General features: G+C 37.7%; 1 protein-coding gene across 1 annotated transcript; it reads right to left on the bottom strand.

Moving 5' to 3' along the window:
- Window positions 1-29,361: 29,361 nt before the first annotated feature.
- Window positions 29,362-58,222, bottom strand: LOC143389768 (pseudouridylate synthase TRUB1). Its single transcript, XM_076842595.1, has 8 exons — window positions 57,920-58,222; window positions 54,279-54,377; window positions 51,833-51,888; window positions 44,266-44,347; window positions 34,787-34,859; window positions 33,026-33,165; window positions 30,763-30,819; window positions 29,362-30,018 (listed from the first exon to the last, which is right to left on the bottom strand). The coding sequence occupies exons 1-8, from the start codon at window positions 58,206-58,208 to the stop codon at window positions 29,759-29,761; spliced, it is 1,056 nt and encodes a 351-aa protein (XP_076698710.1). The 5' UTR covers window positions 58,209-58,222; the 3' UTR covers window positions 29,362-29,758.
- Between the last annotated feature and the right edge of the window lie 13,867 nt (window positions 58,223-72,089).

Genomic DNA, 72,089 nt, shown 5'->3' with positions numbered 1-72,089 from the left:
GGTGACAACAATTAGTCTAGTCATGGTTAAAAAGGTGGCTGGTCTTTAGTTAGCTTGCAGCATTTTAGGCTGGAAAGACATTAGTATCTGCTTGGAGAGGGCATTAAAGGTCAGTTCAAGGCTAAATAAGTAGTTTAGTAGTTTTCAAAACTTTTTTTTAGCTTTTTTTTAAAAAAATTACTTTTTTTACTTGAAAACAATACTTTTATTTTGCTTATTTATTTTTAAGTGGTGCTGAGGATCAAACCCAGGGCCTCACATGTGCTAGGCAAGTGCTCTATCACTAAGCCACAACCCCAGCCTTTCTTTCTTTTTTTTTTTTTTTTTTTTTGCTAAAGACACAGGGCCTTTCTGACGAAACACGATAGGAATAGGAAATTATTTCTTCTTGTCTCATTTACACCTATCTTTGGCACCTTTAAGGAACTATGCAGAACCCTAGGACTCTACAGAATGTATTTTTCAGTAGCTAAATGTTTCTAAGCACGGGGATGACAAAATTAGCATAGAATATTCAGGAGATACACCTGGCATCTCTGTTGAGTTAATTGGCAAGGGACAAATTAGAGACAGGAAAACAGAAATAAAAATGCACTGGCCAAATGTTTGGCTCTCAGTAAATACTTGCTGAGTGCACCATAATTCCAAGGAAGGAAATATATAGAGAGAGATTTTCAAAGAGTATTAGATTACTCTTGCTACTGATTAATCACGGGAGACAAGAGAGGGTTATGATGAAAAAACTTAAAATTTCAAGTCTGGGCTCCAGAGAGAAGAGTAGGAATAATAAAAGGAGTTAGAGAAGCTCAAGAGGAAGTGAGGGGCTGGGGACGATTATGTGTTGGACATTGAGCAAGGTCAATACCACGGAGGGATATCGAATTGTAAATGTCTAGGGACATTTGGCAATGGAAGACTGGAAGACTGGCCAAATGCCTCTTAAGAGAGAGACCAGAGTTACAGACATAGAGGTGATCATGTAATAAAGACACATGCATGGATAAGACAACATGGAGAAGTCAAAGGCAAGACAGACGCTGGACATTGAGAGAAAGGGAAGAGGAAAGGAAGCTAAAAAGACAGTGGAAAATAAGACCATGACTGTTCAATGTCATAAAAAACAAGTGAGAAGCCGGGCACGGTGGCTCACACCTGTAATCCCAGGGGCTCCAGAGGCTGAGGCAGGAGGATGGTGAGTTCAAAGCCAGCCTCAGCAAGGGCAAGGCCTTAAGCAACTCAAAGAGACCTTGTCTCTAATAAAATATAAAAATAGGGCTGGGGATGTGGTTCAGTGGCTGAGTGCCCCTGAGTTTAATCCCTAGTACTGGAAAAACAACAACAACAAAAAGGCCACTTTGAAGAAGGGGACAAACCACACTCGGCTCTTTTAAGGGCATAAGAAGAAAGAGAACCAAGAGAAGGTCATTATATGGCACATACCATCTACCTTCAAAAGGTCAGTTTCACATGTGAGGAAGGAGCTCTGCTTATACTTGATTATGGAGTAAAAGGACAGACCAAAAAAGGAAATAATGATCATGTACAAGTTAGGCTTTCCAGAATTGTAAGCAATGAGTGGCACAAGGAACTAGATGGTAGCTAGACTGCAAGAAACTTTTTCTTTCATTTTTGAAGCCCAGGAGAACCCTGAGCATGTTTATAGGCAGATAGGAAAAGAGAAAAGAGTCAATAGAAAGGAAACTGATGGGGGGGGGGGGCAGAAATTACAGTCAAGTAAAATTTTCAGTGATTAAAAGTCATATTTTTCAAAGTTGGAGACATAGTTAGTGAAAACAGAGTGAGCAGAATGTGAACATAATTCTTGTAATTGGACAATTATTGCATATAAGGCTGCAGCTTAAGAAATCCCATGAAATATGCTTTACCTGGAAAAATGCTCCTGCGTCCCCAATTAGTCATCTGGCGGGAGGCTAGGCAGCAGTTCCTCCAGCTGCACAGAAAACAGAGATGTTTATTGCCTTGAAACACGGCTATGAGCCATCAGAACATTAGGCTGTTTGGATAAGTGCTTGAAAATATTGAGCTGTAATTTCAAAGGAACTCTGCAGAAGTCCTCAGGCTCTGCAGAACAGAGATTAAAACAGCGCCAGCCACCAGGAGCCAGAGGAGACATGAAAAGTAGATGTAACATGGTGTCCTGGATGGGTTCCTGGAATAGAAAAATGACATTAGGTAAAAACTAAGGAAATCTATGCAAAGGATGGATATTGAAAATAACAATGTATCAATATTGACTCATTAATTGCCACTAATGTACCATAGTAATGCAAGATGTTAATAAGAGCAGAAATTTGGTGTGAGGTAAATAGAAACTCTGTAAATCTAAAAATGTTCTTAAAAGCAAAATCTATCAGAAAGCAAGAAATTAAAGAAGACCTTAGAAGATCTCCCTTGTTCTTGGATAGGCAGAATTAATATTGTCAAAAAGACCATACTGCCAAAAGAACTATACAGATTTAATGCAATCCCAATCAAAATCCCCATGACATTCCTCATAGAAATAGAAAAAGCAATCATGAAATTCACCCGGAAAAATAAAAGACCCAGAAGAGCCAAAGCAATCCTCAGCAAGGAGAGTGAAGCAAGTGGCATCACTATATCAGACCTTAAGCTATACTACAGAGCAATAGAAACAAAATCAGCATGGTATTGGCACCAAAACAGACTTGTAGACCAATGGTACAGAATAGAGGACACAGAGACTAACCCATATAAATACAGTTATCTCATACAAGACAAAGGCACCAAACACATACATTGGAGAAAAGACAGCCTCTTCAACAAATGGTGCTTGGAGAACTGGAAATCCATATGCAGCAAAATGAAATTAAGCCCCTGTCTCTCACCATGCACAAAACTCAACTCAAAGTGGATCAAGGACCTAGAAATTAAACCAGAAAACCTGCACCTAATAGAAGAAAAAGTAGGACCAAATCTCCATCATGTCAGATTAGGCCCTGACTTCCTTAGCAAGATTCCTATAGCTCAAGAAATAAAATCAAGAATCAATAAATGGGATGGATTCAAACTGAAAAACTTCTCAACAAAAAACCAAACCAAAACAAACAAACAAAAAACAACCAGTGAGGTGAAGAGAGAGCCTACAGAATGGGAGCACATTTTTACCACATGCACATCAGATAGAGCAAAAGTTCTAGGATATATAAAGAACTCAAAAAGCTAACACCAAAAAAAAAAAAAAAAAAAAAAACATTTAAATTGGTGCATGAAACCAATTTAATTAAGGTATTTCTCCTGGGGGTTGCTGCTTACAGCCTGAGCTTGGCTCCACCTATTCTTTCTAGCTTTCTGTTTGGAGAAGTGGTCTCTTCCCATTAGAGCTCCTGGCATTGTGACATCATTCCACCATGAGGTCCTCAGTAGAGCTGAGCCTAGGCCTTGCCTTTGAGCTTCCAGAACTACGAGTTAAATAAACCTCTTTACTTATAAAGTTAGCTTGCCTCAGGCATTTTGCTATAGTTATTTAAAAAAAAAAAAAACTCATCCAGGACCTCTGGAAACAAAATGAGATACACACTAGTAGGCTCTGTTTATCATGACATTGTCTTTCTCTGCCTGGGGATGTGCTGATTAAAGGGAGTTCTGATCAGTCCATTTTGTTTTCAGGTTTATGGCCCACTTCTGGCACCACTGATACGGCACATATTTACTTAGTGCAGCAGTTGGTTACATGGCCCTGGATCCAATGCTTGGATACAAATCCTGGCTCCACCACATACTAGCTATGAAATTGAGCCAGTTTCTCAGTCTTTCTGGGTTTGCTCTTTATCAGTAAAATAAAGATGAACATAGTGAGAAAACTTAGAATTTGACACAGTTATTCCACTCCTCGGTTTATACCTAAAGGAGTTAAAATCAGCATCTTATAGTGACACAGCCACATCAATGCTTATAGCAGCTCAATTCACAATAGCTAAGCTATGAATGGTTAAAGCAAATGTGGTATATATATACACAATGGAACATTACTCAGCCATAAAGAAGAATGGAATTATGGCATTTGCCTGTAAATGGATGGAATTGGAGAATATGCTAAGTGAAATAAGCCAGTCCCAAAAACCCAAAAGGTGGAATGTTCTCTCTGATATGCAGATGCTAACACACATTGAGGGGTGGAGAACAGAAATTCATTGAATTATACAAAGGGGAATTAAGGGAAGGGAGGGAGAATAGGAATAGAAAAGAGTAAAATGAATTGGACATAACTTTCCGATGTTCATATATGATACACAGCCAGTGTAGCTAGCTCCACATCATGCACAACCACAAGGATGGGAAGTTATACTCCATGTATGTCTAATATGTCAAAATACATTCTACTGTCTCATATATATATATATATATATATATATATATATATATATATATGGAACAAATTAAAAAGACATTAAAAAAAGATGAGCATAGTTCCTACCTCAGAGGCTTGCCATGAGGATTAAATAAATTGATACAATTGTCCCACACAGAGACTGGTTCCAGGACCCTCTGTGGATACCCCAAATCCACGGATGCTCAAGTTCCTTATAAAATGGCATTTGCATATAACCCATGTACTTGAAATCATGTCTAGATTATTTATAATACCTGGTAGGCTGCTATACTATGCTTTTTAGAAAATAGTGATAAGAAAAAAAGCCTGTACAAGTTCAGAACAGGTGCAATTTTCCCCAAGTATTTTCAATCCATGGTCGGTCAAATCCAGGGATGCAGAAGCCGTGGGTATGGCTGGGTGCGGGATGCACTTGCACAGGTGTGTGGTTGGAGCTTAGCCAGCCAGTGGTAGCTGTTTATTTGGGGCATCTTGGGTTTTGATCTTATTCCTTGCTTTATTCATTTCCCAGCCCTCATTCTGTCTGTGCTCCAATATCCTCATTTACTCTTTTTATCCCGTCTGTCCTTTTTGATATATTTTCTTTCTTTTTTTAAGTGGTTGCTGGGGATTGAACCCAGGGCCTTATGCATACAAGGAAAGCTCTCTACCAACTGAACTATATCCCCAGCCCCTCTTTTTGATATAGTTTGTTTAGCCATTTTGAGTCTTTAACCATATTAATCTTCTCTCAGGTAACAGTTGATGATGGAACTGCTGATACTTTTATCAGTAATTTATTTTTTCAGTACTGGGGATCAAACCCAGGCCTTGTGAAGGCCAACCAAGTGCTCTGCCGTTGAGTTGCATCCCCAGCCCTTGAGTAGTAGTTTTAAGAAACAAAAATATACATATCTTATGCATGGTTATGGTTAGGATGTGGTTCTGGACCCAAAGTTTAGGACTGATTTTTAATGTATTTTTAAAGTGTATTAGTTTATATTTTTAAAAATCAGTCTATTGAAAAAAAGAGTTAATATGAGCAAAGGGTATAATCTTGCTAGTCTAAGCCAGGATCATTTTGGCATGCTAAAAATCTCCAATATAGCTGGGTCATACCTAGTAGTCACAGCTGCTCAGAAGGCTGAGGCAGGAGGATTGCAAGTTCAAATCCAGGCTCAGCAAACTTACAAGGCCATAAGTAACTTGGCAAGACCTGTCTCAAAATAAAAAATTAACAACAACCAAAAAAAGGCTGGGGATGTGAATCAGTGGTTAAGCACCCCTAGGTTCAGTCCGTGGTAACAACAAACACAACAAAAGTTAATGATTCAATAAACTGGTGTAATAATATAAGTCTCTGTGCAGTATACTGGACTAATTTTTTTTGTAATGGATTTCAGAACTAGTTCTGCTTTAACTGTAATTCCCTATGCAAAAAGCTAATAGGGACCTGGTGTTTCAGCTGTAAGGTTTAGCTTTAAGAGGACCTAGAAGACCAGGTCACTCATTTTTTAAAATAAGACCTGAAGAGGTTAAGTTCATCATTTGATAAGTCATGTATTAATGCTCCTTCGTGGAGTCTTTTTATTAAAAGTAAAATTATTTTTTAGATAAAAATGCTTTAAAAAACTGGGTTCTGCTAATAGTTCTGCATCTTTTAAAAAATATTTATTTTTTAGTTTTAGGTGGACACAATAATCTTTATTTTTTATTTTTATGTGGTGCTGAGGATTGAACCCATTGCCTCATGCATGCTAGGTGAGTGCTCTACCACTGAGCCACAACCCCAGCCCCAGTTCTGCATCTTTATATGATTTGGGGCAGGGCCAGTCCAACACATAGTCTTAACATTTTAAAAATATATATTTAGTGCACAGAGAATTATTTCATCCATCTCTAATTTATTTAGCACAAGGAAGATGATAGGAAATAAGCTTATTTCTTCCCTAGCGACCAGCCAGTTACCTCAATAATTACCGCATGATCAATTTTCTCCCACTGTTCTCCATGCCATCTTTATTTTCCATTAAATTATTTTATGCATTTGCAAGTCCACATTCTAGCCTTGATGTTGGTCTCATTGATCTGCAGGTCCATCCCTAAACCAATTCTGATTTAATTACTTTAGCTTCGTAATACATTTTAATACTTTGCATTTCCCTCTACAGAAATTTGATTTAATATTTCCTGTGATTGGGATGCTCTTGCTGTACAACTATAGGAAAGATCTAGAATGGTGGACATAGGTCAGGAGTAGATCTTAAAGCTCTGAAAGTCCCCAAGCTTCTCTTTTCGCAGGGTAGCTCCCTTCGTTTCCATCTAAGATAGTTGAGATTTTGCAGAGTGACTAGTAAGAAAGCCAGAGTGTCCTGCCAGAGAGGACAGGACACCTTTTTTCTCAGGTCTTCTGTAATCTTGGCTATATTAAAACCGAGCCTTAAACATTCTGTAATTTGAAGGAGACAGTAACATGCAGGAGGCCCAGAACCTGCTATGGCTTTGCATTTTTTAAAACCTCCTTTTACTTGTACTCAGAGAGGAGCAGATCAAACCTCTCTACACATTTTATTCTATAGAAATATACATGATTATAAACAACATCTAGTTTCTCTGATGTTGGTTTTCTAACAAATAGGGCCATTTAGATCATTATTTCATTTTTCTCTTTTTTTCCTCCCTGTCACCTTTTTTTAAAAAACATTTATTTTTTAGAAGTAGTTAGACATACCCTTTATTTTATTTATTTGTTTTTATGAGGTGCTGAGGATCGAACCTAGGGCCTTGCATGTGCTAGACGAGTGCTCTACCGCTGAGCCACAATCCCAGCCCTCCTGTCAGCTTTTGATGAAGAGTAATCTATCTTTTCATTATTGCTTAATTTGTACTCATGTTTTTCCTTTTCATTTTTAGATCTTTAGCCAGTTTTCATTTGGTAAAAGGCTTCCATGATTTTCCATTTTCAACAGAGAGGAGGAAGAGGCAGACCGCATGCCCTAATCAGAAGAGGCTGTGAAGTCAGCGCCCTCAAGGCAGGAAGGCCGCATTTGGGCACTGCCTGTTGGAGTCCATTACCACTGGAGCAGGAGGATTTTCTTCCATCTGCTTCTCCCTTTCTGTTGGGAGAGGCCCTTGTGTCTCACTTTGCCAGAAGAGACCACCTTCCAGCAATTCTGTGTGCTCCCAACTCAGATTCTAAAAAGTGGGGGGAGAAAAGGAGACATCCTTGAGTCAGAAGTTCTCCTTGTGAAAGATGCCAGAATGGACTGAGTGGCTGTGGGTTCTTCCAGTGAGCCAGCCTCTGTAGTCGTAGTAGACACGGCAGCCCTTTCCTAGGGCCTGGCTCCATGTTGGCGTGACTGCTCTGCAGAAAAGAGGACCTGGCAGACTTTTAGGCCTCTCGGGGTGGTCAACTCCAAGGTCAGTGAGTGGATGTGGAATGAGCAGTTCTGGGGAGCCAGAAGAGTTGACCTGGTTTCCTCATCACCTGGCAACTCAGAGACTGATTCTCTAGGAAGCTCTCCCTGAGCCCTGGTATTTCAGGGTGGCTCTGAGTCCCCACAGTCCTGGACTCCTCTACCCTAGGATGGATCAAGTTTCATTAGGTATGACTGTTCCCACCTTCCTCTTGCTTCATGCATAGACTACATCCATTTGGAGTCCAAGTCCAGTGACCTATCACCCACCTGTAAGGTCCAGGGGGGGCCTCCTTTCTTCTCAAATTTGCTAGGCATTATGTCCATTAGAACATTGTCTCATTGCACTAACCTTGGTTATTCTTTTTATGAATAGAAATGAAATAGTGTTCTGTGAACTATTTTGAAGACTCAAAGAAGTTAATAGCAACTGGCATGCAGTCAAAAGATAAGACACACTGGAAACAGAATATGTTAGAAAATCTTTATTAGAATAGCCAAGCTGACCTACAAAATAATAAGAGCAGAAGTTCAACAACAAGAGGTGAAATACTAGTCAATAAAAATTAGGCATACATTTCAAATCCCACCTTAGAGGAAATATTTAATTTGAAAGAAACATATCAGCTACATTCAACGTGTTTTTGAAGAAAAAAGAAAGGAACCAGATGATTTTTCAAGGAGACTTGTTGAAAATCTTACTTAAATGTACTAGTTCCAAAATAAGTAATGAGATAGGAAGGAGGCTTGAGAAACAAAATCCAAGATCTGAGAAAACACAATACAAGACTTCTCCAAAGAATTCGAACACAACGTGAGGGCTCTTTTGTCACACACAGCTAAAAATTTCTTTATATATGGAAATTTGAAGCATTTTCATAGAGCATGATTCATTAGTTACTCCATGTAATGTTTAACATGTAACTGGTGTCAAAAAAGTTTCTTAAAAAGAGAGAGAGCAGATTTATTCTACCAGATTCATGTAGGAATAGAAACATAAAGTTCAGTCCTTTATGATGTTCATATTTGGCACAAAGAGTCTATTAACTTTCACAAATTTAAGGGCCTCAGACAGAGCTTCTAGCCTCTTGTAGAAAGCTTGGGTAGCAATACTCAGTCACACACCCAGCATCTATCTATCCTTCTCTACTCAACCCCCACCCCTCTCCTCAGAAAAGGAGGTAGCTGAGATCCTTGGCAATTCTCCTTTTATCCAATGGTGGGGCCATTGAAGATGTGGCTCTTGTTCTGAAGCTCAGGGCTCTGTAATTTTCTGTTGGTAGGATGTAGCTTGGGCTGTGGTTGATTACACAATTCAAGAGGCACTAAGGCCACCCTCACTTCCACAACATTATTCTCCCAAGAGAAGATGTGGATGCTCTGTGACTGTAGCTTCTTGGTTTGGTACTAGGTGATTCCATTTTCTGCTTGACCCAAGGGAACTGACAGCCAGTGGGAAGAAAGGCAGGTGGGCTGAAATCAATATTACCTAAAGACCAAGACAAGCAAAGAGGCAGAACCAGCTGCTAGCAGCAACACCTGAAGGTACTGAGTGAACACAAACCCTCCCTGGCTTTGGGCACACCACCATCTACCTTTATGGATCGCCTACTATAATTCTGACTTGTTTGACTTGATTTGGGGGTCACTGTCAAAATAACAGCACACTGCTCCTGGGTTATTGTGAAGATCAAATACAATAAGGCACCTACCACACTTTGGTACTGAACTTGGCAAATTGTGAGCACCTAAGAGTCATGGAGTGTTCCCTAGCAACTAGGATCAGAGACTAGCACACAGAGCAACAAGACTGAATCCTAAAAAGACCTACTGTGGTGAAGAAAGACAGACACATCACATAGCACCATTAGATTAATTTAGAAAAGACACAATCTATAGACACATACAAATAAATACATGCACATTAAATATGTTAGAACAATTGCCTCTGGGCTAGGGTTGGGGCATCTTCAGTGAGCAGGAATGTGGAATAAATACATGAAACAAGAGCAGGGGCTGGTTGAAATAACTACAAAAGTGTGCCACAAACTGAGGGATATAATTAACTCCCTGCAACTGAGGTTAAAAATAAAAAAGATAATAGTTATGATCACTCCCCGACTTCCACTGCTCTCAACTTTGGGATGCGGGAATATCCTTTAGAGGTCCCCTCCTTGCACCTGCTGGGGCTGGGGAGCTTTCTCCTCCAGCTTTCTAGGTGATTTAGCCCACCAGGGAGTAAGTATATAAAAAGGCATTGCGCTCCCCTGTGTAACCTTTCTTGGACTTCAGAGCTAAATTGCAAAGGCGGTTCTATGTATGCAATTTCATCTATGAAATTAGGGCAAGGTAGGAAACCGGCACAGAAAAAGAGTGAGATTAGGTTTTTATTCTATTGTTATTATCCCTTTTCAAGCAGACTGTCAGCTGCCTCTTTCTGTCCATGAGTTGAAGGCAAGATAAACAGGACGTGGCTGTTATCACATCTCTTCAAAAGCGCACTCCAGGCCCAGGGCTGGCAGAGCCCGGAGCATGCCCATTTGCATGTGCAGTGATAGGGTCACCAATTGTGGTGCCTGATGGTACAAACGCTCTCACTTAGCTCCATCCATGCTGGCACAGCAGAAAAGGAGGGATCCAAAGATGTTTGGATTTCCAAGGCAACAGAGATTGGAAGGCAACTGTTGACCAAGGCCAAGAGGTTCACTGCTGACTGGTCCTGTTCTCCGAGGATGGTTGGGAGAAGCCTGACTGTGTGGAGCACCTTCCTTCCTCAAGGTCACCTGCAATTTTAATGCTCAGTTCTCTCAGGAAAGCAAGGAATGGATTTGGGGGCTCAGGACTGTTGTCTTGCCTCTACAGGACTCATAATACGTTTCCCCATTAGGTGTTCTGCTTCTGACCACCGCGCTCGCTCCTAACCTACCACGCGTGCCCAAGTATTATTGCTCAAAGACACAGCATTAGCTCCCAAAGGACCGCTGTCCTGCCCGCCCAACAGTGCCTGCCGCTCCGCTTGCATGAGAGATCTCACCTGCAGGGCTTCACCAACGATGTCCCTGTCCCTGCTCTTTCTGTATCTGATTGGCCCTCTTTAGAGGCTCCTTTTTGTTCCATCTTTTTTTTCCCACCGGGCAGGTCAGAGATTTTCGTGTGTGTATGTGTGTGTGTGTGTGTGTGTGTGTGTGTGCGTGTGTGTGTGTGTGTGTGTGTGTGTGTGTGTGTTGTGAGTCTGTGTCATATTAGAACTTGGACTTTAGTGTAGAGTTTGAAAACTAAGCAGCATTTCCCCCCATTGTTTTTATTTCAGACATAATATTTAATATGACTTGGATTATCAATAGTATTAAATGAAGGGGTGAAACTCTTGTGTTCATCAAGGCGGGTGTGAGCGTCCAAGAGGATGTGAGCTAGTCTGAGAAAGCCGGCTCTGTGGGTATTTTCAGAGGCTTAATTCCCAGCCAGTTACCAGCTCCCCGTCTCTGCTGGGGGAGGTCTGTCTCTTCTACACTGATCTGCCTCCCCCACTGATCTCGCCCACTGTTACAGGTTTCCTTTCCACTTCTGTGTAAACAGCTTGTAATTCTCTAGCCCAGAGGCTCCTTATTTATTTTCTTCTTTTCTTTTTCCACAGTCATCTTTGAGCACCAATCTGGTAATTAAAAGAACAGGCTATGGGGGTCAGACTGCCCAAGTTCAAACCGTGGCTCCACACTGACTAGCTGGTGTGACCGTAAGCAATCTCCATATCTACTTCATTCCTCTGCCTCCAGGTCCTCCCCGTCAGAGTTACTTACTCCATAGGGGCTGCTGTGGGAATGAAATGGGGGTAACATGGTGCTGGGCAGGTGATAACTGCTATATAACTGGTAGCTTTCTGGTCTTTTTGCCTGGAATAATACACACACCAAAAAATCCTGCAAAAAAATTTCAAGTGGCTTCTAAAATTACTCTTTTCAAGGTAACAAATCCCCATTCTCCAGGTCCAATGAATGCAGTTTGCTCTGATCTTACTTTCCTCAATAGCCATGTCTTACTTCCCTCAGGAGCCAGTCTCTCCTGCTGGAAATACTTTACACCTTGATCCCCAGGATTCTTCTCTCTCTGGACTTCCTTCCTGCCTTATGAGCCTCACTTTGAATGACTGAGGGCTCAGAAGTCCCTTTTGCTTCACTGTCCCTGGAATAACAATCTAAACCTGCTCCCTGGGTTTAAGCTCACTGATGAATCTCAGACCATCAGCCCCCATCTGTGCTGTGAGCCTTAGACTCATCTAAAGGCTAACCCTAACAATTCTAACACCCTGCAGTCTTCATTTCCTCTGGACTTCCAAACCTGCCTCTGCCCCAGCCTCATCTGTCAGTGGTGCAGACAGTGGACTTCTGCAGAGAGAGAAGGGAACCCACCACAGGAGCTAATTGAGAGCTGTTGGTGGCTTGGGGTGGGGCTGTGGTAGAAAGATGAACAGTGTCCATATCCCAGATTCTGTGTGCAAGGAGTGGGCCAAGGAGCAAGGCACACCAGGAATCAGGTGCTAAAACTCAGTGTAGGTGAGATAGGGGAGGTGAGGCAAGAAAGACAGAGTAAACTTCATAGGAAAGTTGCTAAGAGCAAATAACTGAGACTATCGCAGGGCCCCAACAGATCGTGCACCTTGCTGTCTACCGTAGAGTAGGCATGGGAGAAAGAAGACTCTTCTCATGTGAGAGCTTTTAGGGAAGCCAAGTCACAGTTCAAATGAACGGAATGTTGTAAAGAAGGTTAGATGAAGGCAAGACAGAGTCCCGCAACAGATGCTCTTAATCCTCTAATTCTCACATTCCTTTTTTGACTCTTAAAAATGGTAAAACATGTTAAATGTTTAGAAAATTACAGACTACTGTTACAACTATCCTTACACCCACCACCTGGCTTCAATGTATTACAGACACTTTGGATGGCACCTACCTATGTACTCTTGAATGACTATTTTATTCTTTCTTCTCTGGATCATAGAGAAGCATGTTGAGGGCAGAGCCTGGCTCTCCCCTCTCTCTCTCAGAGGTACCTTGCATACATACATCCCCTTACATATATCAGGCACATAATAGCTGCTGGATTGAATTGAGTTCTTAAAAGACCTCAAAGAGACCTTCAGGAAAAAGGAAAGTGTCTAGCAAGAAGCATATGCTACTCTCCCAGATTTGAGAAGCTACAGCTATTTTTAAGGTATGTTAATTCAGAAGAAATTAGCGTAAGTGAAAATAGGACACTCACTGCAACTTGGGGCATGAAACATCAAAAACTTATTTCATTCGCTGAAATTCTTGGCTAATTATTTCTGATTTGGGAATCAAAGCCACATGCAACCCAAATCCAACTTTCCTTGGTCGGCCGCCAGTTTCTGACCCCTCCACAATAGCTAAATTCATTTGATTTATTAAGAAAGATGTTTAGCCAATAACAAAAATTCACTGTCAGCAACCTCAGACTTATTATTAGACCATGTTTATGCCCTTCATCTAATCTCAATTGCTTTGTCTTGTGCCCTAACATGTCTTTTACCAGCTACAAATCCAAGAAAATGTTCTACTGCCTGAAATATTAGAATTCCTACCATATTGCTCCTTGGCACAGAACTACATCAATGACTTCCCAGAATTTCCAGAATTTGCTACATAGCAATGTAAATGAGACCGTTAGAATCAGGGGCAAATTTTCTAGTTAGAGCACTGACTTCTGCTTTACCCTGGACAGTTCCAGTTTCTACCTGTTGTAGATTAGTGTCTCTTAGTTATTTTAGCACCCCTTTTCACCGTCACAAGTGTATTTTAGATGATAATTTGTACAGTCACCTTTCTAATCCCCCCACCTGAACTTTTTACATAGCAAGACTGACTGCCTTGTGTGGATGGGACTTTCATATTTTTATTTTATTTGTGCAGTGTTCTGTCAAACGGATGAAGTAAGGGCCTTTGCTTTGTTATGGGAAGCCACACTGCACAACACAAGAAGGTCTTCATCTTTGGCATGCTTTCTGAACACAACACAAACTAAAATAAGCTCATTCTCCCAGATGTTAGCAGCACAAATCATGCTGACATGATACAGCTGCCTTTTCCATGGGGAAAGAGTGAGCTATCAAAACATAAAGAGAATTAAAACTTAAATTACATGGTAAAAATGCTCAACATTGAAAGTCTAGGACTGTTTACCAAATTTAAGTGAAAATCAGCTTAAATGCCAAAAACAGCAACAACAATCCAGGCTGGCTTTTGATTATAGATTGGATCTCTCCAATCTCTTCATCTGTATCAGCCCTCCAAGAGGAAAAAAAAAATCACAACATTAGAATAATGTGTAGTTATAACTATATTTTTAGCCCAGCAATTTCAGCCCAATTTTCAGCAGTAACATTTCATTAGAATCAAACATTTCCTAGATGGTTTAAAAACACAATGAAAATTTGGCACTTTGGGAGCTTATGTGAATACAGCTTTAACTACTTATTTTCCAAGAAAAATGAGATTAAAAAAAAAGCAATGCCCCCAGAGGCTCTTTTAAAAAAAGAAAGAAAGAAACTCAACCTGCTGTACACATTAAATAATTCAAATCAATGATCCTTTTAAGCCTTTAGCAATGCACGAACCAATGGGGAAAGCAATCTAATACTTCATGTATCTAGGGGATTGCATTAGAAAGACTTTTAGCCTGCTTCTGCTTTTATAAATGCAAATGTATGCAGAGCAGACAGATTGGGATCTGTACAATTTAGCAATGATCGAAACTTGTAATTTTTGAAAATGGGACAGATGTCCAGACTAGTTATATTAACATGCTTCTCGTTGATGAAGAAACCAAACCAAACAAACAATCCAATTCCAGCTCCTCCTTTAAATGGAAACAGAGAAGTCACCACAAATTAGAATAAGTTATATATCATCTTGTTTCTTTCATAGATTCTTAAAATTGAGAGGCAGCTTAGAGTAGTGGAATAAATATTCCCAGTCTTAAGACACAGGGATTGGGGACGATCTCTCCATGCAAGGCCAGGGGTCAGCTGAGGTCTAACATAGGCAGCAGCTTCACTTCCAGTTCCCGGAACCACAGACAGGAAAGCAGGGGTAGCTCAGCGCACAGCACGCGTGTGACGATGAAGGCCATCTCACTTTACCCAAACCTGCTGGGTGCCCATTATCTTTTAATATTTGTAATATTATGGCTCCCGAGTTTATTTGATGATGTTGAGTGTCTAGAATGTGCCAGGCACTGGGGATATCAAGATCAAAACATAGCATTTGTTTCCAAAGAGCCCACAGCCTGGTGGGGAAGACACGCAGGTAAGTGTGTGATTAAAATGGGGTGCTAAGTATAAAATAAGTGGACATACCAGGTGTCATGACAACCAAGATGAGGATGAGTCTATTCTAACTGAGCCATCAATAAAGATTTCATTACTGTAAAGTTTAAGTGGAGCCTTGAAAAACCAGGGATGGTTTGAGTAGTTTGAGTGCCCCAATAGTTCATATGCCCAAGGAGACTTGGTCTTCTGTGTGGTGGTGTTAAAGTGGCGATATCTTTAAGAGGTGGGGCTTAGTGGATGGTGATGAGGTCACTAGAAGCACCACCTTAGGAGGGATTAAGTATCCTCATAGGATGCCAGTTAGTTGCCACAAGGGCAGGTTATTATAAAAAGAGCAAGTCTGCCCCCCAAATCTCTCTTGCTTCCTATCTTGCCATGAATCAATGCCTCTCAGGTGTGCTCCACCATGACACTATCCACCATGTTGTGATGTAGCCAGAGCTGAGTAGAGGCTGGAACCATATTCAGGAACCTCCAAACCTGTGAGCTCTTTTCTTTACACATCACTCAGCATGGGGTGTTTTGTTAAAGCAACACAAAATGGACTAAGACAGGGGACAAGGGAGAAGAGCCACCTTCTGGATAGAGGTTAAGAACGTTAAGAAAGGCACAGAGAGGCAACTAGGAGAGTGGAGGCATGAGGTTGCCTGCATTCTGTCAGATCTTCATGAAGAATGTCTATAAGCCAGGGGGCTGGGGTTGTGGCTCAATGGTAGAGCACCCGCCTAGCACATTCGAAGCCCTGGGTTCGATCCTCAGCACCACATAAAAATAAACAAATACAATAAAGTTTTTTTTTTTTTTTTAAAGAATATCTATAAGCCAGCATGGTGTGAAGCACCAGGGATGCAGTCAACTACAAGGTCTGCTCCTTGCCATGTTTTATTGTGTGGGTGATAGGAACATAAGAAGAGGAGTGTTTCAGAACACTCCACTCTGGAGACAAGGCAGAGAACAAGGTAGAAGGAGGGCGGAGGGGCCTAGGTGCTGTAATACGAGCTCAGGTAGGAGCTGAGGTGGGCCCGGCCCAGGACAGAGACCAGCACTGCAGCATGTCTTTGATGAGAGGGATTCAACCAGGCTTTCCCATCAGCCAGCCCTGCCTCCCTCCCAGTCAGCTCCTGTGGTTGCGGAGTTTGTCCTGCACTGGGCTACACTGCACCTCACTCTGGCTGCCATGGGCTGGCCTTGTGCACTGTGGAAAATTTCAGGCGTGACAGCTTCTCAGATATCAGGCTAGTGTTCATGCTTGATTGCCACCAGCAAAATTCAAATAAAATATTTATATTCCTCCAACAAACAAAAAAAAAAGCAGGCTCAAGGCATAAATTCTTAAAGCTTTCTAAATTTTGTGCCCTAAAAATTCAAGGCAAGAAGGTGAAATGAGGTCTTTCTAGAGAGGCTGAAAGAGAGATGTTGTCTTTTGAAACAAAAAAAATTTTTGTTTTCAGTGCTGGGGATGGAACCAGGGCTTTGCACGCGCTAGGAGATGTCTACCATGGAGCTACACCCCCGCCCCCGCCCAATTCTTCAATGAAAAAAAAAAAAGAAAAAAGAAAATAAACAGCTTCACAAATGCTGGTTGGAGTTTAAAAAACTTTCACTTTATGGATTACTCTTCTTCCCAAACTCAGGCAATAAGGAGAAAATGCTTCTCCATTCAAAAGAATAAAGTTCGGTCATTCCAAAGACACCTTTGCTCAATGGTAGATATTTCTACAAAGCAGGGACAGGAGACCAGCGAAGGTCAGTGGGCAACAGCTCAATGACCTTGTCCTTACTCTCTCACCTCAGAAGCCCCACCTCTGGGAGCTTCCACAAGAGACCTACAGTTCTAAGAATGTTCCTGATTTCCACCTTCAGCTGTGGAGAGCGGTTTGACCCGGACCACTGGGCATCTGTGGAGCCGAATGGCTGACCTTCCCAGGCCCTGGGACCTAGAAGTGAGCCCACTAGCAACAAGGCCTTTCTAGTCCTCAGAGCCCAGGGACTAAGTTATATTCAGAAAATAATTTTGAGATTTTTGTGAATGTTTTCAAACATAAGTAAAAGTAGGAAAAAAAAATGAACTCACCCGTTGCCTTCCTCGAGATTCCCCATTGTCAAGGTTTGGCCACACTGCTGCATCTTTCCTTTCTTCCTCTCGACTTACTCCTTCCCCTCCTTCTACTTTTCCTTCTTCTTTCTTTCCTTTCTCTCCTCCCTTTCCCTGCTGAAGTATTTTAAAGGAAATCTTCTTATCTCTTGTTTACGCCTGTATTTGAATATAGAACTCTAAAAAATGACGTCTGCTTATATACCCACAGTTTTAGTCAGCTTTTTCACTGCTGTGATGAAAAGATCTGACCAGAACAATTTTAGGGGAGGAAAAGTTTATTTGGGGGCTCACGGTCTCAGAGGTCTCAGTGCATGGACAGCAGGCTCCATTCCTGGGGGCTCAGGTGAGGCTGAACATCATGGCAGACCTTGGCAGAGGGAAGCAGCTCACATGATGATGAGGAAGCAGAGAGACAGAGACTCCACAATAGGCCTTAACAGACCCCTCACTAAGAACATTCTATATGCTCAGCTTAAGTTTTCTTCCTATTACTGCATATCAGGCTCCAGGTATCATGTTCAGGAACTAATAATCTCCCTTTTTAATGTTGACATATTTCAGACATTTGTTTCCATTTAGCTGGTCTCTCATATCTTTTCTTAACTGTACACAGTTAATTCTTTTTGTGCGTAGTTAACTATGTAGTCAACTACACACATTTAACTCTTTTACTCTTTCCTTATAAATCAATCCCATCAGTCCCTTGCTCATTTCAGGGCTTTCTTTCCAACTTCACCCAGCTGGTTTCCATGAGCATAGTAACAAGTGGTCCAGGACCAGGTGCAATGCTCCAAGGGCAGTCCCACCCACACCAAATCACCTCTAAATGCTCAAGCCCAACCCAGAAGGGCCTTGTTTCCTGTCATACTACAACAGAAACAAATGTCTTGTTTTCTGCTTTTACTCCTAGTTATTTTTTTGGCATTAAGGCATATGTTTCATCCCTCCCATGAAACATCTGTCCCTCAGAGCTCTTTTCTCCAGATGTGATGTAAAGGAAGAGTACAAGCACCGGCTCTGCCACTCTGGCTGGGTGACTCGGTGAGTCATCTGGTCCTTAGTGCCAATTGGAATTGTTTACCTAAATAACAGGTAAAAAACAGATCCTACTGACTTCACAGGGTTCTTGGAGGCACAGACAAATGATGTAAATGAAAAGGGTTTAGAGTCCCCCACCCTATCCACACAAATGTGTCCCAGTGCACACCTCAAACCATGGACAGTACTGACCCTATGTATACTAGGATTTCTCCTTTATATAGGAGCCTGATAAAGCTTAACTTATACATCAGGCCCAGTAAGAGAATAACAACAATTACTAAAAATAAAATGGAACAGTTATGAGATACTATAATAAATGTTATTTAAAACTTGTGAATTCCTGGGGTGGTGGCACATGCCTATAATCCTAGGGTTGGGGAGGCTGGGGCAGGAGAACTCAAGTTTGAGGTCAGCCTTAGCAACTTGGTAAGGCCAGAACAACTTAGAAAGACCCTGTTTAGGGAAATGGATGGCACTAGAGCAGATTATGCTTAGTGAAGCTAGCCAATCCCTAAAAAACAAATGCCAAATGTCTTCTTTGATATAATGAGAGCAACTATAAAACAGAGACATGAGGTGGGAGGGAAAGGGAGAGAAAAGGGAAATTGCATGGAAATGAAGGGAGACCCTCATTGCTATACAAAATTACATATAAGAGGTTGTGAGGGAAATGGGAAAATAAACAAGGAGAGAAATGAATTACAGTAGATGGGGTAGAGAGAGAAGATGGGAGGGGAGGGGAGGGGGGATAGTAGAGGATAGGAAAGGTAGCAGAATACAACAGTTACTAATAGGGCATTATGTAAAATTGTGGATGTGTAACCGATGTGATTCTGCAATCTGTATTTGGGGTAAAAATGGGAGTTCATAACCCACTTGAATCTAATGTATGAAATATGATATGTCAAGAGCTTTGTAATGTTTTGAACAACCAATAAAAAAAAATAAAATAAACTGGGATGAACATACTATAGCCAAAAAAAAAAAAAAAAGAAAGACCCTGTTTAAAAATAAAGACATAAAAGGGCTGGAATGTAGCTCAGTGGTCAAGCACCCCTGTTCAATCCCCATTACCAAGTTTTTTTAAAATAAAACGTATGAATTGTTTATTTCTGAAATTTTATATTTTCAGACTGTGGTTGACAGCAGGTAACCGAAGCTGTGAAATGAGAAACCACAGAGCAGTGGACTGCTGTACTTACTTCAAGGCTGTGTATACACACGCGTGTACACACACACACACACACACACACATATGCACACACACGTACACACACACATGCACACACACATACACACACACTCTGGTGCATTTTAATACACATGATATGCACCAGGCGAACGCCTACCGCCTCCAGAGCCACCTTGCTTCATCAGTGGCCTATTTCACAGTTTCATCATCTTTGCTGTCAGGAAATTCTTTGTTTCCTTTACAGTTTTCTTACCAAAACAGAATCAAATAAAGCACCTTTGAAATGTATCGCTTGACTTCATAACCATGGGGTCAGGTTCCTCCTGCTCCCCTGTGGGTAAGTCAGCATGTGCTATTACCCTCTATTATTTACTGCCGACTGACTGCTCCCTGGTTTCTCAGAATCATCCCAAACACCACCTGAATGACCTAATTAAGGCTTCATAACTTGGTGAAGTCGACATTATTAATACCCCCATTTTATTAATGAGGAAACTGGGGCTTAGGGAAGTTAATTAACCTACCTACGGTTAATAGTGGTAATAAGCAGTCGGGCTGGGAGAATCTCCGACACCAAGAGTCCACGCTTCCAACCACTGGTATGATTTAATATTTCAAATAATAATTAGGAAGCCCCAACTGGAGACCGCCCTCCACATTCCTTCCACAGCCACACCCTAGAGAGAAGTGGAAAGGCACAGTCCTCTCTGGGTGGCTCTGTGTTGGTTGTAAGAGGAACATGCCTGGTGGTTGTCATTGTCCTAGGCAACTGTGCCAACAACTACCTAGTGCCTGAGAGCACACTACTCATACAAGAATTTAGATTTACTCCCTTTAAGACAATTAATTTCATGACTATTGCTAGTCATGCTTTCCACGACCTTCAATTATTTAGTAAATCACTGGATACCATCAAGTTTCCTTTATGCAGTTCACTGAGACCTCACTATCTGATGAGACTCTAGTCCTGAGTCTGTGACCTCTGGCCTGCAGGACTACACCTCACTCATTTCTAACTGGGTTCTGTGCCTCCAGTGTCTCCTGTTTCTCTCTATTTTGCTTTTGCCACACTTCACTGCCAGGGTAATCTCCTTTAAATAAACCTTCCCTATGAACCTGTGATTTGTCAATCAATACTGGCTTTCAAGGCAATCCCAAATATGCAAATCCTTCTCTCCATCCTTACCACTGATGTCTCTGTTGCCACCGTTCTCCTTCCTCGGCTGCTTCTTCTCTTAACTCTGTGGGTTCATTGTTCAAGTCCAATTCAAGGCCTTTCTCCTCTCTGCTGATATCCTGCTCTGTACTCTCCTCGTCTGTTTTCAGTAGAAATTCAACAGATGTTTGCAGAAATGAGTTATTGCTCCACTAAGCATCAACAGCTTTTTGGCAACAGCACTCACTGATACTGATGTATTGTCTTGTACCACTACAAATCTTTTTATATGTACATTTCTTGAACTCCCGTCTGAAGCTTCTTAAAGGCCTGGACTGTGCCTTTTGTGCCATATATTGTTTCTTCACTCAAAAGGCACTGTGAATATTTGACAACTAACATATTCAAATTATATAGAATAAAATGACCTAGTCATCACCTTTCGATCATACTGCTAATTCTGTGAGCCAAAAGAATATTAATGACTTAATGATATCTGACCTCAAAGCCCTGTCCTTATGGATGCAATAATTTGGAGTTTGCTGAGGTTACTTTCCTTTTCCATGCCCCACCTTTTCTTCCCTAATGGAAGAATTGAAAATTCAAATAATTTCAAAGGACCTGAATATATGAATGCTAATTTATTAAAATTTCTGCCATTAATTATTAGATTATTTTCTAATGATATAAAATTAACTATCACATTATGTTGTTGCAAGTCAGTTTATCTGTCTTAACCATTCTTAAGATACGGAAAATTTCATTTCTAGCAAAAATCTTGGACAAAGTGACCTCAAACCTTTCTAACCATAAATGCTGGAGGTGGAGGGGAAGCATTAATTAAGCTTCCTCTTAGGTATAAATAGCTTGAAGAGAATATCAATTCCATCCTAACAGTGTGTAAAAACTAGAACTTCTTAAGCCTATCAGAAAGTTAAGGCAGCAAGATAAATTGAATTCAAAAGGGTGACAAGTCTCCCAAGGAGAGAGAGGGAAAATGAAATGTTTCACGTTTAGCAGAGTATACAGAAGAAAATGGCAGTCACAAAAGCAGGTATATTAGTCCTGATCCTTGAGAGAAACAGAATACCAACAAGACACGGATAGGCAGGTAGACAGATAGATAAAATAGCCTTTTTCTGATCTTGAAAAGCATTTCTTTCTTTTTTCTGTTTTTTTTTTTTTTTTTTTTTTCAGTTCTGGGGATTAAGCTCAGAAGTGTTCTACCTATGAGCTATATCCTAGTCCTTTTGAAATTTTATTTTGAAGCAGTGTCTTGCTATATTTCCCAGGCTGGCTTTGAACTTGCCATCTTCCTTCCTCTGCCTCCCGAGTGGCTGGGATTACAGGCATGCACTACTGTATCCAGTTCTCCCTTTTAAACAATTAAGTGCAATGTTAAGTGTAGGTTTTTCAGAAACGCTCTTCATCAGATTGGGAAAGTTTGACTGTTGCTAGCTATGGAGCATTTAGTAGGTGTGCTGGAGCTGCTTGCAGAGTCCAGTTCCTAATGTGCTGAGATTTGATCAGGAATGGGTTCTTGTTTGGTGTTTTTTCTACATCTACTCAGATGATCCCATGGTTTTTCTGTGTAATTTGTTGATATGGTGAATTACATCAACTATTGAACCTTGAGTGAACTTTGCATTCCCCAGTTAAACTCTGCTTAGTCCTCAGGCATTGTCCCTTTTTATACATTGTTTGCTTTGGTTTTCAAATCCTTTGTTTTGTTTCTGTGCATCTGAGAGATGCCTGCTTAACTTTTTTTGTAATCCTGGTCTTGTGCATGAGGGTTTTGTATAATGTCTATAATAGTTACAGTGATGTCTCCTCTTTCATTCCTGATATTGGTAATTTGTATCATTTTACTTCACTGATCTTTTCAAATGATCAATTTTTCCTTTACTGATTTTTACTATTGTTTTTTCTGATTTCTATTTTTCGTGTATATATTTCCGCTCTTTATTATTTTATTTCCTCTGATAGCTTTGGGTTAAATTTTCTCTTTTTCTAGTTTTTTGCTTTGTTGTGTTTTTGTTTTCGTTTTGAGATGGGGTCTTGCTATGTTTCCCAGGGTTGTCTTGAAATTCATGGGCTCAAGAGTTTCTCTTGTCTCAGTCTCCCTAGAAGCTGGGACTGTAAGCATGTAACACCACAGAAAGATTTTCTACTTTTTAAAAAACTTTCTTTTAGTGTTTTTTAAAAATTTGTTCTAACTAGTTATTCATGGCAGTAGAATGCTTTTTGACACACTGTACACAAATGGAACTTCTCATTCCTCTGGCTATATGTGGTGCTGACTCATACCAGTAGGGTAACTACTTTTCTAATTTTTAAGTGCAAACTTAGGTCACTTTCTTCTTATCAAACATAAGCATTTGATACTATTAATTTTTCTTTGAATACTGCTTCTACTGTGTCTCATGAATTGCAAGTTGCAGTTCAATTTAATTTCCATTGTGATATCTCCCTTCACCCATTAGTTATTTAGAAGTTTGTCATTTAACTTCTGAGTATTGGAGGATTTCCCAGATAGTTCTGTAATTAGTTTCTTGTTTCATTTCATTGTGGTCAGAGACCATAAAATACATGAATATAAAGCATATGATTTAAATTCTTAGAACTTTATTAAACACTTGCTTTATGAGATAGAGATGGTCTATCTTGCATGTACATTTGTTAAAACCCTATTTTTGCTGTTGTTGGGTGGATCATTCAGGTCATTTGGTTGCTTGTGTTCAAGTTTCCCATTGTATCACTTGTTTTTTTTTTTTTTTTTGGTCTACTTGGTCTACCAGTCACAGGGGAGGGAACTGATTTCTCCAGCTCTAATGGTGAATTTGTTTATTTCGCCTTTCAGTTCTGTACTTAGTATTACTGTGTATTTGGAGGCTCTATTATTAGGAAACTATACATTTAAGATTTGGAATAGTGATATCTCTGGTGTGCTTCACAAAAGCAAACTCCAAACCTCTCTGGAAAGATACTCTGGACCCAAGTACACAGTTTTCTCATAATTAACTATGAGTTAACTCATAATCCAACTCTGCAACATCAAGGACACAATTTTGCCTTGGTTGAGAATTAGGAGATTTGAAAAATATTAGCGCACACTCCCTAAAAATGTCAGGTAACTAAACAGAACTATTGGACCAGTAGACAATAGGACTAAATAGACCAACAGACCAGGCAATCAGACTAAATAAATAAAATACATACCCCCCCCACACCCCAACACTCTAAAAAAACAGGGAAAAGCTTATTAAAACCACAATGTGATTAACTAAACACCCACCTAAATGGCCAAAATGTTAAATACTTAGTGCTGGTGGGTGTGAGGAACCACCAGAATGCGCACACACTGCTAGAACAGTAACTTTGAAAAACTGCTCTGGTACCAACTAAAGCTTAACCCTTCTATAGTTTAAAACCTAGATTTCATTATTAGAAATGTCCAACTTCAATGTGTGCATATTTTTACCAGGAGATCAGTACTAGATCACTTATAGATCCCAAACTGAAAGCTAGTGAAGTGCCAGCCTATCATTCAGAAAAATGAATAAACAGGGGTAATACTAAATACAATGGAATATTAAGCAATAGTGAGAATTACTAGCTTATGACTATAGGCAGCTGTTATAAACCAAATGCCTGTCTCCCTCTAAAGTTCCTATGTTGAAGTCCCAGCGCCCAGTGTTATGGGTAGGAGGCAGGGTCTTTGAGAAGCAATTAAGTTTAGGTGAGTTCATGAGGCTAGAGCCCTCATAATGGGATCAGTGCCCTGTAAGAGGAAGAGACAGAAGAGCTTCCTCTCTCTGCCACATTAAGACACAGTGAGAAGGTAATTATCCGCAAGCCAGGAAGAAACCCTTCACCAAGAACCTGACCTTGCCAGCACCCTGAAATTGTATTTCCCATTCTCCAGCATTTTGAGAAATAAATGTCCGCTGATTAAGCCACCCACTGTGGTACTTTGTTATAAGCACTCTGAGCTAAGACAGTAACATAAAATGGAAGAACCTTATAACTGTAACTTTGAACTGGGAGCAGTGGCGCAAGCTTGAAATCCCAGTTGTGCAGGGGGCTGAAGCAAGTTCAAGGCCAGCCTGGGCAACTACTTAGTGAGATCCTGCCTCAATAAAAAATGAAAAGGGCTGGGGATGTAGCTTAGTGGTAGAGGGAATCTGGTTCAATGCCCATAAAGCAAACAGACCAAAAACAAAAAATAAAACAAAAAAAACAAGCATAACATTGGGAAAAGAAGCCAGGCATGAATACTATTTATATAAAGCACAAGATTGGCAACATTAATGATCTATAATGCTAGAAGGGGTTATCCTTGTGGGGGGTAGGAGTGGTAACTGGTGATTGGAAAAGAGCTTCTAGAGGGCTTGGGGAGAGGGACTAGTAATGATCTGTTTCTTGATTTAGTTGCTGGTTACACGTTTGATTTGCGAAAAAAAAATAATGCTATATATTTATGATATGTGTGATTTTTTGGTATAACTAATAAAAAGATTTTAAAAAAGTTTACCAAACCCCTACTGAAAGAATAAGACAACACACAAAAAGATTTTGAAAAACAGTTAATGTTCTAGGAATAAAAATAAAACACAATAGCCACTGAAATAGAGTTGTTAAACAGTAAATAAAAATAGCAGAAGAAGGAATTCTTTATTTGGAAAGAAGATTTGAGGAAATTTCCCAGGATGAGGAATAGTGGGATAAAGAGATGAAAAATATGAAAGAGTAATTAGACACAGACTAAAATGTGAAGATATAAATAGGACTACTAGCTGGAAGAGACGTGATATGCAAAGAAATGAAAATTTTCCAGAATTGATGAACAAGATGAAGACTCAGTTTCATGAGGAATGAGTTCCTGAACAGAATAAATACAAATGACCTACACTCAGAACCCCAATATTTGACTGCTGGAAAAATTCTTAGAGAAAAGTTTGTCTCCTTTGTTTTAAAGATGGACAAATTGAGGCCTAAAATGATTAAGGACTTTGCATAGAAACGAAGAGCAGATTAAGACAGAGAGAAAAATAATCTGATATACTGAATTTTAAAAGTAATGGATAAAAGAGTAAAATACTTTTCTGACTTAAACCTTCCTACTGGCATCACTGTTGAAAACAGCAATCTGAAAATATTCTCTTCAAAGAATTTAATTCACAAGTTGACAAATGAAGGTGTGACTGATTTGAGTGTCATGTAACAAGTGTTTGACAATGACATAAAATGAACCAGCAGGGCAAACTAGCGCTGCTCACACACACCTTAAAGAAAGAAAATTTCAATACAATCCTATTTAAATTTTAAGTACAAGGCTATTATGACGACTTCAGAGCCTAAACTTCATACTTATTATCCTCTATTTAATAAATGTCTTAACATTATAGAGTGCTTTTGAATCACATCTTCTATTTTATACCTCAAAAGGTCAACTGCTTGCTTTCTTTGAAAACAGAACAATCCACCACGTAATTGAACCTCTATATGCCCATTGTAAGTCCAATATAAATTTCAAACTGGTCAGAGTCATAAGATGTACTGAAGACTTGACATAAAGCACTCCTAGCAGAATCATTTCTGATGATGAGCCAGTGGCTTGTCTTGATTCAAGTATTTGAGAGGAAAAGATCTGGTCAGTATAAGACACTGTGAGTTTAGCTCTTACTCACATTTCTCAATCTTGAATTTATCGACAGCAGATTTCTATTATTTTAATGCTCAAGGATTTAAAGATTTTTTTTTTTAGTTGTAGATGGACACAATACCTTAATTTTATTTATTTATTTTTATGTGGTGCTGAGGATCGAACCCAGTGCCTCTTGTGTGCAAGACAAGTGCTCTACCTCTGAGCTAAAACCCCAGCCTTAGGGCTTAGGGACTTTAAGACCACAAATAAAATAATTCTAAAGCCACTTTGTTGGTCTTAGGTTAGGTCAATATTTTTCAGTAATATAAAAGGCTTAAAGTGTCCAAAATGTAGAGATTTGGTATATTCCAGGTTAAGACATTTTTAAGAATTTCTAATTTATCTTTTGCTTATAAGAAAAATAACTGTATTATGGTATGAAGCCTTAGGCCTGAAATATATGAGACATAAATACTTCTTTAATATTTTTGATTAAAATGGTGGTGGGGAGAGAGCTGGTACTTAAATTCCAGACTGGATGAATCTTGAATGTTTCAGAGCATCTCTATTAGTTTTAGCTACTTGTGAGAGTTATAATATTTTAAAGTTTCAGTAAAATTTAACCCTTAATACTTAACACACCTGATGATGATAAAAGAGAATGAATTCATAAAATAAGTTAGCAAATCTAGACAGCAAAATGAAAAAAAAAAGGCTTAAGGTTTACAAAAGTCATGATAAACATTTTTATCAACCTTTTACTGCATAAATAACTCATACAGATCAAGAAACCATTAAGACATTTATTTATCTAGATGTACAAAGTATGCAGGTAATCACACAAAAGCAATTTAGAGAAACTTTGATTTTTCTCTTATTAAGTCAAATAATTTCACTGAATAATCCCACTCTGAGAATTTATCTTCATAAAACAAAACAATTCAAGTATTTTGTCATAGGAAAATGATTCAAACAAATTATGAGTAGGTAGGAATATGATTACAATAATCACTATCAAAACTAAATATGGATAATATCAAATAAAAATTTTCAATAAAAAAACTATAGGTGCCTGCCGGACATGGTGGTCACAGTGATGTCAACTACTCAAGAGGCTGAGGCAGGAGGACCATAAGTTCAAGGATAGCCTAGGCAACTTAGCGAGACTCTGTCTCAAAATAAAAACTAAAAAGGTTGTTGCAGAAGCATCTGGACTTTGAGGAATTGCGCCAGGCCCATCTCTGTGTACTTGCATCCAACTGTAATGAGCCTATGTATGTCAAATTGGTAGAGGCCCTTTGTGCTGAACACCAAATCAATCTAATTAAGGTCGATGACAACAAGAAACTAGGAGAATGGGTAGGACTCTGTAAAATTGACCGAGAGGGCAAGCCCCGTAAAGTGGTTGGTTGCAGTTGTGTAGTTATTAAGGATTATGGCAAAGAATCTCAGGCCAAGGATGTCATCGAAGAGTACTTCAAATGCAAGAAATGAGCAAATAAATTTTTCGTTCACATTCGAAAAAAAAAGGGCTGGGGGTATAGCTCAGTGGAGGAGGGCCCCTGTGTTTTTTTTTCAAAGTAGTATAGGTGACTTAAGACTAATTATCTGAACAAAAAGGAAAAAATAGTATTATAAAAATCAAACTTTGAAAGTTAGTGCATTAGGATGGTAAGGACTAGAGGTAATTTTTCTATTTGGGAAAATTTTCTTCAATGTTTTCAATATAAAATAAAAGGACTGGCTATCATTTTTAGAAGTTATTTCCTTCTCAAATAATCTTGACATTTTCCTAATCAGTAAATTGTACATGTCAATTTTTAAGATGGAAAAAAAAAGCAGAACTACCTCATCCATATTCTAAAACTGAAACATCCCCCAATTTGGACTTTGGCAATGAATGAAAACATTGTAACCTATGCCACTCTTAACAGGCAGAGGTAGCCACTGTCACCTTTGGTTGACACAAATTGTAGAGTACTACAAATGAATAAGTAAAATAATAAATTTTCAATTTATAAATTTATGTGTTTGTCATTTTATGTTAATGCAGCAAGGTATCAATATGCTCAGTTTTGGGTCTCATACTAAGAATTAGTTTTAATATTTTCATTTCAAATGTTGCCAATATGCTGAAGATGCTTTACTGAAGCACCTAACTTTGTATATTAACCACATATAGATAAACCACAAATGAAATCACTTTAAATTTAAATGTTAAAATGCTGAGTTGCAAGCAGGCAACCACCTTTAAGAAGAAAGGTAATCAATAAAAATCCCAAAATTTTATGAAATTTTATATTATGAAAATTTATTTTATGAAATCTCAAATTTTATGAAATTTAAAATTTTCCTTTTGAAATTATATTTGAGTAAATGAAGAGGAAATTAAACATTTCTGCATATCAGTTGCATAATACATTACATTCTCAACAAAATTATGAAGGATGCATTACATAAAATTTACTATTTTGTAATTTTCAAAATTATGGGAAAGAGGGATTTGTAACTTTCCAGTTATTTGAACAAAAACATTTTAGAATCACTATTTTTAAGTATTTGGAGCAGAAGGCATCAGCTGGAATGTACAGGGCAGCTATCTCCAAGTCTATAAACTTCACTATAAAGAGCAAACCACTGAAGAAACCAGAGAGAGAGAGAGAGAGAGAGAGAGAGAAATAAAATTTAAAGATCAGAGAAAACCTTAACTTAAGATACAGGTCTGTAGTTTAAATTTTAAAAATTATGTTACTTAGTAATTTGGCACAAAGTAGTTGATTGGGTTGATGAAATCACCAAAAAAAAGAGAGCACATAGCTGCACAAAGCTATTGGAGGAGGAGCTATCTTGGACTCTAACGGAAGAGAAATTAATTCAATATTAGTTTTTTTTTACATATTGTAAGTGGTAGCAGCAATGATTGGTTCATTTACAAATATTTATTATAAAACTTTATTCATTTCTAAGATCTAAACACACACAGCAAATACTAGGTGAGTACAGTCTTTTTAAGGAAATGTTTTTAAATAACAAACTCTCCAAAGGCAAGGAGGAGTTCAGTAATAGCCATTTCAGAGTTAGAGAATTCTTAAACAATGAAGCCACATGGAAATCCAAATAAAATCAAAATCACATTTAATGATGTTACTCAGACACGTAGCTCATAAATCTTTGCTTAGAAAATCAGTTCAGCTTTTTCATAGAAAAAGGCTGAAGAAATCAAACTCAGCATCAATATCCTGATTCCAATCAAATTCATATTTTAATATAAAAATATCTTAAAAGAACAATTGATAGTATAGAAAAGAATTGAACAAGTGCAACTCCATTCATAATGTATAGTAAATAAGTTGTAGGCTATAGATACTAAATGATGGTCATTTTTATTCATGAAAAAAAAAAAGAAGTAGTAGTAGTTAGAAGAACCGGTTGTCCCTTGCACGTAGCTTGTCATTCTGCATCTACAAACAGGATTCAAATGTCAACCAGGAAATGATGATATTCTCAGGTCAACTTCAGAATGTCTTATTAACATCATCTTCCCCCTTTGTCTCATTTAGAGTCATATATTCACAGCTCAAAATCTGCTCATTAGACTCTTCAGGTTTTGATTTTTTAAGTGTCAGCTCTGCTGGCAGAAGAGACGAGCAATGCTCAAGAGACTGTGCAACATCATCAATTGTCCATTTGTCCTCAGGGAGGGCATGTTCTTCTAGTGTAAATGGCCCCTGTTTGGTTCGGGTAAGCTCTAGTACATTGGCACAGGAAGAGAGCTCTACAGCAACAAAAGGTGAAAATTCCATAAGATGAGTGTTTCAGTATTTCACAATCTACAATCTTTCAAAAGACAAAAGAACTTGACTCAAACCTCTCAAAACCATCCCTAAAGCTGAACTATAAGTAAACCAGTAAGAGCCAAGACCCCTGAGATAAACAAATAATTAAGTAGCAAAACAATATAATAACTCATGAACTGCTTTAAAGTCTACAAAAAACTGGCACATATTTATTTTTATTCAATTCATGAAGCAACCTCATGAGGTCAATTTTACCCTTACTTTGCACAGGAGATATACTATTCTAGTGTTGTAACTGCCGGGAAAAGCAGAGCCAGAATCACAACTTCCTGGTGGTTTGTGAGACTATGGTTTCCAGGATTTTTTTTTTAATGTGATTTGAATCAATAAATATAACTTTTAGGAGGATACGTCTTTTTTTTTCTGATATCTACTTGGATTTAAAATGTTTTGTACTTAAAAAAACATTGGCTCTTGCATTCATTACTCCTGCCTTCATCTGCCATTCCTTTCTCTTCCTGTCCCATCACAAGTCCCTCACTATAGCTGCAGAGGATGGTAATTCCATGCTAGAAACTGACAATGCTCCCAAGGCTGAAAGCAGTAAGAGCTCAGTTCCACAGGCCAGTACTCAGAAATATGAAAAATAGAAAATTCCCTCTTCCCATCAAAAAGGAATATTACTCTCTAAATGATAATTCATAATTCATTTTTCTGCTTACCTTTGCCAATGTCACTGACCAAGCTTCTGATATAAAAACCTCCTCCACATTCAACATCTGGAATGTTAACAGTGACATGGTAAATTGCTAACCTCCTATGAAATCCACTTTACATAGAAATGATGCCCCTAAACAAGTGTAAAAAATGCACTATGCAAACCATTGAGTGATAAAATATTTATGTGCTGAAACATAAATTATTCATCCTGCAGCATATGTGTTTGTGAGATTGAAAAGTCAAAGTGTGGAGAAAGCAAACAGCAAAAACTCATGAACACATTTTAAATTAACTGGCGAGTCATACCACTTTAATACCTCAGCCTTGTTCCCTTAATAGGTTTTAAATAGTTAGAAATCTCAGTTTTGCTGTCATGAAATACAGACATTAAAAATACTTTCAGATACATGAACCTTGTTCATTTATTAGGTTTTAAATGGTTAGAAATATCAGCTTTGCTCCCATGAGCTGTAGATATTTAAAACCTTTCAGATATGTAAGTTCAAAAAAATATAACCAACAAACCAAGCAACAAAGAAATCCTTTCACAATGATAAGAATCATGTTTGTGTACTATACTATACTCAGAAAACTCAGGATAAGTAAATGTTATTTTTGAAATATTTTTGAAAAAAATCACAACATAACTTGAAATTACACAAAGTCCTAGGACTGACTGAATATCTAATCAGCTTGTTAGCATAGCATTTACAAGTTCATCGGTGGAGAGCAGGGGTTTGCTTCATTTCATTATCTTCAAGATATACCGAAAAGAGCTGCCGCATTTCTACACAAAAGGACTACATTCTTGCTGTTTCTAATATCAAGGCAGGAATACAGCCATCAGGGAAATTAATAAAAATTCCCCACCTCGAGATTTTAATTATTCTTCTTTCTTTCCCCCCATGAACTAATGGTTGGGGACACTGATAAAATACAAAGGAGCACCAGGATGGAATCGAGGTGTGCTGACATTTTTTGCATTATATCTGACTTCGGTGAAAGACAACTCTTTGGCCTACTGCAGTCTTGAGTCAAAGAAATAAGGCATTTATGACATATGAAGTCAGAAAAATAGGAATTTTCTTATTTTTGTAAACAATACTCACTCTGCCAGGCCAGCTGTTGCATTTTCAGTGAATGGAGCAAAATACTTTTCAGTGTGATTTTTTTTTTCATTATTTGTCAGTTTACAATCAAGGTACTTAAGAAAATGAGTTTCTTTAACTATATAATACCACATTCTGCAGAAACCTAATACACATTAAATAATAATGCCAATGACAAAAAGCAACAAAGTTTAGGAATAAAGGTTTTGGAAAGTTATTTCTAAAAGGAATCCTAACTATATGAAATTCATGGTGGGATCAATGTCAGAGAGCTTGAGCATCAAGAACTACATCTCCTGATACTTCACAGCTCTTAGGTGCTCAGGACTTTACCTACAACTTGCTGCAGCCAGGAAACACATAAAATTTCTAAACAACAAAAACTAGCTTTTTAGTTTATTTCAAATCTGAATTACATATTCAAATTGATGGCCTGAATTAAAATGTGACCATGTTGTCAAAGATACATTTTGCCTTATCTGTTTCTTCCATATTTTCAGGATCTTTAGTAGTAACTTACAGGAAACAAAGGGCGGGGGGGGGGGGGGGGGCGGAATGAGTCCATTCTTAAAATTTGTTTTTGTCCAAAAGCTAAAAATATTTTATTAAAGGATAAAATTCTTTAATAAAGAATTTTTTTCTTTATTAAAGAATATTAAGAGGACAAATTGACATCTATTCTAAAACCAAATGTATCAGCAGTAGTCAAAAATGGAAAGAAAAGCATTCCATAAGGTAAAAATTTTAAGTCTAAAACATTGAAGATATATACTGTTTTCTCCATAGAGAGCTTTTTCTCTCTTTTTGCAGTACTGGGGATGAAACCCAGGGCCTTGGACACGCTAGGCAGTGCTCTAAACTGAGCCACATCCCCAGACCTTCTCCAGAGGGATGGATCTAAGGTATGCTACTTCCAATTTAATAGCAAGATGACATCCTATAACATGAAAAACTCAGCCTAGTGAAAAAGACATTTCTGAACCTTCATGTAGGTTGAGGTATCTCATTAAATATGTAACCAAATCACAACCTTTCATAAATTCAAAATTTAAGAAGAATCTCCAAAAACATAGGGAACCATTAGAATTATTGAATAGCAACTAAATATAAATAAAGGTACAGTAAATACAAATGATTTCAGATTTCTCCATCTTACCTAATGTGAAAAATGGCGGCTGGAAATTTTGAAGGGAGATACTGTATACAGTTACTGGCCTGGCAGGTTTTGCTTCTACTACTTCACCTCGCTTCATTAAAGTTGAAAGTCTCTGTCCATCTTTCTTTAATGCAGAATAGCTTACAAGATAAGAGAGGGAGAGAGGGAGGGAATAAGAGAGGACGATCTGAGGGAGATTGAGAGAGAATGAGAGATGGTAATTCCATATGATGGCATGAAAAGAAAAATATCTAGCAGCCCTTTAAAGTGAAAAGCCCTTCTAAAACTTGAACTGTTTTTTCTTCCAACCCACTCCAAAATGTTTTCAGGGATAAAGCTCCTAAATATCTTAGAGGCTAATTTGAGCCCATTCTGGCATTCAATGAGCCCTTCTTTAACGATCTTCCTGGAGATGGGCTATTCATACATTCCCTTCCCTAGTCTCTTTCTATGTCAAGGGCACAAGGAACTCAGTAGTAGCCTCTGGTCATAATGATCTCAGATAAATTTCCTTGAAATAATTTCTACTATAATAAATTTCACTTTATATTAAAGTTATCAGTGTTTCTAAAAAGCTTATAAGCATAAACTCTACTTCATATATTTTAGCTTTATGTAATAAAATTTTATTAGGTCACAAAATCCTTGGATAGTCAGAGCAAAGAAAATCTAAAATGGTCCTTATAAGTTTAATTCAGTTTAACAATGGCCTAAGTTAATTTTTATTCAGGCCTTATTAAAATTTTTAAAGTTTTACATTTGAGGAAATATATGAAAAACCATTTTTCCATAGGTAGTTCAACATTCTTAAAAAGAGGGGAAAAAAGACTTAAAAATGCAATATGAATACAAAATTCTAAAATAACTCTTAGTAACTTATCCTGACTCAACCTCAGTCATTTAAAAAAAAAAAAAAGTGATTTGCCTGAAATGGTCACACGTGTACAAATATGGTTAAGTGGTGCTATGACTCTTCCAAATTTAAAAGTTGAAATCCTAAGTACCAGTATTATGGTATTAGAAAGCAGGACCTTTCGGATGGTAACTAGATCACAGAGCATAGCCCTCCCAGAAGGGGTCACTGCCCTTACCAAAGAGGCCCCAGACAGCTGTCTTGCCCCTTCATTGTGAGAACACAGTAAGAAGGCACTGGCTATGAGAAAGTTGGCCCTCACCAACAGCTGAACCAGGAGTGCCTTATCTTGAACTTCTCAGCATCCAAAATTGTGAGAAATAATTTCTGCTGTTTCTAAGCTATAGTTTATATTTTGTTATAGCAACCTGAATGAACCGAGTGGTAAAGCAAAATATTTATATTTTTAGTATAACTGTCATCTGTTCCATTTGTCATAGAGAAAAATTCTAGGCCCCAAAGGAATGGGCCTAACTTCTGAGAGGCAGTGCATATTAGCACAACTCTGATGCTCTCCGCACGGTCCTTCATGGCAATTTCTGGAAAAAGACATCTCTGAGCAGCAGAACTGCCTTGATATCTGTAGACAGAATTGGAAAGGCTGATAAAAACACAAACAGCCCAGATGCTAGACTGTGGAACACCCAAGGACAGGAGACCACGCCACACTACCTCCTAGACAGAGCTTCACGTGAGTCTAAATCTGGCTCACCTTTACACGATCATTCCCTATGGCAGATTTAAAATCTGCCTTGCCATGTAACAAAAGGAATCCCATTCTAGTTTAGAGTGATGTTAAGCAGTGGAAAGTAATTTAAACACTTAATCAAATCAATAATTGAACTCACAGAGGGGGTACTTGCATTATTGTCCCAGTAAATTTCTGTAGTATGCCTTCCATATCTTCTTGTGTTATTTTATCTGCCAAAAATGAACAACAACAAAAAGTGATACTAAAACAATCACAGAAATACATGCACTATTTTTCAGCACCAACAGCTCTGAATTCTTTTAAAAAAAATTTTCCAACTAAGCATATTAAAATGTATTTCTTATAGACCAAATTCTACCTGGTTGAGAAGAATAAAATATGTGTTAATGAGATAAAATGGATAGAAAATCTCATATTGTTCTTTGTTAAGATTAAATTTCCATTGCTTCAATTTTTTTTTCTTCAATAAAAATGGCCCAATCATCATGTTTGCACTTTTGCTGGTTCTGACTGTGGCCTGTAGGAGACATGAGAAAAATGCACATTAGCTATAGTAACGATCCTGTGGTGATCAATAATGGGGTGATCAGAAAGCAGGCAGAAAAGTAATGTCTATCAATTATTTTCTAAGTTTCTAGACATCAAATATTGTAAAAACTTAATGTGAGACAGAAGATTATAAAATATTATCCACATTTTAAGTTTTACCTGAGAAGAGTTTAGTTACATAAGGTTAAAAACTGAAAACTATGATATATAAATTGAATATCTGGAATTTTCATACTTACAGATGGTTCATTATACATATTTCATATTCAGTAATAAACTAAATTTTAGAAATATTCTATAACTTGTTTAAGTCATAGTTAATGGAAAGAAACTATGGTGCTTTACAATTTTGCAGGAAATTCATTTGAACTTTTTTTTGTATATGTCTATTTGATTTTAATTGAACAATATTAAACAAAAATTAACTAGTGTGAATTTTTTTTTTTTTGTATCAGGGATTGAACCCAGAGGGGCTTACCCACTGAGTCACATCCCCACCCCTTTTTATTTTTCATTTTGAGACATGAGTCTTGCTAAACTGCTTAGGGCCTCACTAAATTGGTGAGGCTGGCTTTGAACTTGCAATCCTTCTACCTCAGCCTCCTGAGCCACTGGGATTAACAGACATGCAGCAGCACATCTGGAAATTAGTGCACTTTTAATTATAGTTCTAACACCATGATAAAAATCAAATGATAACATGGAATACTGTGTTCAGACTGTAGAAACAACCCAGGAGAACAGTCTTAACCTCTGTATGACCTTGAACCTTAAAAAAGAAACACAAACAAAAGACTAGAATCTACTAGACTCAAACAGATGATGAAAAGCAACAGAACTCAAAAGTACTTCCCCACAGCTGGGCCTGGTAGTACATGCCTATAATACCAACAACTTGGGAAGCTGAGGCAGGAGGGTTGCCAGTCTGAGGATAGCTCCAATCTCTAGCAACTCCAAAATCACAGATCTCAGATGGAAGTCCTGTTCATACTGTTCCTCCAACAGATGTGTCTCATAATATGGGTGAGGATTTGTTCACAAAAAAATTTTACTCTGCTGCAATATTAAGACATAATTACTGGTGGCAAAACTTAGTTATGCAAATCTACAGTTTTCAAACTTGACAGCTAATGGAACAACTGTGCAGGCCCACCCAAAGGAATGCCACTGCTGATAAAACTGCAGTAATTCATAACGTAGCCCCTCATTTTAAAAACAAGACCAAACTGCTGTCTGCTTCTGCTAGCTAAGCTCTTCACTGCATTCCTGCAAATGTGTACTCCTTTGTCCCCCTTCAGTGGCTCTCTTTCACTGATTTCCCCCATGCAAGATGACAAGATGTGCTCTTTCTCATTCTACTTCTCCACATTGACTCCTCCTCTGTGCTCACATTTCAGGCATTTATGGTGTGTGCTGTTCATTCTATAATTAATCATGCACAATTTTTAACAATATTTTAAGGTATTATCTCACCAATAAAATTCTGAGCCTTTCAAAGGCAAAGACAGTTTCTCTTCTTAGATAACATTCATTATTAAGATGGTGCTCAAGACATTCTTGCTGAAATTTAATTTGCTAAAAAATAATAGAATCTCAAGGTTGAAGGACATTTAAAAGTCACCGAGGCCAATCATTCATCTGATGTTTGAATTGTCAGACAAAAAGCTTACCTAGTGAGTTATAATAAAAGCTAACCTTGCGATACATGGCTAGAGAATAAAGCATGCTGGCTACATCTAAAACATGATATTAGTCCTATAACAACTGTTCCTATAAGAATAACATCTCTACTTCGAGAGAATTTAAAAAGAAATGCAAAATAAAAACTTCTACACCAACAAGATCCAATAACTAGCCAAAAGATGTATATTTGGAAAAAGAAGACTGATGATCAAAGTGTCATAGGACTTGAATAATTATTCTTTGTTCAGTAAATTAAAAAGGCATCAATGTGACAGCATTCATTTGAAATAACTATTTTTTTGAGAATTTTTAATATTTATTTATTTATTTATTTTTTAGTTTTCGGCGGACACTATATCTTTGTTTGTATGTGGTACTGAGGATCGAACCCAGGCCACACACATGCCAGGCGAGCGTGCTACCACTTGAGCCACATCCCCAGCCCCTTGAAATAACTTTTAAAGTCATTCTCATAAAATTAACATATATGAGATCATGTAATAAATCATAATTTGCTTAAAACTTACTGGCTTTTTCAGTGAACTTACAACATAATAGTTGATGCTTAAATGAAATGGGAACTAAAAGCAGTATGATGGAGTTAAAAATATTCGCCCATAACACGGTAACTGTTACTAGACAAGTCCCACTATCACAAACAGCTGTGGCAAATAGATCAAGAGAATAAAATAAAGAATCTAAAGATAAAAGCATACATATATGGACAACTTGTTTTTGACAGAAGTTCAAAGGTTAGTAGAGAAAGGGCACTCTTCCAAAGATGAGTGCTAAAAGATTTCTAACATCCATTTGTAAAAAAATAAACTCAGACTCATACCTGAGAGCATATACAAAAATCAAATCAAAATGCAGAGATAACCAAGGGACGTATGGCTAAGCATCGCTGGGGTGATTTAGAAAAAGTTATCTGCTCTATTCTTACAATTTTAATCTAAGTTTGATATTACTTCAAAATAAAAAGAGATCAAAAGAGAACATTATAAATAACTTTAAGACAATTATGTTTGAAATTTTAGACAAGACAAAATTCCTAGGGGAAAAATTATTTATAATGATGAAAGAAATTTAAAAATAATAGTCTGACAGCTAGTTAAAAATCTATAATTTAAACTCTTCCTTAACAAAGAAAATACCAGAAAATGCTATCAAATCTATTCTAGAAATATAAGTCTAGCTTAATATTTCAATAAGGAGAAAAACTTAACAGATTCAGAAAAATATTTGATAAAATTCAGTATTTACCCATGATTTAAAAACAAACTCAAACTCAGCAAATTAGAAATAAGAAAGCTACAAAACAAACAAACCTATAGGAAAAAAAAAATCTGTAAGAAGTACATCTATTCTTCTAGATGTCAAGACTTAAGTTTAAAACTATAGCAATTAAGATAGTTTGGTGTTAACACAAGGATGGAATAACTGATCTGTGTAACAAAACAGATTCCAAACAAACCCAAGCCTGAATAGTGCTTGATCTGTGGCAAAGGAGGCCATGCAGAGCAGTGGGGAAATGCAGGGCCAATTGGATATCCAAGTAGGAAAAAATGATGGATTACAATCGTGGATGCAACATGAAAGAATGATGGATGTAATGTGAAAGGCAAAACAATAGAAACTTCTAGAACACAGGGAAATATCTTCATGCTTTTGCGGTAAGAAAAATGTTCTTAAACAGAATGCTAAAAAGACTAACCATAGAGAAAAGACTTGTAAACTGAACCAAATAAAGACAAGATCTTTTTCTTTTTGAAAAATACAATTGAGAGAAGGAAAATGCAAGATGCAGAATAAGAGAAAATATCTGAGTAGACATCCAAAGTATATAAAGAACTCATACAAAGCAATAAGAAAAAGGCAACTCAATACAGAGGAAAGAAAAAAAGGAAGAAAGAGACCTGAACAGTCCATGAAAGATGGCTAATAAGCCAAAAAATCCAAATAAAATGCTGAATGTCTTTAGTAATCAAATTAAAATCACAACAAAACACCACTACATACTCACCAGTGTGGCCCAAAGTAAAAACATTGTTAATAGAATGTATTTCTAATATCAAGATGTTTCAAACAAGTGGAACTCATAAATAGCTGGTGGAACTACAAAGTTACACAACCACTTTGACAAACTATTTCACAATTTCCAATAGTGTTGAATGTACACTTATTCTATGACCCAGCAATTAAACTTAGGTATGCACAGGACAAAATATAAATCGCGTTTTATTTATAACGTCCCAAACTGGGAACAACCCCAAATACCTACCAACAGAAGAGGACTGGGTATAGGTCTATGGTAGAGTGCTTGCCTATAGTGCACAAGGCCCTGGCTTTGATCCCAGGGCACCACACACACACACACATACACACTACAAAGAAAGAATAGTATTGTAATGTATACATATATACATACGTGTGTGTGTGTGTGTGTGTGTGTGTGTGTGTGTGTACTGGTATATTCACACAGTGGGATACTGCACAGCAATAACAAAGTCCAAAATACTGACACAAGTAACACTATGTATAAACCTCACAAATATAAGTGGAAGAATCTGACCACAAAAGGATACATACTGTTTAAGAACTATCACCATAATGTTGGAAGTTTGAATTGTAATTATCTTTGGAAAAGGAGGAGGTATGACTCCCATGAGGTACAAGAAGATAAGAAGATGTTCTAGGACTCTTTTTATTTTTTTTCTTTTTTATTTGCCTCGTCTTGCATATGCTAAGCAAGAACTCTACCACGGAGCTATACCTCTAGCCCTGGAGTCTTCTATTTCTTGGTAGCTGCATGAATGTTTAGCTTTGCGATAATTCATTAAGCTATAAACTTATCCACTGTTCATTTTTCTTTACTTGTGTAATACTTTATAATAAAAAAAATTTTAAGTGTAAACAAATGGCACCATTGAGAAGATTGATACTCAGTTACACACTAATCCAATCTGAGATCAAACTCTACTCTTCAGCTTCCTATACCATAACCCTAGACGCATAGGCAACCTGAGAAGCTGCTCCCATTAGAACATAACATTAGTTGAGACCATTTGCAAAGACTTTGGTAACTTCCTATCCCAGAATTTCTGGTTAGACCATTGTGATTAGCTTGAAATATCACTTCACTTTCACACTTCTTACCTCAAAATAAGTCATAGAGGGATAGAAAAAGACAATCCCCAATAAAGGAACAGATAGAGCTTCCTAGTAGCTGGACCCACATCTAGCCTCAGGGCCAGAGCCCTAGTGTTCTGAGCTCAGTGTCCTCAGGGACACAGCAGAATTAATACCCAGATGTGGGAGAAAAGGCAGCAGAAGGGAGGAAGATATTTGGCTTTACCTAGAACTTATCTACTGACATCTTCATAGAGGATGCGTCTGTGGATTGCCTTACTAACTCACATACTACGTGTTTTTTTTCTACATGCCACATAATATACCAAGAATATAGTGAGGAGCAAAAGAAACAGGGTTTTTGGCCCCATAGCTCAAGGGATTAACATAAAAGATATATTTGTGAGCAATAAAAAATGCTATTTAGGAATATCAGAGGGTGCTATGATAGAGAACAACAGGAAGGGCCTGGTTCATATGGTCTTGAAGTCTACTAAGGCAGAGACACATTTATTTATTCCTCTAAGCTAACTTTCAGCTATCTGACACAAAAGCTAAAAACAGTGCTTATGTATTTAGGACAAAATGATGTAAGAGCATTCACCTGTCATTGATTGCAGACTGCCTTAGCTACTTCATTCAAATGCCAGTTGGTGTGAACAGGTCAATTAAGAAATACATTTTTGGTGATTACAATTACTGGGTAGGGTGGAAGCTCCAGTGGCCTTTAATAGGTAGAGGCCAGGAATGCTAGATGTCCTGCTAAGCTCAGATCATAGAACATAATAAGAACTGTCCTGGGTATTCCTGACTTCTGGATGTCTGCCAAGTATTTGTGTAGGTGAAACCCATTTATAATTATCTAAGGCTAGAACTTAACTCCATTTTACATTTAAGCACAAAAGAACTTTTTTCCAGTCCTGAGTTATTACTATGATAAACCTATGTGAGTCTGCATTTGTACTTGTGTCAGTCACAATATTTTTAAAAATATTTTTAGTTGTAAATGAACACAATACCTTTATTTTATTTATTTTTATGTGGTGCTGAGGATGGAACCCAGTGCCTCACACATGGTAGGCAAGCGCTCTACCACTGAGCCACAACCCCAGCCCTCGATTCACAATATTTTAGTGTGGACATCTTCATGAAGACTGTTAGTATAGTAATATATATATACACACACACACACACACACACATATAATACATATCACTATATCTATTTTATTAAAAGCTACTTTTATTCTTTTCTTTATATTTCATTTACTATATTATACTGTTTTGAAAAAATGTATAGGTAAGTTAGAGTAGTTCTCAATTTTAGTTCAGAATAGTAATGAAGGCATATAAAATACTGCTCATAGGTTTCAGAATTTGTTTTCAGAGGGTCAAGAACATACTTCAGAATTTTCCATTAGCTATTAAATTCCTTAAGTTCTCTATTATTTTAATTAATTAATTAATCAATTAATTAATTAATTTTTTGGTACTGGAGATTTAACCCAGGGTGCTTTACCACTGAGCCATCCAGCATACCATCCCACCTTTCAAAAAACTTTTCATTGCTTGGGGTCCTGCTAAGTTGCTGGCTTTGAACTTGTGATCCTCCTGCCTCTAACTCCTGAGTTACTGGGATTACAGGCATGACCCACCATTCTTGGTTCTCTCTGATTTATTACAACATTATAATAAGACTATGTTAGCAAACTGAGCTTTCTTTAAGGCAAGTAAATAAAGTTACAAATTGTGCAATGAAGGGCAGAGTTCTTTCAATTCCTAAATGCTAAAGGTTAGGAAGAAAGGGTAGATTTTTAAGTATTTTTGTCAATCTCGTCTACTAATGTTCCCTATTCATTGAGTGACAGCATCATGTAACCAGTTTTAAAACCCCAAAACCCTAGGTCATGGTTGACAACAGTCTTACTATCCCCATCCAATCAAGTCCCACCAATTTTACCTACTGACCACTTTTCTAATTTGAAAATTTCCATGTCTGTCACTGCCATACCCTAGTCCAAATTACTACCATCTTTCCCAGAACTACTATAAGAGCCTCGTGATTTGTTTATGAAACCCCCATATCCATTCTCTTCCAATCAGTCCTCATAGGACTATGAGGCTGGTCTCACTATCATTACTTTGGACATGAGGAAAATGAAACAGAGAGAGACTAAGAAATTTTTAAAGTTACACAGCTAGAAAAGGGTCAGAGATAGAAATCAAACTCAGATTTGCATAGTCTACAGCTCTATGCTTCACTGAGCTGCATCCCATTCTTAGTTCTATGACCCTAGGACATTAGTGTGAATATCAATCACTCTCCTTATTTAGACTTGGAAAAAAGAGAGACACTGGGAAACTTAATTATATACATGCTGTCAGTGTATGTTAATATACTCTGAAAATCATTCTGTCCTCTTATTGCCCTAGCCTCTTTAATCTTAAGTCTTCTAGTTGAAAGTTAAGAGTTGAATTTCAGTTAAATCTATTTATTATTTGCTAATACTACTAATAATTTCAAGGATCATTCAACATGTAATTTTAAAAAGATTTAGAAATAAATGAATTATTTTTCCTTTACCTTATTCTTTTGATTAATTGAGCAAGATATGAAGCTCTATATAAATTATACAAAATACATGTATGAAGATTTGAATTTGGGACCAACATACCTTATATATAAACAGAGATATGAAAAATTGTGGTATATATGTGTATTAAGAATTGTAGGGCTGGGGGTGTGGCTCAAGTGGTAACACACTCGCCTGGCATGCGCGGGGCACTGGGTTCGATCCTCAGCACCACATAAAAATAAAGATGTTCTGTCCACCGAAAACTGAAAAATAAATATTAAAAAATTCTCTCTCTCTTAAATAAAAAAAAAAAAAGAATTGTAATGCAAAAAAAAAAAAGAGTACATGTATAATGGCGAAAGTCAGTATGAACATACTTTATATACAGAGATACGAAAAATTGTGCTCTATATGTGTAATAAGGATTGCAATGTATTCCACTGTTGTGTATTTAATAAATAAATAAATAAAGGAAATTGGGTGTACAACCAGAGAAGTGAAAAACTGTGCTCCATTTGTGTATAACGAAGAGCATTCTGCTGTCATGTATAATTGATTAGAACAAATAAATTTAAAATAAAAGGAAATTGGAAGCCAAAAAATTAATTAATTAATTAATTAACAGGATAAGTGAAGACATTATGGACAAGAAAAAGGTTGGTCTTGCTACTAGGACAACTTGTAATACATATTAGGGACAATCAACACAAAAACTTAGGGAAGCCAGAAGCCAGACTGCCTACAGCTGGATTAAGGAGAAACAACGTTCAATATGGGGGAAAACCCCAGAATGCCTACAAATAATTCACAGCTGGTGACACAATAATGCAGGTGAACTGACTGACAAATCCACAACTGCTGCATTATAAATAGCACAGCACGGTGAGAGTTGCTAGGAGACCAATTCATTTATCTATCCTTTCTTAAAGTAGTGAAAGAGGAAATGGCAGAAAAATTAAGGTGAGCCCCAGTGAGTTCCAGCTTTACTTCAGAGAATGAGCTTTCCCTTTGTCATTCTTTTTACTCCCGAAGTATAAGATAATAAGTTTTAAAGGCCTAAACCCAGCACATTTATATTAATAGCTAAGAAATAATTATTTCTTAAAAATTTAAAAAGGAAAGACACAAGTTAAAATCTAGCAAGACAGTATCTCTGCTTTGTTTCTCACTTACTAAGGAAAAATACTCTAAATCCTATCTATAACTGTTTTTGGCAAGGGAGTTTTTTGAAAGAATAATTCTGAACATTACACAAATTCATTATAGGAAAAAAGAAAGAATACAAAGTCTTTGTTCATAAATTCTTACCAAACAAGTAAAAATGTGATTAAAAACAAAAGTTCCAATCTTTTTAACTTCAAGAAATGTACTGAGAACTAAAATCACCAGAAGCCAGGTATGGTGGCACATGCCTGTAATTCCAGCTACTTGGGGGAAGCTTAGGCAGGAGGATCACAAGTGTGAGGCTAGCCTTGGCAACTTTGTGTGACATGTCACTCAGTGGCAGAGCACTTCCTAACACATCTGAGGCCCTGGATTCAATCCCCAATACCACAAAAATCAATAAATAAAATAAAACCACTGGAAATATTAAGTAAGACACTTAGTTTTAAATTCTGTGTTCACAGAAACATTCTCTAAATGTGAAAAAGGAGGACAGTGTCAGATGAGCTTCATACCGTAGGGTTTCTCTTCTGTCACTTTCCCTGTAGAATCGAGTGTGTCAGTGGCTTTCCCCAGCTCTCCAATGGCAATGTACCTCTAGAGGAAGAAAAACAGAAAAGTGGGGCATGAGGTTGTGAAAAACTATCCTGCATGCCTTGAAGTTTATTCAGAATTTTATTAATAATACCAACCAGATAGAGAATGAAGGCAAAACAACACACTGAAACTATTTTTTTTGGTTTCTTTGTTTCTGATAGTGGGAAGCATTTGTGTAAACTGAGGAACATTCACAAACTTTCCATACTGACCAACATGAGAAAGAAAAACCCATTTTAATGTTAATTATGGCTTATAAACATACTAGTATTGCAAACAAATTTCTAAAACCTCTTTTATACTGGCAGTTTGTTTTTTTAAAAAAAAATCAAATATATTTGGCCCTCTGTATCTATGAGTTCTGCATCTGCAAATTCAACCAACCACAGATTGTCATTATTTCCTACACAATACAGTTTAACAAAATATTTACATATCATTTACATTGTAATAGGTATTATAAGTAATCTAGATATAATTTAAAGTATGAGAGGATATATTTAAGTTATATGCAAACACTATGCCATTTTATACAAGGTACTTGAGTATTCATGGATTTTGTTATCTGCGGAAGTCCTGAAACCAATCCTCCACAGATACCAGGGGCAGCTATTTGCCCGTGAGTAGAAAGAATGGTACAATCAAACACAACATTGCCATCACAAGAATCAATAATAATTTTACCACACATACAATTAAAATTCATTTTAAATAAGCTAGCTCATTACTTCTTATATAAAATACTAATATCAGGTTTAGTAACTAGAGCATGCATTTTAACAAAAGCTAATTATATAGAAAATAAGAAAAACTAGAATAGCAGGGGTAGTGCACTCACCTATTACATGTGTTTTCTCAATAAAAGGAACTGACACTAAAGCTCTCTGAAAGGAAAGGTCACTTTCAAGAACTGATCAATATCCACAAAAGAATAAGATCTGTCTTAGTCAACTAAGCATTGTCTTCTTCTCATCTTAGGGCACCCCTGTAGTACACATTCTTGTTACTACTTATTTGAAGCAACCCATAAAGCAGTGAGAAAAGTGCAAGAACTATTATTTGTGACTGAAAATAATCTGTTGTTATGTATTTTTTATTTTATATATATATATATATATTTTATTTTTTTGCTATTGGGATTGAACTCAGGGGCACTCAACCACTGAGCCACATCCCCAGCCCTATTTTGTATTTTATTTAGAGACAGGGTCTCACTGAGTTGCTAAGCGCCTCACTGTTGCTGAGGCTGGTCTTGAACTCACGATTCTCCTGCCTCGGCCTCCAAACCACTGGGATTATAGGTGTGTGCCACCATGCCTGGCTATTATGTATGTTTTTAAAAGAGAAAACTCAAAAGTATTTTGCTGAAATGTAGGTTTATGAATGGCAAATCTATTTTGCTAATGAAGGGAACCAAGATAATAATGAAAAAAATTAAAATTTAAAATCCCATAAATACACAGACATTATATACAGCAGCCTAAGATCCTTGATAACATCACCTTCATATTACATAGCTTGACTATCTAAAAAATGAAGAAGAGAATTGTTCCAATGCATTTAAATTAAAAATTTAAATATTTTTAAAATTAAAATTTTAAAATTTTTAAAAAGATTTCTTTAGGATTAACAAAAATTAGTTTCCTGTAAGTAAACACTCAGTCTCATCACCTGATGCCCAGTTCTTGCTTCTATATTTGGAACACCCCACCTTGAGTGAGCAACCACAGGGTGAAGGGTGAGAGCACAGGCTCAGGCCCACCCTGGCTGGGTCTGAACTCTGCCTCCCCTGCAGGCAATGAAGGCAAGTGGCCAAGGTAGTCTTAAGGGCTCCAGCATCAGTTGTTTATCTTAATTGGGGGAAATATCAGTGAGTACTTCATAAGAAGAGTTTAGAACAATAGGACCAGCCCTGGTTAAGCAACAGATAACAATACGATTTCCAATATTATTATGACTGGGAGGTGGAAATGGGAGAGAAGGGGAGAAAGGTACAGAATGATTCATAGTAACCATGGTTATAGTAACTGATCTGGTTATAGTAACTGATCTGGTTACAGTGAGTTCTCATAAGAAACAGTAAAGTAACAAAGTATCCTGATTTTTTTCCTTAAACACCTATCTAGTTGGCTCAGCACAGTCCTAGCACTAAAGATGCTGCAGCAGGAGGATCACAAGTTTGAGGCCAGCCTGGGAAATTCGGTGAGATCTTGTCTCAAAATAAAAAAATAAAAAGGGCTTGGGATGTAGCTCAGTGTTAAGTGCCCACTGGAGGGGGGAAGTTGGGGTTTATCTAGCTACATGAAAAAAACACAATGTAATCTTGTACACTGTGCTACAACTGTACCCACCACTCAACTATGTAATAGGTTTGAACTAGGGACCTTAACATGCTTGCCAGTATCCAATGCCCATTCTGGCCTCCGGATTCTGGGTATTCTGTGCCTTGGCACAAACTACTTCCACGGCCTTGAACCCCTCTCTTCTCTATGGATCAAACATTATTCATCTTTCAAAGCCACACAATTAATCCACTCTACTCCCAAAACATGGCTAAGAGGAGGTGCTTAATACAAATTTGTACATCAAAAGAATGAGGCTTATATCAAACCTATAAAATCCCATCACAGATCTTAAGGAGTATGAATTTATATTCTCCTAGGTGCCTGTGACAAACACAAACACAGATTAGAGATGTTATAGTGCTCTAGGCCTCTAGGAGGTTACAGTTTAAGACATAAGACAACAAAAACAACTGCAGGGGAAGAAAAAACTGCAAGGGAAGGAACACAATGGTGACAATAGATAAGGACTGTGGCCAGCGGTTTATTTTACTGAGCACTCATACCACAGTGCTTGGCACATCATTATCCATGTGTGTCAACTGTCTGCCATGTACATTTTATATATTGATTCTTGCCTTCTCAAACTATTCATTACATCATAATTCCACTACAATAAAACAGAGGTCCTATAGAATATTCCATCTAATTGTGTGCTCTTTGGGACTCGTGGTTTTGCTTACACTACTCTACTCTCCTTGTCCTCGAGTTCCTTGAGCCCCACAGCAGGTGTTAGCTAGACATCTAAGAGCAAATCACCACCCACACCCTTCAGGAAGAAATATTTTGTAGTTCAGAAAGTGTACACAATCATTTTCAAAAGTTTGTGATTCAAAGTTTTACAAATAAAACAAAAAGATGGATATTTTTAGAATGAGGAAGGATATGTTTTATAATCCTACCAAACCAAAAACATGTGGCTTTGAGTGTAAGAAGGAATTGCTGTTTACAGTTCCTAAGTGTAAACCCTTCAAAATTTTCAATATAAATAAAATATCTGAAATATTCATAAAGGATATAGAAAGGGCAGAAATTAGACTACACTCTGGAGAAGGCAGATTAGAACACTGGTATCTTAAAGATCTGCCCAAGTTTTGTAAAACATTATTTAAGTCACACTTCTGAGTTCTCATGACTGGGTAACCTAAAAAATGCTAGTGTGTTCTTAGGGAAAGCCTCTGTCCTTTGGCTACATGTTGGGTGGGAAACTTTGTGCACTCCAATGATAACACTTGTTCAGCTCTTGGAGGTGATGTAAAGCTGCTTTCTGAGGAAACACTGGCTTTGCCTACAGGTTCTACTATGTTTTACTGCCACATAGATGGGGGATAACTTCATGCCTTTACCACACTAATTAGATTCAAGTTTCCATAATAGGACATCAACTCTTCCATCTGTTGATCTAGTTCCTAAAACATCTGTAAAAGTAACCAACTTTAACAATCAATACAGAAAACTAATAAAAAGAGCAATCCAAAACCTCATCAAAGATGGTTACTCCAAAGCATACCATCTGTTATCCAGCTTCTGCAAATAACCAGCTTACAGAAGGTATAATTTAGGAATAACAGCAGAGGGACTAACACCTTCCTTTAATCTACATACTCTACTTAGACCAGGTGAGGTCAGAAGAACATATTAGCCTCATTTCTCAGAGTTGCTTTGCCTGAATTATATTTTATGCAGATCTACTTCTACATCCGTTATAAACTATTTTTGAGGCCAATAATCTATCTGTCATTTGATACCCTGATTGTAAGGAATTTCTTTCTGAGTTTAGGCCCAGAAACTCTCCCTTGAAGAAATAGCATGCTTTCTCCTTCTGATGCATATCATATTTTGTCAACAGCACCAGAAATCACTGATAGGAATAAAAAAGTAAAATTAGCTGTATTCAAGAAATCCAGCAGAACTTGCTTGTGAAAATTTATTTTAGGTGTTTGACACGTAACTAGAAAAATCTAACAGGCCTGGAATTCAAGAGAGAGAGGATTTGATTTGGTGAATCCTGAAGTAAAATACTCAGAAACAGTAATAACATTATTGTTATAGTGCAAAGAAGGCACTAAAAAGAAAATTTAGATGCTTTTTACAAAATTATACATGTACCCCCCAAAAAATGTAGTGAAAAAAATATATATAAAACACTCAAGAAATATGACCATTGTTAGAACACGGGTTACTATAAGACAGGAGGACAAGATAATGAGGAACGTGGGGAAAGGGCTTTTTTCTTAACTTTTAAACCCAGATAATCGCTGTTCTTTAGAGATGGAAGCAAAATAATCTGGTGACCTGCAGATTTTATTGAAAAGTCCAGCACTCCATCTATTAATTGATTGTGGTTCTAGGAAGTGTCACTATGTTGAAAAGAATTCTAAGGATGCTTCTTGATTCTGCAGAAAAATTATTAGCCCAGGTGTAATTAGCAATGTCTCCAATTAGAACTTACTGTGAGTTATGTCTGTACTAAAATACTGAGTACTATCATCCTAGAGTAAAATATTTCTACTCCTAGAGTAACTCTGAAAGTAACTCTACACTGCACATACTACAAGTGCAATTTTTCTAGTAACACTGTGAAATAAACACCTGTAAAAATAAGAAGTGGAGAAGGAGTAAACATTAGATTAAACACCAGGTCAGGACTAAATCAGGAAGATACAGCCACCAGTGTTTTTTTAATGGAAAAAAAAAAAAAAAAAAAAAAAAAATATATATATATATATATATATATATATATATCTCAAAAGTACATCATACCTAGGGTTAAAGTTGTTCAACGAAATTTTTGCTTTTTATACTTATATGTGTACATAGGGTCATGATGTAAAATAATTTTTTTGCTATGAATCTCAGTCAAAAAAATTCTAAAGTCATTGGATGAGATGATCTCTAAGATTCTCTCTAGTACTAAAAACAATAATCAGAAAAATATTAATTAATAGTTTTACTATTTCTGACAAAAATGTAATTTTCAACATACTTAAAGGTAAATTTATAATTATTCAGTTCTTGCAACAAATACATAACATAAAATTAAAATGAGAAACAGCTATCAATATAATGATGCCTATTTTTGAAATGTGAAACACCTAAGAACTAGGTTTCTGTAACGAGATACAACTGGGATATTCTATTTATGTTATAGTCTTGTGAGGATCCCTGATGTCACCACATGACATTCAGCTTTCCTAGATGGGCAGCAAAATGATTCGTAAGTAAAACTCAAATGAGAGTCAATGATGTACTTACATTTTCAGTCATCACATTTCTGAAAATATGCCTGGAATTTACAAGTAAAATCTTTCAATAACAAATTTTTTTTGTGTATATTTGTGGTTTGGGGGAAGGGGTGAATAAAATATTTCAATGAACCCAACAGATTTTATCTTAGGGATAAAAACCCAAAGTCTTTAATGTAAATAAATAAATTACACACACACACACACACACACACACACACACAAAAGTGACTTGTAAGGATTTTGGAAAATACAAGTAATGTGAAAAAAGAAAAATCATATTCCCCTATTAAATAACCATTATTTATATTTTGAAGATAAGAAACAAATATTAAGCAACTGGCAAAAACCTGTATCAGAAATAGACTCTCAACTCTGTGCATTAATAAGTAAGCACAATGTATAAAGTTAATGAAAAACAGGCAAATGCTTCCATTCTAACACAATTTCTGTATTGTGATTTTTCAACACCATTATTTTCAAGATTACAGAGCAAGCCACATTGAAAATTTTCACTCATCTAAGGCATTAAGAACCCTTCAACTTGAAGGCATATTTTGAAGCCCATTGATTTTTCCAGGGTTTTAATTTTAAGAAAAGCTTAAACAGACCACCACCACTCTTAAGTATGGTCCACGAGCCAGTACCCTTTAATAAGATAGGTGCAGAAAATAAGGGTGTTTAGAAACTTATTTAGCAATTTGACATTGCTATAAGGTTTTAATTATACTTTACAAAAGTCATCCATCAGTCTGCAATGAACTGGAAATTCACTCAAGCAGTCTTTGACCACATTTATTTTTTAAGAAACAATAAGATAAAAATCAATTTGCCAACTATTTATATTACACTTAGAGCAAGGGTTTCAAAACATTTAGTCTAAGAACTTGGCGAAATCCTTCTCTACCTTCTGGCATAGTAAACTTTCTTCCACTGACATTTTCACTGGACCCCCAGCCCCAGCTATCATAACCTGGGCCTGACTGCTAATTAAAATACACATATAAGCTTTCCTTTGAGAACTGGAAGAGACACTAATAATCTTTCCTAGGGAGGTCAACTACTTTGACATCTGATTTGTTTCAATGTTCCTTCTGCCACACTCAATGCCCAATGCAGTCCACAAGTTTCTAGCCTCTCTTGCCTGAGTAAACTCTCTTCTCTCTCCTACCAAGGATCTAAAAAAGTGCTTCTGGATCTTGTCAAGGCTACCTTCTTTCTTTTTGGGGGTGGGTGGGTGGGTACTGGGGATTAAACCTGGGGCGCTTAACTACTGAGCCACATACCCAGCCCTTTCCATATTTTATTTAGAGATAGAGCCTCACTAAGTTGCTTAGGGTCTCACCAAGTTGCTGAAGCTGGCTTTGAGCTCTCAATCCTCCTGCCTCAGCCTCCTGACTGGCTGGGATTACAGGCATGCATCACCATGCCTGACTAAAGCTATTTTCACAGATGAACAATATAATTTGTCATCTCAAGGCCATATTCTTTTCTTTAATAAACATTTATAACCACTGAACAAAGTATGATTTGTTAAAAAGTATATGGTTTATAAAATGCTAGTTTTATAAAAATTCCAAGGTTAAAAAAAAAAAAATCTGCCAATAGAAATCATAACCTATAAGTTTGCTTTCATCTAACAATTAATTTTTTTAAAAAAAGCTGCATATAATTTTTTTAAATTATGGACACTGCAGATATTTTTTTCTTTAAGTCTAATTTATTTTTCAATTTAGAATCTTACTAATTGAATCATAAATGTTTGTGACATTTTGATTAATAAGAGTGAAACTTTTCATATAATTTAAAGTTTGTTTATCCTTTAATTGAAAATATTCAAAGTATAGTTCAGTAAGAAAAACATTAAAGATAAAAGAAAAATATTCCAGTATTCTTACCTTGGATCCTGACAACATACTGGTCAACATTTTTGTTCCCCTTCCAATTCCAACCACTACAAATCAAAGAAAGAAATACTATGACACTCTATTTTGAAAATTAGGTTTTTAGAATATCTACATATTTGGTCCCTGACCTATATAATGTGAAGTTGGAAAGAGATACAGTTAACATAATTTGAAAGTTCCTATTACTCGGATCAGTTGAACTTCTCATAAAACTAAGGAACGCTGAAGAGAAAATGGGAGAGAGACCCTTTTTTCCCCATTCTCAAAGTATCAAAAACTACAGAAACCTCAACCTAGCCAATTAGATGATGAAGTTTTAGAACAATCTCAAAGGACTCACTGGAATTTTATATGGGCACCAGAGAAAAATACATGTGGCAATTAACCATGTTCAAGTGGTGTGATGAGATCTTGACAGAGTTCATTACTAAACAAAGCAAAAGCCATCATCCTAGCTAATGAACCATTTAAAGATGATTAGTGCCCGGCAGGATACAATTCAGGAAAGAGAAACAAAACAAATCAATCTAACGCAAAGAAAACTACAGGCTAAAATGAGGGCCTAGAGAGAGTATTTTAACATAGACCAACTCTAAAGTACAATGGCCTACCTTTCTCTTCAGTTTCAAACACATACTTATAACCACACATTTCATCAGGTGAGGTTGAGAGGCTTTAATAATTTCTTCACTTAATAGCAGGCAAAATTCTATAGAATTGGTGTATTTATCATCAATGGACCCAACTGTGTATAAGTACACAGTATAACCACACAATTCAGAACTCAGAAGAAACTGCAGAGATGATTAACAAACTAAAAAAACTGTCATCATTCATTGTCTCATTTAATCCTTAAAACGACCCTAAAAAGTTATAATTACCCCTGTTTTATAGATGAGGAAACTGAGGCACAGAGAGTCTAAGAGCTTTGCCCAGCATCTCACAACTAACACTGATAGAGTTAAAATTCAAAGCAGACTGGCCTCACCTTTTCATTCCCCTGAATCTTACTGATCCATGCTTGCTTCCCACCGCCATAGGCCTAACCCACTGCAAACATGACTGCTCCATAATCTGTCCCTTCCTTTTCCAATTCCTACCATTTTATAACTATTTCTCAAAACCCATTTTGCATACTTCAAAACCCCCAACAACTTCATAACATTCCAATTTTTACAGTACCAACCCCTTAGTATTCAAATCTAACCTTCTAAACCCGGGTAAAGACCCAACTCATTCATAAAGTCACTTCTACACTTCTATGGAACTCATTTCTATTGATCCTTGGTCTCTATTTAAATATAGTCACATTAGTTCTAGAACTAAGACCAAAAACTGCCCTCCTTTAATAAACTCTGAAGAACACAATATCCTTCAAATGACAGGATGTGTTGACACTTCTCCCACTGAGGCAAAAACTTTGTACAATAATAACAACAAAGATTCAATGCAATTTGATTCTATTCAAATGAGTCCCTAATCAATACTCTTTGAACAGCTACTATGTGCACATTCCTAAGAGGAATATTTCTAAAGGAACAAAAAAAGAAAACTGAGACACATTCCCTGACTTTGAAAGAGTCTATAATCTCAGGGGTAAAACATCGTACAGAAGAGAAAAATCACAGTGCTCAAGAATTATTGCCCGAATTAATAAGTGAATAAGGCAATATGTGAATATACCATTAAGCATTAAAATGACAACAGAATAACTGAGGCAAGACGTCAAAGGCAAAAAGCACTCTAAATGCCTGAGACCAGAGAATGCTTCATTCAAGCATTCCAAACAATTCATGTAACAGCATCCCATTGCATCACAAGGGAGAAAGACACTGGTGAAATCCATATTTCCTCCCTCCTATGAGGGGGGACACACTTGAGCTTGCTCCTTTTTCCAACAGTGAAAAAAACAGTAATATATGTACAATGTTTCTCTCAGAGAAGCTTATCAGCAACTCAGTGCCCAAGGTTTTTACTGGAGGTTTGAGAATGGTCACCCAGGCATCCTCTGCTTATGTGCTAGGACAAAATTCCAGATTCTTGGAAGAAAAGTAGATTTTCATGCAAAAAGCTTGGCACAGCAAATTGCCCTTATCCTACAGGGAAGGGTGGGAACACTCCTAAAACTTAAGTTTGCAGATGCTAGCCCAAGACAAACCTTATAAGCAGAACTTTCTAAAGATAGCAATTCCAGGCCTGTGGTGGTAACTGTTTTCTGTACAGATACAAACCTTTTCTCAAAGCCTCAATCCACACATGAAAGTATAACTTTCTATACTTTGTCAGGGTTTCTTTAGAAAATAGCACTCTAATCCAGTAGAAGTAAAACATTCCAAATTAGGCTAATACTGGCATGGCTTTAACCAGTTAATCTGCATTCAACCAATCTTACTTTTTGATATTAGAGGCAGTTCCATTTAGCTTTCTCATTTCTTACCCAAAACGCCTCGAGCTGCGCTGTCTAGAGTCCCTCCGTGTCCAATTTTCAAAGTCTGCTTTTTCCTCTTGGTCCATTCTGGAGAGGGCATTCCAGCTTCTATGAGAGTAATTGAGATGAACGAAAGTAATTACCAAGATGAGTGAAGTAGAGTTTCTATAAACTTGGGGGAAGACAGGATGATATTCAAAACAAATAACACATTATACAAACTTAACAAACTTAAGACTATAACATTACTAGCAAAGAACAGTTTTTAAATGTACACACTTCCCTAAATTACAGAAAAAAATATTGTTCCAAAATTAGTTGTCTAGAAACTAGAATTCAAGAAAAAAAAAATCAATACTTTAAAAAAATGGGTAAATATCAAAGACAAGCCATAAAAAATCTAGTAAATTCCTGGTAATGTGATCTGTCAGAGAATGATGAAAAGAAGTTAACTTTGATATAGACAACTAGTTTTAAAAGTCCTCAATTTGCATTTCTAACTCTCTTCCATTACCTGGTGTTCTTCACTGGTAAACTAGCCACCTAACATTGTGAGTACATCTCATTCAGGGATACTGCCAAGGACACTGAGATCACAAACTACTTTTGTTTGTTTCCCATCTTCTAATTAAAACTCAGTTCCTTAAAGAAAAAAATCTCAACTAAAGGTTATGTGGGAAACAGGTAACAGTTCAGTTGTCTCTTGACCTCTAAAGCACTTAATTTTTTTTAAAAAAAAACCTGATTTATTTCTCACATGCTTGTCATAAAGATAAAATTAAATAATGTTACCTGACAATGCTTTGGAAAGTACGAAGCACTTAAAAGTTATGCTGCTGCTGTTGATACTTAACAATATATTGAGAGAATACTGGCTACTGATTAAATGAGAAAGGAGAGAACAAGACAGCTATAATGATCTACATCCCACCCCCTCAACCTTTCAAACCCAGGAGACAGAAAACAGCAAAAGGCAAAGAAAGGAAGAGAGAAAAGATGAGGGGGAATCAAAGCAGTAGTAGAAATGGAGAAGCCAGGTAAAACAGCTAATATGATGTGCTGGGTTGCTCAGCCTCACTGCATAATTACCACCCTACTGAGTCAGAACCACATTATCAGGAACACAGCCCCAGTGTCACTCTCTAATTACGACATCACCATGCTTAGAAGAGCATGGCTGTCTGTTTGACATAAATTCCTAAGGTTTGGCCTAGCCTTCAAATGCCTCACTTTTCACTTGCAATCTATCATGGATCTTTCATCCATGAATTTACTGAAATCTTCGGGGGTATTTTCAGCTTGATACTTCTTGTGTGAATGCCCTATAAACTTACTGTATCATCTGTAGCCAAATTTACCTCTTTCTAATTTACAGACATACTGTCTCCACCACATTGAAATTTGGCTCAATTTACTGAAACAAATACTCATGGATGAACATTTGTTAAGGTTTTTTTCCAGCTATAAAATTCTGATGTTTCAGGCCTTGAAGGATTCAGACAGAGAACAGTGGGGATTATAGTGTGATGGGAATCAATATTAAAAAAAGACATGGGGCTGAGGATGTGGCTCAAGCACTAACGCGCTCGCCTGGCACGTGCGGGGCGCTGGGTTCGATCCTCAGCACCACATAAAAAAATAAAATAAATAATTGTGTCCACCAAAAACTAAAAAAAAATAAATATTAAAAAAAAAAGACAAATGATGTTTATTAGAGGCCATGACCATTAACTGCGGTTTTAATTGGTGCTTGTCAAACATGGCCATTATCAGAATGTGGGAATCGTAAAGAACCTTCCCAGGTAATTCTGTCAACTAGTCAGAATGGCACTTGGGAAGCCCCAGTCTAGTTAACATAAATAAAAAATAGCTCAATCACAAACACTGTAGAGATGGATGGCACTGAGAATATTAATATCTGAATGAGTGGTTTCCAGAAACAACCTAGCCATGGCATTGAAGCAATCAATTTTAACTAAGTTTCAACAAGAACATTCAGTTCTTGGAGGTGGACTAACCATAAGGCCAGAGTATGGCTTTGATCCTGTCAGAAACTTGTTGGAACAAAAGAATGGTAACCATTACCTTAAGGATCAATAAAGCCATAGTTCGGCTAACAAATCAGGCCAAATGAAGGCAGGAACTCTATGAAGGAGAAAAAAAAAAAAAACTTTAATGATAATACTATCCTTACCCTTGATGCAATTCCTTGCTTCAACATCCCTATATGACCCTTTGTAATAGGCGACAAAAGTACAACAAAACAATGAGTAGGTATAACACTGGAATTCAACTCTGTTAAGCGTACCTGTTAGCCAACAAACATTTAAATCTGTATTGTGCCAGTTATAATTAATTTCCTATCAGAATAATTTGGTTTTGCATTTTTTTTTAATGTAGTTTGTCAGGGAACACTAAACAATTAAGAAAGTTTCCATTCTGGTTTAATGGCAAGACAGGCTAGGACCAAACCCTGGAAAGCCTCAAATAACCTTAATAGTTTTACCACTAAAGCCTGAAGAGATTATTAGACTGTGAGCTCAGTTACTGGAAGAGATAGTATGTTTCATCTTCTTGCCTCTTTAAAACAAGACAGATCTAGCTTAGTGTGGGGTCCAATATAACTAAAGTTCTGTTGGGCACAGTGGCACATGTCTGAGTCCCAGAGGTTTAGGAGGCTGGGATAGGAGGATTACAAGGTCAAAGCCAGCCCCAGCAATGTAGCAAGACCCTGTCTCAAAATGAATTTTAGAAAAGGGCTGGGAATGTAGCTCAGTGGTTAAATGTCCCCTAGGTTCAAAAAATACAAAAACAAAAATTAAAGTTCTGTGATACTACTATCTGTAATGATCTAGTGGGCTGATGAACTCTGTGATCCTTCAGGCTCTTCTAATATTTTCCCAGTGTATGTGACCCTCAGAAGCACAAGGTTCTGGAAGGCAAGGGTTAGGAATCTGCTGTTGTTCAAGACTCTCAATAATTCTTATGCCCACTAAAATGTGAAAAACACTGAAGTAAGTCTTGCCTAAGTATATCTGCTTTTCTAATATATTTTGAAGAATGCAACTTTGCGGGTACAGAGCCAGAGCTTCCTCTGAAGAGGTTCATCCACATGAACAGAACAAAACCCTCCTGAGGCATCAGATTGCAGAAAATTGGTGTGCTCACTGTAGGGTAGAAATTTATTGTGTATGCGTGTGTGTGTGTGTGTGTGTGTGTGTGTGTGTGTATGTGTGTGTTTTAATCTCCCACTCCGTCATGATGACAACTGGGTTATCAAAAATTTATGCAGGCCGGCGCAATGGCGCACGCCTGTAATCCCAGCGAATCTGGAGGCTGAGGCAGAAGGCTCCCGAGTTCAAAGCCAGCCTCAGCAATTTAGAGAGGCCCTAAGCAACTCAGATCCTGTCTCTAAATAAAATACAAAAAAGGGGCTGGGGATGTGGCTCCGGGGTTAAGTGGCCCTGAATTCAGTCCCCGGTACACTAATCAATTAATTAGTTAATTCACGCGAGGGCAAGCCCAAGCCCGAAATGCCTGATTTCTGTCCAGGGCTAATCTGGTGGTGGTTCTCCCTTTCCCTTACTCTTCTTTCTCCAACAATGCGTATTGCAAAAAGCCCAAACTGGTCCCCTCCCGGGCTGCAGTACCTGCTAGCAGCTTCTCCTTCAACCGATTCAGCAGCTCGGCTGAAGTGGGCCCTTTGGGCTTGTGCACGGCGAACACGCCGCTAAGGGACAGCAGCTTAGTAGCCAAAGCGGCCTTGACGACCCTGGCTTCGCATCCGGTCCTAGCTGCGGCTGCAACCGCCATGGCTGCAGCCGTTGCTGCCGTGGTCGCCGCCGTTGTTGCGGCTGTTTCGGCACTTTCTGCAGTTTCAGGGGCTGGGTCTGTTTCTAAAGACGAAGACGACACCACGGCCGCCTCTGCAGCTGCCATACTTTGATGGCCCAGACCTGTTACCGGGAGGCGCATACTGATGACGCAACAAGATTGCGCTCGACAGCCCTCTTTCCCCAGCCGTGCGAACGCGCGGGGCCGCAAGGGCCTGTGGGAGTTGTAGTTCACGGCTCCCCCGCGCCGGCCAAGGGTTCGCAGAGGCGCCCCTGGGTTCGTTTTTCTCCTAGAATCCTTTCTGCTTCTTACAAGGGGTTAGTTGCGTGCCCCAGAGGTTATTTTCAGTTGCAATCCTGAAGTACCAAAACCCAAATACCAAATCTATGTTTTAGATGGAGGAACCTCTCCGTATCCCACCTGCACACCCTCGCCGGAACTAAAAGCATCCCGCATCAAAGAATAGAAAACCTGATGACCTTTGATGCGGCTTGTCAGGGTCCACGGCCGCCTAGGCTCACTGTTTCGTCCGATTTGCAATCAAGGTTTCGAATTAAAATACACCTATTGTAAGCCCAGTTAGAGCCAGGAACCTGTGCCTGGCTGTATCTCTATTGCCTCACGCCTAGTAGGAGCTTAAATAAATATTTGGAAATGAATAAGTGAATAGAATTCAATCCCACAAAGAAACTTATAGGCCGAGCCAATGGCAAATCATTCTGACCTATTTTGGTACCCCTCTTCTCCGTCTCCCCCACCTCCCCATTTCTTAACAATTTGAAGAGTTTCTGTACTAATTAATTCTTCGCTATGTTGCATTCTTCAGAACATTGTTAGGATGTGAAAAGCATTATTGAAATTCACAAAATTAAACTACATTCAATTTGAGAAATTCAAAGTTACTCAATTCAATTCAAAGTTACTCAATAAAATTCAAAGAGTATTATTCTGATGCTAGCACAGGCAAAATGGAGACAGACTCTTGCATTTTATTTCCGCTCCACACACTCACTAAATGCTGTACTGAATGTGGTGAGACAAATAAGTTTGTCTTCATTGTTTTCAACATTTTCTTACAGTCACTTTTTCATCACCCTCTTGGACCTTAGTATTTAGTATCCTAATGATGTCTCTTAGCTGCTCAGAATCACCAGTTAGGGGATCCCATTTGAATTTGCTGCCATTCATGCAATGAGTGCATGTCACAACAATTATTTTAAATATCATATTTCTTTCTTTCTATATTTTCATCCTTCCCCATTTCAACTAGAATATGAAATTCTAATTAAATCTTTATCTGGAAAATACAAAAATGTGAATATACTTTAATACCACAGAACTATACACTTAAAATGGTGAAAGTAGCAAATTATGTGCTGTATACAGTATATATTTTACCACAATTTTTAGAAAGGCAAAAAAAAAATCTTTGAGGAAGTTTTTATAGGGTGGAAAGCTGCAACTCCTAGAAGGAAGCCTGGTATACTTGTGACCTATTTCAAAGCCTAAGCTAACTGAAAGATGAACATGTCACATGATTAGCGGATATCTGTGCCTGCATCAAGATTTTCTCCATTCCAGAATGTGACAGGACATAGAAAGGATGGATGACTACACCCTGGGAAGCAAGGGATATTTTGTCTCAGCCAAGATTTATGTGTTCTCCTCTTAGCTTGGAAGCAAAGAACCAGGGACTTTCATACAAGGTTTCTGGGTTAAACGATTATTTGGAGATTTGAAACACAGCCTTTCCCAATTGTCCAGACATCAGTAAGCTTCTCTAATTCTATGTGACTCTGGGGTGGGTATGTGAAGGAGGGCAGAACTAGGGGAGACAAATAATGCTTAATTAAATTTGAATTTTCTACCAGCCCAAAGCAGAGTCTGAGTTAATTTGATTTAAAGAAAAAGAAATGGATTTTTCCCCATTTGATTTCTTGGATGCTAGGGCGAAATAAAATTAATTCTGCTCTGATAATCAAATACGTATTGTTGGCATCAGAAGCTCCAAGCTCTAATTTTTGAGATAACCGACATTTCTCACATAGAGCAAGCCTTAAATGCAGCGGCATTTTTACTTGATGCATACAAGTTAGGATTCTTTTGTTAGAAGCAACGGAAACCGATTCATACCAGCTTGGAAGGAGGTGGGAGGATTGATCAGAAATATACTAGAATACTACTCAGAACCTGAGAAGTTTCCCCGTCTCCCCCCCACCACCTTTTTTGCTACACTCTTGTGTTTTCTTCTTTCTTCTCGGTTGCTTCTAATAGCTTTTCCTCTAATCCTCATTCCACATTGTTGGGTAAGACCGTCCTGTTTTGATCCACTTCCCAAAGTGTTCTGAATGAGGTTGCTACTGGCCACCTGTAGAACATCCCGCTGCATAACACTTTCCCATTCACCTGCCTGCTTTTTCTCCACAGTACCTCATCTGAAATACTACATATTTTGCTCATTTTGTTTAATGTCTGATTCCATCTACCAGAATATAAGCTCCATAAGAACAAGAATGTTCATTAATTGCAGAATCTCCAGGGTCCGAAATAGCCACAGATAGAACACTTAATGAGTATTTGTTAAGTAAAGTAAATGAGAGTCCCCAGAGAAATCTCCATAAAGGGTTTAGTTCCAGTTCCCAATAAAAGTGGAGTGCTGAACACATGAAATAATAGTTGTGTGTAATATATGAAATTTACCACACTTGGCTTCAAATGCCTTAATCTCGTATGTATGGCAAAGAGAATAAAATTACTCAATGCCGTGTAACAAGACTCCAACTTTCTAAATCAGCTTCCTTCCTCAGCCGCCCATGTGCCACTAAAGATTGTCCACCAGTAAGACTCACACATCAGCAAGAGTCAAATCTACAGCTGCATTCCCAGAACACTTCTCTGATCCCTGACGCAGGCATATATGACTGGAAAAGCTGTTTTTCAACAGTCTTCTCCAAATTTTGTTCACCCATGGAACTTCCTATAGACGGTAGAATCAGTAGAACATGATGAGAATTTTGAGCTCCAAGCTCTAATTTCTTGAGATATATATATAGTTCATATATAGTTCAAGGCACAGAAAGGTATTCCTGATATCCAAGAAGAGAAAACTGAGGATGCTCAAGCCTGTGCCATAAACTTGAGAAAACCATAGTTTTTAAAAAGTTCAGAGAAAAGATAGATCCGTGTTCTATCTGCCCATAAAATTTGGAAGAGCTAGAAAATTATTTTTTAAAAAAAAATCTTCTGTGCCTTTGAAATGAATCCCAATAGAGAAGAAAATGGTAAGGTAACTAAAGAAATTAGTGGTTTTCCAGTGGTTGGTTGCACAAGGAATTCTGCTATGAGCTGAGGGGTCTAAAAGAAACACACTGCAGAACCTTCAGGGTGAGTGTCTAGAAAGTTTAACTTTTTAAAATATAGATATCTGTAATGTTTTGGTTTTGACCCTACATGTCTTTTGTAATTAAGAAAAATAGTAGCAGTAAAGTAAAACTTAAATGCAAAGAACATTTTTTGGTTTTGTTTGTTTAAAAAGAAGGAACATAGATGATAAAATACTAATACCAGAAATCATCACAAACCCGCAGGAGGTCAGAAAAGTCAACATCCAAATGACTTGGAAATGGAGAAAAAAAATCCAGGTATATTAAAAGAAAACAAAAATAAACTGTTTAAAAAAAGATCAAGAAAGAGATTTATTGCTTAAGGCTAGTAAGATAAAGGAAATGGATGAGAAAGATGAAGCAAAACTGTGATTGGCCTGTCTTCTCTATCAAGGAGAATAATTTTTGGGGTGGAAATGGAAAAAGCAAAGAATTGGAGGAGAGTAATGTTCATGGGGGTGCCAAGGAAAAGGCTCTCCCTGTGATACTGGAGGTTAGAGCTCCTGGTCTAGAAAATTCTATCTTGAGGTGGGGGCATATGAAAAGTTGCAAAAGAAATAGCTCAAGGGGACAAACTTTTGTTGAATATATGATATGCACTCACACTTAACATTGGCCTGGAAGTCTAGAGTAAATCTCAAGTTATGTTTGTGGAGACTCTGGAATATAATGGGTGCCAAAACTTCACCACAAGGTAGGTGGTAGTATTATTAATGTGATGATGATGATTATTATTTAACTAAAAAAGAAACTGACACTTAATGAGATTAGTTAATTTGATCAAGGCATAGAGTTTGTGGATATGTTGGGAGTCCCCAAGACCAACTTCAGGCTGGATTCACTAAAAAGACTCAACATTCAAAAAAGCTGCAATATTCATGGTTGAAGTTTATTATGGTGAACGATTAAAATTAACAAAAGGAAAAGTATGTGGAATTAAACCAGACACTAGTTTCCAGTTTCTTCTTCTAGTGGAGTTGTATATATGGAGCTTGATTCTCGTAACACTGAAGTGTGACAACATGTGTGAAGTGTTGCCAATCAGGGAAATTCATCTGAGCATTGGTTTTTATTTTAGTGCCTGCGTGACTAATCCTACTTGGCTACTCAGTCTCTGGCTCCACAGGTTAAACTGATGCAGTCTAGAATAGGTGCCTAATAATTTAGTACATTCTTATCAGGCAATATATTCCAGGCATTCAGAAGTTGTCTCAGAGCCAATCTTTTCTTTGGAATGTGCAGGGATCAAGTTTCCCAAATTTGCTGGGTTAACTTTTTATAGCACAACAAACAATCTGGTACTGGAAATCCAAGACTTACTCCAAATTTTCCAGAGCCTGCAATAACCACTGCCAAAGATCTTAGAGGTATAATGGAGAATTTACTTCTGGAGTAAGTCCAGAGGACACCATTTGGCTAAATATTATTTCAATTTTCAAAAGTATTAAAGGCAGATATAGCAACTTGCATACAAGAAACCTGGGTAGGAGTCTAGAATAGGTGGCTAATAAGTTAGTTGTATAAAAAGGAGGTTGTGATTATAGAAAGTCAGAATGGGCTTATTAATTCAACAAACATTTAACAAGGCTCTACTCTGTGGAAAGCATCGAAAATTCAGCAGTAAGTAAACAATCTCAGTTTGTGCTCTTGTAGAGCAAAGTGCCTTGAGTTTCTATATGCCAGAGGTAAGTGACAGGCAAACTTTCTACCCTTAGAACTCCTTTTAATACAGATCCTCTTTGATAATTTGCTAGGCTAGAAAGTGAAAGATATTAGTATTTGCACTTAAGAAAGCCACTTGAGAAGGTTTACCATGATGTTCTTAAAAAGAGGGTGAAATGTGGGTATTGTAAGGAAAGGCAGATGGAATAACTTTGGAGAAAGGATACCATTTAATGGATTAATGTCACCCAAAAGAGAGATCTCTAGTGTTGTGTAATGGGCTGTTTCCTTACCACAAATTTGAGTATCACTGACGTGGATGAAGATATAGAAGTTATGTGTATGTCATTTGTCTTTGACAAAAGGTGGAATTTGGGGCTAGGGATGTGGCTCAAGTGGTAGCACGCTCGCCTGGCATGCGTGCGGCCCGGGTTCGATCCTCAGCGCCACATACAAAGAAAGATGTTGTGTCCGCCGAAAACTAAAAAATAAATATTAAAAAAATTCTCTCTCTCTCTCTCTCTCTCCCTCTTTAAAAAAAACATAAAAAAAGGTGGAATTTGTATCTGACAAAAAGAGAGTAAATGCACTTGAGGACAGAAAGAGCTTCCAAAATGATAAATTCTGTGCAGTACCATGTTCCGTCCACAGTGATTGGCACAGTGACTCATTTAACCCCACACAGCTCATCTTACCCCCTGAGAAATATTATCATAAAGTAAAACTGAGTAAATTGAAGTCCAAAATGATTGAGCAGATTGCTGAAGGCTCAATGACTAACAGTTAGATTTGGTATGAGGATCACCTGAGTCCAAAGTTCATCATCTTAGAACCCACAGAGATAGGCTGGAGTGCTAGGGTGAATTTAAATAAATTTCTATAGAGATAACCATTAGGTCCTGGAATATGAGTCCTAATACAGGTCATAGAAAACATAGTTTAGAATCAACCTAAATGAAGAAGCCTGGGGAATTCAGTCCAGAATGAGCCTTACACATGGGCTTGATGGGATATAGAGGGCCCAGCACGGCAGCTACAGTGATCTTGGAAGCAATGGTAGATTTATCATGTCTAGCTTGAGAGAATGTGACCAGGTCCTGATAACAGGGCAGTACTTCCTATGCCCGGTCTTTCCCTGTCTCAAGATTTCTTGTCCTCTGTCTCCTCAGTTTGATAACAGGACAATGTGATGAATTACCCCAGGAAGGTGTTTTCTGAACCAACTGAAACTGCTGCTTCTTGTAGGTCAAAAAATTTGCACACCTGTGAGTTCAATATAATATTAACACGTGACACTAGATTGAAGTGTATTCCTCTAGGGGCATTTGCATTTAGCCAAGGAATCCAAGAGACAACAGTCCAGATCAGGAAGGTGAGGTATTTGTGTACATGGAAACATTCCAAAGCTTGCCGAATCACTCTGTGCCCAACCTACATTTCCTCAACTGTGTGTTCCATACCAATACCTCTTATTGCACTGTCAACCCATGTCCACTCAAATAAACGAATGGTCCTATCTCAGCTGACTCATTGGCAATAGAGCTAGTCACTGGCCAGCACACAACCTCTCTTATCAGAAACCACACAGCATGCTTTCATATCAATGCAGTGTGTGCCCTCCCCCACCCCAACCTAGAAGCTCAGAGTAAAACAAATGTGACAAATTTAAAGGGCCAAGAGGTACAAAGAGGGGACACAATGCAGAAGGGCTAGGGGTGATAGAGCTATTTTACAATGTATAAAGAGGACTTGATTTTTTTTGCTTTTGAGGCCCAGATGAAACTGCTGTTATTACTCCTGAGTTCACAAAACATTCATGTGAAGAATGTAATTGATTCACAACCAAGTACAATGCTATCAAGGGATATTCAAGATGATTAATAACATCTCAAGTTAAACAGATGTATACATTATACATGTTGAAATTTTATTAAATTGCATTAATAGTAAAAATATTTACAATTTAATGTAAATTACATCTATGTGATTATATGTTAGCTTACAAATACAACAGAAACAGACTACTGGAATCATCATATGTTGTCTTTAAACACTACCAAAGAAATAGAATAAAATTGATTGTTTATATGTTAACATTCATTTGTTTAACAAATGTTTATTATGTACCTTCTGACTGATGGGTACATAAAGTTAACTTTCACATGGACTACTGCTGTAAATAGGGTCATTTTTATAAAGAGCTTGGAGAAAGTGCTATCAGTATCTATTTTTAAGCAGGCTCTGAGGAGTTGGAATATTTAAAACCATTCTATATTCACATTCCAAAGATAATGTACAAATTGTCTTCATTGATTAATCTGCACTCTCATAAGCCAGGGAAATGTCATTCTGTGACTTCAGTTTTCTTTAAGAGTTTAATAATGCTCTCCACTTGAGGAAGAGTTTAAGGCTGGCCTTAGAGGCAGGGGTGATGGATGTGACCCATTACCAGGTTGAATGAAAAGCCTCTTATTTAGCATGGAATAGGCCTGCAGGCTAACTGGGGGAGGAGGCTTAGCTCTATCATTTGTTATCTCGAAACTCCTGAAGCTTCAACCTTTCCTATTACCACTTAATTGAATTTAGAAAAGCATGATCTTTCTTCTTAATATTTCACTTGTTTTTAAATGTAAGATTGATTTTTGAGGGGAGGGGAGGCAGGATGGAGGTTTGAATATGTCCCTCCTCATCTGTGATTTGGTATCTATTCCACAGATGAAAACACATCTAAATGTTTTAGCCAATTTGGAAAATAAAAATGTGTTCTCATTCTTTGGAGTCAAAGCATATCTGCCTAAGTTTCTAGATTCTTGTGGTTAACCTAAAGTATGGAAACACATTTCAAAAAAAGCCAAGCTCGCATATGGATTCTAAAATTACTTTTTACTGTTTAAAATTGCATTGTATCTAGTACATTATATATTTATTGCTTTGTGGACTTTACAAAAGGACTTACAAGAATAAGGTCTGACCTACACCCACATCTTACATCCACAATAAATGTTATTGTTTTCCCTTTCTTTTCTATTTTGCTCTCATACTTTGGACATGTACTAATTAACCATGAACATCTGACCAGTCTTCTCTCCCAAAACAAAAATACTTCTCCTTCACAGAGTTTCCAAAGAGAGAGAATATAATACTTATTTGGTTCATTTGAGACCACACTGAAACTCAGTATTGCTGGTCTCTGGTCTGTTTTCTTTATCTGTGTCATGAGCACTTCAAGTTTATACTGGGTTTGTGAATTGGCTGTGACTCCTCCATCAATGGTTGAACTGATAAAATTTTACCTATTTTGCTATATTCTGCTATATCCCACTCAACAGATTTATCTTTGATAATAAATAACTATTCCCAGGGCACAATTCTGTTTTGTGCATTCTCTCTCTCTCTCTCTCTCTCTCTCTCTCTCTCTCTCTCTCTCTCTCTCCACCTGATAGTCATATCTATATAATTTTTATAACTATTGAGATTCCGCTATCTATATTATGCAGTACATATTACATACCTTGTCAGAATTTTGAGCCACTGTGGCATTCACTAAGCTGCCAGTTTGTACAGTTCATCAAACAAAAGGCAAGGTACTCAGGAAGTTTTAGCCTTAATCCATTTCAGAGTTTTTAGCCAGTTTGTTTTGTTAAATGTAGGTATCTGATATTTATATATTTCATGTGCATAAACTCTGTTGCCTTCACTGCGAAGGCACCCTTATTTCACTCTGTAGCACATAAATGGCATTGAAAACAGCCCAGTGGCCTAGCCTATTTCCTTGTCTCCCACGCCCACGCACAGAGTTGGCCAGTGTACCCCTAGAACCTGCCTGCAGAGAATCACAACCGGCAGCCTGACCTCACCGCCATTTATCTTCCACCCATTTTAGGGGTCTGAAAGAAGGAATCCCCAGGGCACGTTCTCCCCTAGCCGCTGAGTCACCCTGTTAGCTTCTCTAGTCACACAACAAGAAGCCTGTGCTCTCACAGCTGGACTCTGGGGCCAGGGCCACTCTGCCACTGTTCCCTCAGATTTTTCCATGAAGGGTTCTTGCTTGTCACCAGTCAGCAGGGACTGGACCCCAGAAACTCTAGTGATGTGGCACTCAAGGCAGAGGTTGTTTTCCCAGCCAGGACACCTCTGGAAATAAGGAAATGACACGTGCAATCGAAATCTTAAATATATTATCATCAGGGGTTTGAGGAAAGAATTCTCTTAAAAGTGTTCATAAAATAACATTTTCTACTAGCAGCAGCATTTTGTCACCAGTTGCAATAATTGACTCCTTAAATGCATGACTTTCCTTCCCAGTCATGAATAAGCCAATTCCGATTCCTAGGTACATAAATTTTCCTGCATGTCTCTTCCAAGTACCAGATTATATGTCTGTATTCTGCCGAGAGAATAGCCCTGAGAGAATCTTATCACCTTGTATTATTCCCTGAAATACTCCACCACGGGAGGCTAAAGGACACGACTCTGGATGTTGTGGATAAATCACACCACTTAAAGGTATTGTCAACGTCTGCCACTAAGTCCTATGATCAGAATTATTGGCAGGTTCTCCGATATGCACATGCTTTATTTCTTTTTTCCTGAGAAATATAAATCAAAACTCAGAAAACATTTTTTTCTTCTTTTTAACCTCACAGGTCACTGGTTATTAATTGGTCCATTTAACATGCACCCAATATTCCTGCAAACCAAGACATTGTTCCAGTTTCTGGGTAGAGTATCCAGGGGCAGATATATCACCAAAGTGGCCCAATGCTCACAAGTTCAATATGAACAGGCCTAGAGAAGAAAAATCATCTATTCTGGGAATCATGGTGGCATGAATGGAAAATCAAACTGGTAACTTATTAATGTGGTTTAAATGTTACATTACTCCAAATGACCTAAACCAGTGTTTCTCAGATTACTGTGAAATAGTGTTTTGTTGTTGTTGTTTTAAATGCCCCATCTATTGCAGATGGATATTTTTTATATATAATGAAAATCAACTACTATTTAGGGGGGATTAAAATAAACTTTAACCGCCCCCCCCAAAAAATACAATGCCATGCTCATTGTTATACTCTGTTAAGTTGCTATAAAAGTTCCTAAGCACTTATTCTCAATTTCTATGTCATCAAAAAGTAATAACACACAGTTCACTGCTTGGTGCTGGTCTATAGATTAGACTTTTGCTTAAAGTAAAAAAACTGACTGACCTAAGCCTTTTTTCCTTTGTGCTTTATATTTCCTTATGTGCTGAAGCATGTATTTTATACCCTATAATCAAACTGAGATTCAAACTTTTTCCGGGAAATCTTCCCTCAGAAGAGGAAACATAGTTCCTCTTTCATGCAGTGGCCAGTATCATCCAGCCTGGAGCTCCTATTTTCCTTTCCAGGGGTAGAATATTATTGTGGAATAAGCACAATTTTCGTATGCAGACCTGGGTTTGAATCCCAGTCTCTCGTTATGAGCTGTGTGACCAGGGACAAGTTACTTAACCACTTTGAGCTTCCTGTCCTAATCTGTAAAATAGAATGGTCATGATGACTTCCTCTCAAGAGTGTTATGGAGATTCAATGCAAAAGTGCATAGAGTACATTTAGCATGACGTAAACATGCAATGAATGGATCTATCGTTATTATAAATGGTAAACTAGGAGTTCGTTGAGGCTAGCTGTGTATGTGTGTGGGGGGGTTACCTTTTCTTTGTATGCCCAGTTCTCAGCTCTGTTCCCAGTCACGTGTCACGGATGTAAAGAGGAAGGGAAAAGGAAGGAAGGGGAGAAGAAAAGGAGAAGGAAAAGAAAAGAAAAGAAAGCAAAGCAAAGCAAAGACAATGCCCATAGTGGTAAATTGAAGGGTTTTCTCCCTTCATCGTGTTTCAGAAAATGCTTCCGTATAACTTGCAGAAATTGGAATGGATGAGACGCAAGTTCCTTGGTTAGCTGTCTAGGGATTGAAGTGGGGATCACCATCTTTCACCACACCTCTGCCCTTGGACATGCTCTCGGTGGGTGGTACCCAGCATTGCACCAGCAGGCAGAGAGGTCCTGAGGCTGTGGTATTTGGGAAGTATTTAATGATGGGGTGAGAAAAAGATCCCATAGCTCAGGCTGGGGTTGCAGCTCAGCGGTAGAGCACTTGCCTAGCACATGTGATGCACTGGGTTCCATCCTCAGCACCGCATTAAATAAATAAAATAAAGGTATTGTGTCCATCTACAACTAAAAAAAAAAAAAAAAATGGGGAAAAAAAGATTCCATAGCTCAACATCATCTAGAAAACTAGAAACTGTCCATAGCTTCAAAAGGAGACATAGTTACCAGGGTTTGTTTGTGAACAAATAGAGTGTCAGTGATTTCTAATGTGTAACTTACGGGCAGGATCATTATTCAGAAGGCTGATCTACCAGAGCCAAGCTTGCTCTGCAGACAGAGCAGCATGAGAGGCCAAGCAAGGTTATTTATCACCTGGCACTGTTCAGAATTGCTGAAGAGGAAGCAGAGTAGTATTCCTTTTTATAGATGATGTCAGTTCTTTTTCTGTGTGTTATTGGAACATGAAATTTTCTTAAAAGTTGTTAACTGGCCACAGATGCAATAGGAAATGAGGCTGGTCTTTGGCCTTTTGTGATTACAGTAATAAAACCTGTAACTGGGTATTAATGTTCAATGATTCATTTTAAGACTACAAACCTTTTCTTTACTCTTCTTTGGAAGGGAAGAATTGCCACAGGAGAAACGATGTTCTGTTCTCTTCCACAGAAGAATCATATTTGGATTTTTAAAGTCCCTAGAAATATATAACACAATGCTCTTTTTCTTACACTTAAGTAAAAAAGCTTTCCCGTGATTTTTTTTTTTAAAACTACTTAACTTGCTATGTCCTGTAAGAGAAAGATTTCAGTTTTTACTGAGGTTAAAGTAAAATATTCATCTGGTAGCAATAATCAAAGCTCTGTGCTGTGAGAATACTTAGTATGGTAATTACTTCTATGGATAGAATTGATAATGACCGCTATTCTCTGAAGTAATTCTCTTTTATTTCTAGGGATGAGTAAAAGAAAATATGTGGGTTCACCGGTGCACTAAGAAATCAGTCTTCAGACCCACGAGGTAGTCTAATTTTCATTATAGTGAATTTAGGAAGTATCTTTAGCATCCTCTAACTATGAGTTTTTAAAAATTAATTATTCAATTGGATAAATTTCTCTAACTGAAATCCAAGAGGAAGTTAAATCCTGGAAGCTGATAAATTCAAGGCCTTTATTAATAAAGGCCTTTTCCCTTATGATGCTTTGAACATTTGTAAGCATCAGAATTCTGTGTGTATCATCAGTAATGTACATTGTAATGTCTTGCCTTGCCTATCTGCACGGTTCAGCCCATTATGACAAGATAGCAGGCAGAGTCTGACATTAGAAGAATCAGACCGCCCAGGGGAAAATGAATGAAATACATTTTACAGTCCCTTGATTTCCTCCTAACTCAGTGGGGGCTTTGATTCCGGTTTTAAATTTATAAGATTTATTATCCATTCCCCTTGCAATAAAAATATGCTCATTTTTCAAGTAGTAATAATCTAATTAAGAATTGAGGAAGGAATTACTGAGACACAGCAGAATGTAGACCTTTAAGGGCTTTCAAAAAATTATCAAAACAAACAACTGGTTATTTGTTCTGGCAGGATATAAGAAAGAAAAACAATCTCTGTAGTTATCTTTCTTTGTCAGTGATAAACAAAAATGGAGATGAGAACCAACCCTGACACCTACACACCATTGGTAGTGAGTGGTTTGTTTTATGAAAACCTTAGCACAACTTGGCTCTGTATTGAAACTATGATGAGCCCCAGATGTGTTTCTTAAGTTGTTTAAGAAAGCAATGTCCAAGGTTTAACAGCACCTTGCAATTTGTAAATGATATCTGGAGACACCCAGATCACTCCCTCTGGATGTCCCAGTGACCCTCTCCTGACCTTTGGTCCAGATTTAAACCTTCAAAAATGAGACAAAATCAAGGTGATTTCTCCTGGTTCATTAGAAGACCCAAACTACTCTCTCTTTCTTCATTGCCTTCTACCCCTCTGAGGGCTGTCCCTGGCTCATTCATTGCCCCAGTCAGCGGAAGTGCCACCATAAAGAGCGCACGTTCACGCATTTGGTTCTTTTGCAAGCTCTGCTGGCAAGGTCCGGGAGAACAGTGAGGCTGCATGTTTTGTGTTTCTCTCCAGGACTGACTGCCTCACATGCCTTCGTTTTAGGAACTATTGTCTTCTTGTTTCTCCTAGTGCCCCATTAAACTCTTTCCTTTGGATCTTCATTTATACTAAGGTTCATGTAACCAACAACAGCCTAAATCAATGGTTCCTGCCAGTGTACATCAGAATCACATGGGTAGGAGAGAGTCACATGGCTGGTCCTGGTCCAGACTTAATGAATCAGAGTCACTAAGGGGGCAAGCAAGAATTTTGACTTTTAAAAGGCCCAAGGGCATTCCTGAGAATTACTGATCTTTCATTAGAATCTACATTATAATAGGCTCAAAACCTGCGACTTAACCAGTATGATCAACTGAAGAATTTTTAGTAGTGATGGAAGAGAACTACAGAAAGCTGAGAATTCCTGGAACACAGTGAGTGGAGGGCTTTGGCTCCAAATTCCTTGTCTTTAACAATTTCTTTTTTCAACAATATTTTTTTCCCTGACTAAAAACTGCATGCTCATTGCAGGAAATGTGAAGAAGAAAGTGAGAACTATATAATATACAGAACTCCACATTTCAGATAATTTTTTTGCAGTCTTTTCTAGAGGATTCTTTTCATTCTTTTTTTTTTTTAATAATATAGGTATTTTCATACTATTTTATGCTGGTCAGCACTCATTTTGTTCTACAAATGTAGAGTTTTTATCTTCTCCCCCCGCCCACACACACACTATCTAACACTG

The sequence above is a fragment of the Callospermophilus lateralis genome, unplaced genomic scaffold (assembly GCF_048772815.1).
Source record: "Callospermophilus lateralis isolate mCalLat2 unplaced genomic scaffold, mCalLat2.hap1 Scaffold_62, whole genome shotgun sequence".
Classification (NCBI taxonomy): Eukaryota; Metazoa; Chordata; class Mammalia; order Rodentia; family Sciuridae; genus Callospermophilus; species Callospermophilus lateralis.
This window is presented reverse-complemented; position numbering and strand designations above follow the sequence as displayed.

Bases quoted from the DNA above. Each gene is read 5' to 3' on its own strand.
- LOC143389768 (XM_076842595.1), bottom strand. From the start codon at position 58,208: ATGGCAGCTGCAGAGGCGGCCGTGGTGTCGTCTTCGTCTTTAGAAACA. The intron at 44,348-51,832 runs GTAAGAATACTG...TTCTTCCTCTAG, and splicing joins GTATGTTGTCAGGATCCAAG to AGGTACATTGCCATTGGAGA. The intron at 34,860-44,265 runs GTATGAAGCTCA...CATTTTTGGCAG, and splicing joins GACAGAAGAGAAACCCTACG to ATAAAATAACACAAGAAGAT.